This window comes from Podarcis raffonei, chromosome 3 (assembly GCF_027172205.1).
Source record: "Podarcis raffonei isolate rPodRaf1 chromosome 3, rPodRaf1.pri, whole genome shotgun sequence".
NCBI lineage: Eukaryota > Metazoa > Chordata > Lepidosauria > Squamata > Lacertidae > Podarcis > Podarcis raffonei.
The window spans coordinates 98,940,469-99,011,602 of record NC_070604.1 but is presented as its reverse complement, the minus strand read 5'-3'; the positions used below and the strand labels follow the sequence as shown (position 1 = coordinate 99,011,602).

The 71,134-nt window shown below is 42.8% G+C and overlaps 3 protein-coding genes across 9 annotated transcripts; 1 reads left to right on the top strand and 2 right to left on the bottom strand.

The window, feature by feature from the left end:
* Positions 1–17,441: 17,441 nt before the first annotated feature.
* BATF3 (basic leucine zipper ATF-like transcription factor 3) lies at positions 17,442–30,282 on the bottom strand. The gene is made up of 3 exons (XM_053383228.1): positions 29,877–30,282; positions 24,868–24,972; positions 17,442–17,782 (listed from the first exon to the last, which is right to left on the bottom strand). Exons 1-3 carry the CDS (start codon positions 29,940–29,942, stop codon positions 17,597–17,599), a joined length of 357 nt encoding a protein of 118 aa, XP_053239203.1. The 5' UTR covers positions 29,943–30,282; the 3' UTR covers positions 17,442–17,596.
* Positions 30,283–35,370: 5,088 nt separating this feature from the next.
* NSL1 (NSL1 component of MIS12 kinetochore complex) lies at positions 35,371–60,067 on the bottom strand. Its single transcript, XM_053383227.1, has 6 exons — positions 59,783–60,067; positions 56,831–56,909; positions 54,270–54,400; positions 52,296–52,350; positions 38,907–38,974; positions 35,371–37,767 (listed from the first exon to the last, which is right to left on the bottom strand). The coding sequence occupies exons 1-6, from the start codon at positions 59,966–59,968 to the stop codon at positions 37,492–37,494; spliced, it is 795 nt and encodes a 264-aa protein (XP_053239202.1). The 5' UTR covers positions 59,969–60,067; the 3' UTR covers positions 35,371–37,491.
* A 33-nt stretch (positions 60,068–60,100) lies between these two features.
* TATDN3 (TatD DNase domain containing 3) lies at positions 60,101–70,361 on the top strand. Of its 7 annotated transcripts, none has more exons than XM_053383220.1 (10): positions 60,101–60,221; positions 61,687–61,719; positions 62,317–62,390; positions 63,184–63,268; positions 64,892–64,966; positions 65,417–65,526; positions 66,061–66,116; positions 68,623–68,735; positions 69,169–69,246; positions 69,986–70,361. In XM_053383220.1, exons 1-10 carry the CDS (start codon positions 60,171–60,173, stop codon positions 70,121–70,123), a joined length of 813 nt encoding a protein of 270 aa, XP_053239195.1. In that variant the 5' UTR covers positions 60,101–60,170; the 3' UTR covers positions 70,124–70,361. The 7 variants fall into 7 exon arrangements, with proteins under 7 accessions (XP_053239195.1, XP_053239194.1, XP_053239200.1 ...); XM_053383219.1 differs by having other exon boundaries at positions 69,166–69,246; XM_053383221.1 differs by having other exon boundaries at positions 60,102–60,221; positions 64,904–64,966; positions 69,166–69,246.
* Positions 70,362–71,134: the final 773 nt, after the last annotated feature.

The following is a 71,134-nucleotide window of genomic DNA, read 5'->3' as shown; positions in this document are numbered from 1 at the left end:
GCAGGCGTCTTTTAATTTCGTGGCTGCTGGCACCATCTGCAGTGATCATGGAGCCCAAGAAAGTAAAATCTCTCACTGCCTCCATTTCTTCCCCTTCTATTTGCCAGGAGGTGATGGGACCAGTGGCCATGATCTTCGTTTTTTTGATGTTGAGCCTCAGACCATATTTTGCGCTCTCCTCTTTCACCCTCATTAAAAGGTTCTTTAATTCCTCCTCACTTTCTGCCATCAAGGTTGTGTCATCTGCATATCTGAGGTTGTTGATATTTCTTCCGGCAATCTTAATTCCAGCTTGGGATTCATCCAGCCCAGCCTTTCGCATGATGTATTCTGCATATAAATTAAATAAGCAGGGAGATAAAATACAGCCTTGTCGTACTCCTTTCCCAATTTTGAACCAATCAGTTGTTCCATATCCAGTTCTAACTGTAGCTTCTTGTCCCACATAGAGATTTCTCAGGAGACAGATGAGGTGATCAGGCACTCCCATTTCTTTAAGAACTTGCCATAGTTTGCTGTGGTCGACACAGTCAAAGGCTTTTGCATAGTCAATGAAGCAGAAGTAGATGTCTTTCTGGAACTCTCTAGCTTTCTCCATAATCCAGTGCATGTTTGCAATTTGGTCTCTGGTTCCTCTGCCTCTTCTAAATCCAGCTTGCACTTCTGGGAGTTCTCGATCCACATACTGTTTGAGCCTTCCTTGTAGAATTTTAAGCATAACCTTGCTAGCGTGTGAAATGAGTGCAATTGTGCGGTAGTTGGAGCATTCTTTGGCACTGCCCTTCTTTGGGATTGGGATGTAGACTGATCTTCTCCAGTCCTCTGGCCACTGCTGAGTTTTCCAAATTTGCTGGCATATTGAGTGTAGCACCTTAACAGCATCATCTTTTAAAATTTTAAATAGTTCAGCTGGAATACCATCACTTCCACTGGCCTATATATACACATACATATACTGCAGTGTTTATTTTACAAAGGCTGTCACAGCCACTTGCAGAATATTGACATATTTTAAACAATACAAAAAAAAACCTGTTTAAAACACCCTGTTTTGCTTACTCATCTTTTTAAAATTAATTTTATTAGGGTTTTTTTCCTTTAAAAAATTAACAAATTTACTTCACATACAATATATCATTCACTTATATTTTCCTTTTTAACTTCCCACTTCTCCTGTGCTGATGCTTTTACTCTTATCCTTAATTGCTTTGTTATACCTGTTACTCAACCCCCTAAGGCTATCTTAACATTGTTTCATGTTTTTCCTGTCATTTCTCTTATTCATCTTAAGCAACCTTGAAAAATCCAGACTAGATGCAGACGGGATGCTCGCCATCTGTATGGGACAATCTGCATGCATACATCCAGTAATGCCAACTCATGGATGTGGAAATCACATGACACTTGTGAAAATCTACAGGAGGCTGCCTATGGCAAGAGCTATGTCTCCTGGGGGTGGGGGAGAGAGGTGGGGAAACTACTACAATTTCCCAGCAACTAAATGTTACAATACGTCGGCGCTGGAAGGCGTAGTGGTGGAAATGTGGATTTTCTACAACAGAAGTATGGTCTCAGTGAGAAATGCTTTGTTGTGGAAAGGGTCATCTCATCAATGACAAATGAGTTGGAACATCACATTTGTTGCACAACAACATGCTTGTCTGGAAAAGCCAAAGGGGAATCCTTGAGCTTATCTGAATTCAGTGCTTCCCCCCAAACTTTCCATTATATTTCTGAAATGCACACATTTGCATTGATGGAGGTGAGGGGACATAGTAATTTTTACAACTGATGGCACAAGGATTGGGCAAGATGATTTTAAAGTAGGGATGAGGAAGCTTCAGCCATCCAGATGTTGTTGAATTCCAGTACCATCCCTGTGGCTTATACAGTGATATAGCATGGGTTGCCAGTGCCCGGGGCTGCGTGGAGGGGGTGGGAGGACCAGAGGGAAACAGATGGAATACTCATGCACCCTGAAGTGCCTAACGGCATCCATGTCACTCAGGAGATAGCAGTCACAGAAATAAGTAAAGAAGAGTTGTTCCATTGTCCTTAGAGGTCGCTTCCTGGTTCACACAGAGAAGCTGCTTTCAATGGAGCCCAGGAACAGAAGTTTGCAGCTGTATTGAGGCAGCACTGGGCGTTGAAATTTTGCATCCCCTTAACAATTTTGCACCCGGGGCAACTGCCTCTGTGCCGCCGCCGCCCACGCTATGTCACTGAGTGGTTTATTTCAATGCTGTTTCTTTCTCCTTCAGTTTTTAAAGCACTTGGTGAAGAAGATGGGGGGAGCTCTTACCTGAAAATTAAGTTACTTCCAAGTATCAGACAAATGGCTACTGAAATAGGATTCTGAGAAATCAGCACTATCTCTTTCATCTACACTAGTGGTGAACCCAGGAAATCAGTGGTTGAAAATTTACCACTTCCAACAAAGAAACTTCGTGACCAAGTGTTCAGCTATTACTAAGTGACACTAACAGGTAAAGGTAGCTTTGCTCACAGGGATTGTAAGTTGAACGCAGCGTAATGTGTACAAATGTGCACTATAGTGGTTAGAGGAAGCTTCTACAGAAAGAATGTACATTGAAATTCATGTTGCAGTGGGCAGATTCATTCGTGGTGTGGGAGCTTGGTTTGGGGCGAGCACAATTCCCATTAGAGCAAAAATTTGTTTTACAATACTGTTTCCTTATCTCAATCACTGGTCTTCTGCGGCAAAGTTGTGGGATGTAATCCACTGGGAGCAGTCAAATACAACATTCCTTGTTTTCCTAGAGTGGACATGCAAGGGAATGTTTGGTCCAGCCAGTCGAAACTTCCTGTTCCTCCTGGCCTGGCGCATCCTTCCTTGCATGTGACTAGTGGGTGGGTGTGACTTTTCCAGACCTGGTAAAAGAACAAGGCATGCTGCCACTCTCTTTTCCATCTTCCTTTCATCCTGCGAACTTCCCAGGCTGCTAACTGCAGTCATTAGGTCAACCCACATATTGGGTAAACCTGTTTGTATATGCGTGTAACTTTAAGCCTTAAGCCTGCCTTCAGGGATCACACTGTGCTCTGCCTGATCGTGAGTAAAATTTCTTTTTATTGCTTATGAATAAGACTGTGGTGTCTTTATTCCTTTAGTAGGGATTCAAGAAGTCTTACCAGAAAAAATATTAAAACACATTTCAATCTGGACAAGCCAGATTGAATTGTGTACAAGAGTTTGCAACTAGTTTTCTGCCATGTGTGAGAAGGGGAATGTAAACTCTGCTAAGTAAAGGAGCTTGGTAGTGCAAGTTAGGAAGGATATTAATAAACAATATATCATCTCCTGCCACCCTGAACATTCCCACAAAATAATTTCAGAAATAGACTGGAAAGAGAAGTTGCTGAATTACAACTTATTACCAAACTTAAAACCATGGAGAGACCTGGTCTGAATAGAGACATTCAGTGGCGTAGCGTGGGTTGTCAGCACCCAGGGCAAGTAATTTGTGCCCCCTAACCCATGGATTTGCGCCCCCTAACCCGTGGATTTGCGCCCCCTAACCCTAACCCCCAGATGTTGCGCCCGGTGCGGCCGGCCCCCCTGCACCCCCCACGCTACGCCACTGGAGACATTGGATTCTTATCTCATTATACAAGATAAAGCTATTTTTGGCCATCTCATCCCTTGCTTTTTCCTGTAAGACCAATTGCAGTCATTAACAGTCGTCAACTGCTTTACCACACCTATCAGCCAGTCACCCATTCCCACCACCCTTCTGAGTAATACCCCTCCCCACCCTCTCACTATATATAAGGGTCTGGTGACTTCTGTTTCAGTGTATCTGAAGAAGTGTGCATGCACACGAAAGCTCATGCCAATAACAAACTTAGTTGGTCTCCAAGGTGCTACTGGAAGGATTTTTTTTTTTTTTATTCCCACAAAAGTCACTTCCAGTTTGAATGTTCAAACATTTGGGTTGCACATTAATTACTCAATATTATCAATTCATAGCTTTTGGAAAAGTTTTCACATACCTGTTTTCATGTATGAATGTTTCACTTGCATTGCGTCATGATGAACCACTAGCAGTTTTAGGTGTAACAGTAGCAACAATAGTAATTATAAATATTAATATTACTAATTATTTATTTTTAGTGTTTCATAAACTGGTATTCTGTACCTGGTTTGATTACAAGAATTGAAGGTGTCTGGCTTCATAGTTACTACTCAAATGCAGGTATAAGTGAACATACATGTTTGCTTCATGAAATCAGGGATCACAAGTAGTTATTGCAAATTGTTTTAAACTGTTTTGAATATTGTGTTTTAATGTTGTGACCTGTTCTGGGACCTCAGAGTGAAGGGCAGGTAATTGATTGATTGATAAGCTGAGGGCATTGCAAATTTTGGAACAGACAACAGAGCTGCCACATCAGGTGTAGGAAGTGGTGGAACTGAAATTTGTTCTGATTTGTTTGCAGGGAGGCTATACGACATTGAGTAACCATCCTGATTTGCCTGCTCAGAGGTTATATACATCAATCTTTGCTTTATCCTATTTTCATAATACATAAGGAGAATGTGAAGAGCAACACATTGTTTTAGTTCAATACATCAAGCAGAGGTTTTCAAGCTTTTTGAGTCCACAGCTCCCTTGACCAACTACATTCTTTCTGTAGCACCCCTGTGGGGCTCAGGAGCCCAGTTATGTCACCCCTTCCCTGCAGAGCCGGCAGCCCCTTTGCGAACACCCTCCCTTGTGGAGTGTTCCCTCAGTCTCCCTCTCTCCTCTCTCATAGCCAGCCCCAAAGGCACCATTCTCCAGGGGAGCTTGTAGTCAGGGCTACTGCAACAAACAGCCATGAAAGCCTTTGGGAGGCAGAGGCGGAAGAGGGCATCAGAGGAGGGAGGGAAGGAAAGAGGGACAGAGGCCAGTGTTGCCTGTGGCACCCCTGACCATCATTCAAGGCACCCCAGGGTGCCACGGCACACTGGGCGAAAACCACTGCTCTAGAGGAAAGCTCTTGGGAAGCTGGTGTTGAGGTCCCAGTTTCACTAGTTCTTGACCATAGGGTGAACCTGTCCTACCGTCCTACAAAATCAACTTCCACATTTGTCTTGCTGTTTGTACTTGCTTTGTCAAGCTTTCTATTGCAGCATATTGCGCCAGGAAAACGTTCCATTCTTGAAATGTTCCTTCATCTTTTCCTTTCAATTTCTTGCTATTACTTGTCTCACTGCAGCCAATAGTATTGGTAACGTCTCTTTATATTTCACAACTGAATTTTCCTCAACAGATATACTTAACCATGCCAGTGTTAGGGAAGGATCGATGTGGGGCTTAGTTTTAAACTCTGATAGGTGTTTAAGTTTTGTAGTTGTCTATATTTTTCTGAAACCAGACCCCAGGCTTAACCTCCTTCCAAAAGTTAGTATTGTATATCAGACAAACCAGACCAAATATGACTTCTACATATTGTAATTTCTTACATGTTTTTGTTATATATGAAAAATGTAAGAGATTTAAAAAATAATAATCTACATTTTTAGTGCATTTTCCTAACTGCAAAAGTGAATTTGTCACCCTAAAGTGCTCTAAAAAGGTAAAGGGACCTCTGACCGTTAGGTCCAGTCACAGACGACTCTGGAGTTGCGGCGCTCATCTCACTTTATTGGCTGAGGGAGCCATTGTACAGCTTCCGGGTCATGTGGCTGTTGGGATTCACAGAATGCTGTGTGAGATAGTAAGTCTGCAGGCTTGAGTTTGCTAGCTGATGCAACTGGCTGATGCAATTAGCCTACAATACTTTCGATGGAAGTGCTGGGTCAGAATGACTCAGCAGTAATGTGCTGACAGTTGATTGGCTGTCATCAGTTTAAAAGGGAAACCTGTCCAGCAGCAAAGGGGTGGTGTAGAGGAGTGTGGCCAGAGAGAGAGAGTTAGAAGTCTTCCTATTTGCCTTAAGGTGCAGCCAGGTACTCTGTTTGACTGTATGAACTGCTCATGTATTATAGCCTGTAGATATTTATATATATCTAGCTCACAATAAATATACTGCACTGAAGAACCTGGAATTCTGAGCTTTTCTGCTAAAGCGCCGCAGAAAATTCACAACAGTGGCCAGCATGACTAAAACGCTTCTGGCGAACCAGAGCACAGAAACGCCGTTTACCTTCCCGCCGGAGCAATACTTATTTATCTACTTGCACTTTGATATGCTTTTGAACTGCTAGGTTGGCAGGAGCAGGGACCGAGCAACGGGAGCTCACCCCGTCGTGGGGATTCAAACTGCCAATCTTCTGATCGGCAAGCCCTAGGCTCTGTGGTTTAACCCACAGCGCCACCCGTGTCCCTTAAACTACTCTTATCCACTTTAATTGTAGAAGCCTACATTGCTGGTATGTGACTGAATCACTCCTGTAAAATACTCGATCACCATTATGTTGGAATGGCACATCTATCATATTAAATATTCATATTGATTTTTATTTTTTATTTTGGCTGTGTTTATTTCTTTTACTTAATTTTACTGCATTGCAATTTGAATTCTGTGGAATGCTTATGTGAGAGTGAGCACAATGCTGAGGCTGAATCATCATGCTAGGTTAAAAAAAAATGAAGTTGGAGAACTCCCATAGATATGTAATAAAAAAATCTCATGAGAAGACTCAAAACAGGTCAAGTTAGATCTTCATTGGATACAATTCTGTAGGCAGAGCATTCCAACTTTCGAGTGAGGTGGGACTTTGTGGGGCAAGGCAAACGTGTGAATTTTACATTTTCACAGGCCCAGTAACCACAGTGTGAAAACTTGAAATCCAAGTGTGAGTTAAGGGTATCTTTATTCTGGACATTTCTAGTAAATAGAAAGTGAAAGGATGTTAAACTCTAGAGTCACGTTACCCTTGGAAATTACTGGAAACCATTTCCCAAAGAGTTGATACGCCAACTTGAAAGTTGCAAGGCTAAAGTGAGACCACTTTGGTTTTTACATTAAAAAGAACACCACAAATGTTAAAGCTTTGTGCTGCTCACCGACAAAAAGTGAACTGGACGTACGAGGAGGAGAAAATGAAGAAAATGTTTTGCTCTATTTCATGGGTATCTTATATCTCCCCACAACCTGGGGTGCGGAGGGGCAATAGGGAAAAGGTTGTAGGCTTTGGTGGAATTTAGTGGAAGAATTTGAAAGAAAACTTCATGAAGATGCATCATAGATGATATATGTCATCAGATAGGTTGGCAAAAATGAAAAAAAAATGGGTGATAACAAGTGCTAGAGGTGTAATAGAATGATTGGAACCTTATGCCATATGTGGTGGTCCTGTCCGGAAATTAAGAATTATTGGAATATTATACATGACGAAATTAAAAAGCTAATAAAAACATCACATAATAAAAGAGCAGAATCATATTTATTAGGAATTTTGAATGAAGACATCCCGAATGACAAAATTAATATTTTCTTATACGTGACAACAGCAGCGAGAATGTTGATAGCCAATAATTGGGAAGGAAATTATATTCCAACCAAAGAAGAATGGTTGAATAAATTATGCGAATACTTGGAATTATCAAAGTCGACTGATTTGATAAGACTAAAACCAAAAAATATAATCCAGAAACAATGGAAATGTTTAAATAAGTATTTATGTAGACAAGGATTAAATGTAAGGTATTGGTTGTGTTTCGAATAGATTTATGAGAGATTGAGAAAACTTATTGATTAGAATATTTGTGTGAGATTGTATGAGAAAAATACAGAATAACAGATATAATCTTGCTTAAAATGTATATAGGAAAAGCAGTGTAAGCGATGGAAGTCAATCAATGAAATTTTATTATTATTTTCATATTGAGATATTTGTAGAATAAACTTGGGAGAAATTCTTCCATTATTTTCCTTCTTTTTTCTTTTCTTCTTTTTCCCCTCTTTTTTTCCTTTTTTCATGTATATGTGCTTATTTGAAATATATTTGTATGTATGTATTTGCAATATTTTCCTTATATTTTGTAACAATTATGTTAAATAAACAATAAAATTATTAATTTAAAAAATAGAGGAAGAATTTGAAATGCTTCCAAAACTCTTCACCTTCCTTTCCATCCACCTGCTATGATATTCAGGAAAGCACGCCGCACAACATACAAAACTATGGCAAATTATTATCCCCTCCAGATGTTGTTGAACTCTAGCTCCCATCAGTTCCAACCAGTTTGGCCAATAGTCAGGGATGATGGGAATTGTAGTCCACCATATCTGAAGAGCACCAGCTTGATGAAACCTGGATTATGGAAATCAGTGTTACAAGAACATGTTGGAGGCTACTGGTAGTCTGGTGTGGCTTTTGAAAAGGAGCAGACAGTTAATGGAAGCTTTATTGGCAGCTATTACTTGGGACACATGGAGCCTACAAGTTTGGGGGCAGTATATATTTGAGGCACAGCTGACGAGGGCAAAGAGCAGGGGAGGGCAATTGCCTTTATGTTCTGCTTGTGTACTTCCCAGAAATATATGGCTGGAATCAGTCCTTTATCTATTTACCTGTCCTTTTGGATTCAATATCGTGTACATCTAAGGCAGTCCCATTCCAATACTGCAGATCAGTGTTTCCCAAAGCTGGGTCTCTAGCTGCTTTTTAGACTACAACTCCCATCATCCCTAACTAGCAAGATCCAGTGGTCAAGGAAGATGGGAGTTGTAGTCCAAAAACAGCTGGAGACCAAAGTTTGGGAAATAATGCTGTAAATTAATTTTGGACTGATCTAGCAAGGCATAGGGCATGAGAAATTGTCTTGTACCAAGTCAGATCACTGCTCCATCTAGCTTTGTACAGCTTACACACTGACTGGCAGTGACTTTTCATATAGAAGACTTTTCCAGCTCTACCAGTGAATGCTGGATACAGAACCTGCCACCCTCTGCATGGGAAAAAAAGTCATATCATACTCAGCTATATGCACGGTGGAAGCTGAGACAGGCAGTCCTTTGTAAACTGCTTAGAGCGTCTTTTTACTGTTGGAAGTGGCATACAAATTTGTTAAATAAAGAAAGAAAACCACAATTCGTCAGAGTTCTGTGGACAGTTTCTCCTAAATCCCAGGCATTAAAAGAAAAAGTTGCGCATCATCTTAATTTCCCTCAAGACCGTAACAGCTTCGTAAATCTTCTTTCCTACTTCTTCCTGTGAGAGAAATGACGCCTCAAGACTGATGGGAAGAAGAGAGGAGGGTAGTTTTTGGTTGTTGTTTTTTAGTTTCAAAGTACTAGTGCTTTCTGCACTAGTTTTCCTTTGGTACTTCAATCTACTCTAGGCTGATTCACCAGCGGAAACCCCAGACACGGTATGCCACAGCGGTTGCCTGAGGAGACCAGAAGTCTTGTGGTTTTTAAAAGAAAAGAGTTCCATGCAGAAATCAATTCCTCACTAGATGGTGATACACTGCTCACAGGCTTTGGTGTGCACACACTACTGGCTCGAAACACATCTGGCTTCTTCTTTTTCTCTGTTCAGATCAATGCTGGTTTGGGGGGAAATGCATCAAAACGCAGTAGTTCCTCAGAAATTACAGGATATATATGGACTGTGGGAGAATGCACTAGATGCAAAGAGGTGTGTGTACACAGCCTTGTTTATTTACGTGACCATTACTCCAACAGGCCAGAGGTGTAATATGGGGGCTGGGGGGGGCATGGCCCCACGGGACATGTTTTTTGGTGGGGGGAAGCGCAGGGCTTTGTGAGCTGTTGCGTCCTTCTAGGCCGCCCCCTGCCTGAGAAGGATGCAGCAGCTCAGGTGCCCTGCAAGTCGAGCGCCATTTCTGCGAGTCTCACCAAGTGACCAATGGGCTCGCAGGGTGCCGTGAACGCGCCCCTCAAAGCCAGCTGTCCAGTGGGCGGGGCTTGCTCCCAGATCAGTGGGGTAAGGATTGATGCCTTAGACAAACTCAATAACAGTCCATTTGAAGCCAATAGACTTAACCAATTAAAACTACTCATTTCAGTGGGTTTAATATGAATATGACTTTAGTCATCTACAACATTTATTGCCTTCATAACTGTTGCCAGCAGTCTTTAAAGCTTCTGGGGGGAAAGGTCGAATAAAAATGTTTTGCATAAGTTGTAGGCATCCAATCTGTCTCAGGAGACAATGGAAGATTGTGCCTTCAGGTTAAAGCAGGCTTCCTCAACCTCGGCCCTTCAGATCTTTTTGGCCTACAACTCCCATGATCCCTAGCTAGCAGGACCAGTGGTCAGGGATGATAGGAACTGTAGTCTCAAAACATCTGGAGGGCCGAGGTTGAGGAAGCCTGGGTTAAAGTAAAACTGCTGGAGAGTTACAGTGCCTGCTGTGGCTGTAGAGACCGATACAGGAGAGACATGTTTTGTTGCAGTTGGGGCAGATGAAGGCATCCTGTTTTGCTGCTACAGGCACACCATGGCGTTTCTTCTCTCTGCACTCCTTCCAGCGGCCATTCCTCCTCTGTTCTCTGCTGTGGATACATGACCTGTCTGCTTCCAGGCACTGCAATCGTCTGCAAGGGATTTCCACACAGTGGAGTTAATGTTGCCAGCCTTCTCATCATGTTTGCAGACATGTTTGCAACGCAGAGTTGGTTGCTCAAGGGCCTAGTGCCTGAAGCCCACTCTCTGCCATCTTCCATTCTGTGGATATGACCAAGCCAGCGTAGACGTCACTGAGACAGAAGTGTGAACATGCTAGGAATGTGGACTTGGGAAAACATGTCTTTGTTTGAGACTCTGTCCTACCATGTGATGCCCAAAATCTTCTTGAAGCAACGCATGTGGAAGGCTTTGAGATGTCGCTCTTGGCCACTATAAGTTGGCCACAACTCACTTCTGTAAAGTAGCATGCTCAACACACAAGCCTAGTAGACCTTCATATTCCTCATTATGTAAGTAAATACATTTTAAAAGGCGATGGTTTGGGGATCATCTAGTACTGTCAATAGTTTTATACGTCTATTTTTTTGTTTTGTTTTTTAGAAAAAGACTAGGAATACCATGATGCAGAGTTATGCAAGGCAAGCTCTATGTGTCTGAGAACCGCTGCTTATGCAGGTCTGATGCTTTAAAAACCCATGCTGCTGTGTGACTGACCATGATTGAACCTGTTAAGAGCACAGCAGCGTCTGAGACCTAGATTACACCCACCTATTCAGAAGAAAATTAATTTGAAAAGACGTGCATGTTGATTGTGTAGGGGCAGAAATTTGCCTTTTGGGGTCTGAAACAACAGGAATGATTCTTGCAGGTTTCACATGTAAGTAATCCAGGATGTGGAGAACAATGACTATGAGATGTGTCAGAATTAGGGCATGAGCATGTATTTTGGACCACAGTAGGCACAGTCTGTGATGCACAGGAGAGTCAACCTTTTTAATTTTTAAAGTGCTTCCTCCACTAGTATTTTCCATTGTGCAAACCCATGAGATGTTCACTTTAGGAGGCAGACAAACATGCAGGAAGTAGTGTTAGATATTCCCGAAATTGTTTCTTACAAAGAAGCACCTTTTTTTTTTTTGCAGTGTCTTGCTGTCCAGGAGAAGAATCTGTTAAAAGATATAAGGTGTAAGGTTCTTCTGTAGTAAAGCCATGAAACTCTTTTCTTGAGGTGGAGAGCTCCTTCATTTCTGCACAAGGGATTGCAATTGCAATGACTCTAAAAAATTCTCCACAGGTTTCAGTGGTCCTTTCACTGAACAAACAGAAGGAAAGAGGGGGAACTTGGGGAAGTTGTAGATGAGACGTACTTTAGACTCATATACTGGGAGCATGCCAATTCCTTTTGGGGATGGGGGAATGTGGGTATCTGAAGGGCATCCCTAGACAATGAGGACCAACTGGCAGGCTGTAGGGAGCATATCTTTTAAACCGTGTGTCTGCATATACGATGGAGAACCTCAGGCCCGGGGGCCAAATGCAGCCCTCCAAGTTTCTCTGCCTGGCCCTTGGGACTCTCCCCAGGCCACACAGCTTGCCAGCCCTGGTTTGGACCCTCCTTGAGTGTTTATGCCTGGCTGGAATGTATCCCTGAACTCTTGATCATTCTTCTTGTTCTCCTGCAAGGATACAGGGGTCTGTGTGAGTGCATGAGGACACTAGCCTACTTTCCAATTAAAATCTACACCCATTGCTCCACCCACTTTTGCTTCTGGTCCTGACCAGCATTGGCAGGTGGCACCTGGGAGGCTACCCAGAAGGGAATGAAGCCCTCAGCCTAAAAAAAGGTTCCCCGTCCTGGTTCACATCCTGTTGATGGTGCCATAGCTAGTTCATCGCACAAGAGGAAATCCCATGAAGGGCTGTGTGTCTTGCCGTTCTTTTCTAACCAGGCAGCTTAAGTGGGAACACACAACCGCTCCCTACTCAAGTGAAGTGAGGTGACTTTGGTTTACTTTGCTTGCTTGCCATTCTGGCTTTGAGGGAGTGTTCCCATCGTACAACATCTCCCTTGGACATTGAGATATACGAGGTACATGTTAAGGACAGCAGAGCTAAATTTGCTTACTGCAGTATGTCGATGTGGCCACCAAACTGGGTGGCTTTAAGCAGTGCTATTGAGGGAATAAACACCTCCATCTTGGAATGGCAATGGTGCCCACCTGAGAGGTGCCAGAACTAAGTTCCTGGGAGTTCCCCCTGAAAAAAGCCCTGGCTTTGAGAGGTAATAAGATAAATTCATGGAGGATAAAGACCATCAATGGCTACTAGTCATGGTGACTATATCACTGAATACCAGCTCCTGAGAGCAGTAGCTGGAAAGGGCGACTCTACCTGTGAGCTTCCCAAAGGCATCTGGTTGGTTACTGTGGGAACATAGGAGACTTGCTGGATCAGGCCAATGGATATTGTTATAGTTTTTTGGGGGGGATCCTCCCCTAAACCCTAGAAATTATTAAATGGCAGGGTTTTGATTATTTGGATTATTGAGGGGAAGACTGGAAGTCAGTGGAAAAGAACAGGCTAAGCTTTCTTTCCAAGCCAGGGACTCACCTGGAATAGAGGCATTAACATGACAAAAGGGCCTGTGGCTCATCTAAGAGCCTGGGTCTGGGCAGAGAGAGGTTGCCATGGTGATGAGGTGTGGGTTCAAAGTGCGGGGGAGTCTTTAGCAAGGTGTGCTGGGAAGAAGAAGGGGACAATCTCTGTTTTCCAGGTGGAGGGGAATGTTGAAAAAAATACATTGTAATAATGCAACATTTGAAGTACCATCTCTTGAAAATAATGCTTTACTTACTATTACTCACATTTGGATTCCAACCTTCCTCCAAGGAACAGTGGCAGGTGCATCTAAAAGGACTACCCCACATTTCCCTCACGACAATCCTGTGAAGTAGGTTATGCTGGCTGACAGCAGTGATCTTGGATTTGAATCTGGGTCCCACCAATTGTCAACACATGGGATCTGAATGTTCACGAGAGCCTTGGGCTTAGAGCAGGAGGACAAGACAGATGCATTTATGGTTTCCCTGAAACCGGTCAACAGAAAAAGACAAGGCATGTTTACCCTCACAACTGTCTTCTCCTCTCCTTTAAAAGCTACAAAAGCAAGAGATTCTGGAATGGTCTAGCTCAGAGATGATGTAACCCTCCAAATGTCGCTGGACACTACCTGTGGTTTATAGGTTGTGATTTAAAAGCTGTTCAACCTGCCCTGGGACCTTAGGGTGAAGGGTGGGCAATCAATTGCAATATTATCCATCCCAGCCACTGTGGCCAATTGTCAGGGCTGATGGGAGTTGTGGTCCAGCAATACCTGGGGGGGGGGGCAGCACAGGTTCCCCATACTTGTTATAATACTAGAGGACCAGTACTGCCTTGGCCCCAGGCCCAGGAAGTTTGCTATCATTATTCTTAGCTGAAAGCTGACACCCTGCATTTCGTGCTTTGTACTATATGCTTATATAGGCCCCGTTCCAATGATGTAACAGTTCCCAAATAATTGAGCACCCTTCAGAGACTGAGTGTCCCTCAGGCCTCCCTTCCTCTTCTTTCTCACTTGACTTCCCCCAGAAGTGCTGCGGGGACACAGCTTTTTGTTTATTTTATTTATTAAATTTATATTCCTCCCTTCCCAGGGTAGCAAATAACAAATGATAAAACAATTTAACAAAAAAATCTTAAAAACATATCCAGTACAGGTGCATACCAGGAAAGATCTCTACTTAAATGGCTTGCTGGAAGAGGGAGAGTTTCCAGTAGACACCACCAAAGAAACAGAGATGGCGCCTGTCTAATATTCAAGGTGATGGAATTCCAAAGGGCAGGTGCCACCACAACTAAAGGCCCAATTCCTATATTGTAAGGTATGGACCTCTTTATCAGATGGCATCTGTCGGAGGCCTCACTGGCAGAGCACAGCAATTGGGTAGGTATATAAGGGGTGAGACTATGTTTTGTGCTTAGATCTGGTGCCTACTGAGCTGAATGAGCATCAGGGTCCCCAAAAACACAAGGCTTGGCTCAAAAGTATCTCATAGGGTGGACTGGAGCCGCCATGCTACTTTTGCAGCAGGTGAGTTGTTGCTGCTTACTGGGGGAGAGAGGTGAGGTGGCAGAGAGGCTGGTGCAGTGCAAACACGCAAGCAGGAACACTGGGTTGGCTCTGCTGGTGCATTTGCTCCCCACTAAACCCCCCCCATCTGTCTTCCTTCCAATAATCAACAGTAAAGATGTGAAAGAATTCTGACAAAAATGAGAAAGGAACAGTTTGCTTCTCCTTCTGTGGTCAGGAACAGAAATCCATTCATGTTGTTGTTGCTGCTGCTGCCAAGTCCACAAACGATACGTAATTAATGACATGGGACTCACCCCCCTCCACATTGTTTTGACATTTTCTTTCCATTGAAATGAATGTAAGTTCAGAGTTTCATCAGCTGCTCAAGTCATGCTAAATGGCAGGCGGAGAGGTGAATAATGTCGCATTTCATGGAAACAGAACTGCAGCAGAACAGAACCAGCACCGATTGCGACGAATACATGTTAGAACAGAAATCGCTGCCATTCTACAACCCCAAGGAATGGTGGTCCACTTGCCAGGAAGCTAACATAGCAGATCCACCCCACCTAGCAAGCTCTTTCTGTACTGACTTGTCATATTTTCAAGTGAAGTAATAGAGATCATAGAACCATAGAGTTGTAGAGTTGGAAGGGACACAAAGGTCTAAAGAGGCAGGGGTGGGGGAGGGGCTATGTGCTTCAGTCCACAATCTAATCTTAACTAAGTGCCCCCCCAATCCTCCTTCCCTTTTCAGCAGTAACAGCAATGCAGGAGGGTGAGTCAAGAAAGTAACTGTCAGAGTTGAAAACCAGCAGCATTCTTAAAATGCTCTCTCTTAGTTCATCCAGTCAGGACATGCCATTCGCAGAAGTACAGAATGGCTATTTAAGTATCCTCACTTCAGAACCAAAAGTGTACTTTAGAAAAGGGGGTTAAAAGTATCCTGTTGCATAAGTGATGAGAAACCAAAAGGTCCTCTTTGAAAAAGTCATGAACTTCCCTTTTTGGAGAATCCCAGATCCTCATTGTTGTAAGCGTTGAAAAATGTGGCTATGTGGTGAACGCATATTTCCCTGGCTCAAGGACTTGAAAATGGAAGCAAAACCATATAAATCAGAACTTTGTTTTCAGATGTCCTTGAGTTTCCTTTAGTCATCTAGCAGAAGTTCTGCCTCCCTCCATACACTGTGAACGAATATGGCCTTTCTACTATTTTAACCCACAGCTATGTCAGGTACCGAAGAGAGGAGGCAGGTGGGGAAGATGCCTCCCTCCTGATGTTGTGACTCCAGCTTTCATCTGCCTGACCAATGGTCAGGGATGATGCAAGATGGATTCTCAAAAGTTCTGGAGATGTTTCCCATCTCTGTTTTAGAGTGTAAACTCCAATGAACACTGAGCTTGAACGTTCATCAGATCACACTGTCAGCTTTTCCAGCTCTGAAAACAGCAGAGAAATCCCAGAGGAAGGGGTATGGCTCCATGGTAGGACATTTGCTTTGATTGCAGAAGGTCCCAGGTTGAATCTGCAGCATCTCCAGGTAGGGCTGGCTGTGTCTGAAACCCTGGAGCACCCATGTGGGTCAGTGCAGAGGATGGTGAGCTAGATGGCTCAGTGGTCCATCTCGGTACAAGACAGCTTCCCATGTTCCCAGTCCAATGAACACGGGCAGAAAAGGGTGAGGCTGTGTTCCTGAAATGAAACTCAGTGAGGATTTGTGGTTTTCAAAGACATGCCAGTTATGGGCATGAGTGGTGATGCACATTCACCCTCCATAAAGGAAGGGGAAACAGATATTTTCATGCAGGTCTCGGAGTCATTCAGCAAACACGCCGAAAATGTGATTAGCTTTAGACTTTGGCTCTGATCCATAATAAAGCAGGAACTCACCAGCCAGATAAATGCTTTTTTTCCTTATGGGGTGGCATGGAAGGGACTCATGATGATGAAGAACAGTGCAAATAAAAGGGGGGCAACAATATGTTCTCTGTAGAATGGGGTTCAGAACAGTGGCTCAAAAGGAGGAGGAAATAAAAGGGTATCAATGCTGGAGGCACAGTTCAACAACGTAGGCAAACCATAGGATCATTATTTGGTACTTTCTAAAGGAATGAAAGAACATACATGTCATACATTTAAAGCATGTGGCTTTCCCCAGAGCATCCTAGGAGCCATAGTTAGCCCCTCACAGAGCTACAATAAACTAGAGTTCCTAGGAATCTTTGGAGGAGCTCATGTGCTTTAAATTCATGGTGTGCTCGCAGTCAAGAAAGCCCAGGGTATTACTCAAGAGAGGGGAATCTTCCTCTCTTCTTCCCTCTGCCATCCTCTGCATGCTTCACTCAGGCCTCTCCTGAAAGCTGGGAACACCCCCCCCCCCCGCTGCCACCAAAAAGAAGAAGAAAAAAATAGGCCTAGGATGTGGGCTACCCAATCACCAGGGGAGATGGCTGCATTTGTATCACTGAATTTATGTATGACTGCAACAAGCCCGAAAAGTATACATGCAATTGCAATGTTTGGATTTTCACAGAACTTGACAGAGAGTGGAAGAGGAGAAGCCCAAGGCACATAGGGAACAAAGAATCTGGTAGGTAGGCAAGAGAAGCAGAAGTGCCAATCCTTGGCTCCAGGATGTGCCCACTATCCATTTTGGTTTCAAGCTCCAGAACAGGCTCTTCCCCTTTCCTCATCAACACCAGCACATTTCTTAGCAACAATGAGGACAAGAAAGCTGTATGTTTAAAAATAAATGTGATGACATTATTTGCATTCAAGGCCACATTTCAGATTCCTTGCTGGACAAACAGCACACAGTGGAAATATGCAGAGAGAGAGAGAGAGAGAGAGAGAGAGAGAGAGAGAGAGAGAGAGAGCTTTGTCCAATGATTTTCCCACAAGGTTGCAGCCCATCCATGTTTTCCATCCTCAAGACAGCATCTTGATTATTTACTAGACTTTCGCAGTGGGAATGCAGTCGCAAGTTGCAAGAGTGCTTGTCATGTCCATGAAGCATGGTGGAAAAGAAAGAGGCTCTCGAAAACTCTCTCGTATCAGTAGAACTTGCAGATCCTCTGAAGGTGGCCTCCTCATCTTGGCAAGGGGCCACTGAGGACATCGTGTCTAGGAATCAAGCCAAAGTTTAAAGAGCAGTGTAACAGAGGGCAGACTTTTTCGTGGTTCCTCAAGACTTCGCTCAAGTGTTTCATTTCGTCGGTCAGCTTTCCAATTTCTTTTTTCAGGGAGATATTCTCTTGCTCAAGGCACTCGTATTCCTGAAACGGATTATCACATGAGTTAAGCATGCAACCCAGCCAGCCACTGCCAGGCACATTTCTCCCACTTCACTGTTTCCTCATTGCAAAGTAAATAAAAACAAGGCAAGGGGAAGAAATCAGATAAAACCAGACTTGGTATTAGCTATCAAGAGCTACTCTGAAGATCGCGTCTCTGTGTGATATTCCTTGTACATCATGGTCTGGGCTTTGTTAGTTTAAGAAGATTTAAAAAGTCTGGTGGATCAGGTGAATGGCCAATCTAGCCCAGCATCCTATTCCCAGTGGCCAATTACATGCCGATGAGAAGCATGTAAGCAGGATCTGAACACAACAGCACTTTCCCCTCCTATGGTTTCCAACAACTTGCAGTCAGAAGCATACTGGTAAGTAGCCACTAACAGTAATTTATGGGGTAAGGCAAGTTTGATATGTAAATCACTGCACCTTGAGGCAACAGAGTAAGCTTCACGACATCTGGGTCCAGACCTGAGATTCTGGCTGCACACACATGACATTTTATGCGGCAACCAATGGAGAATGAGTTCTTGCTTTCCCTACAAAGTCCACACATAACCTAGTGCATATCTTTGGCCCCACAAAAAGTGCTTTTTGAGAAACCTGTTCTGAAAATTAAGCCCATTTTGGAACGATTGCTATGTACAGTGGTACCTCGGGTTACATACGCTTCAGGTTACAGACTCCACTAACCCATAAATAGTACCTTGGGTTAAGAACTTTGCTTCAGGCTGAGAACACAAATCACGCAGCGGCAGTGGGAGGCCCCATTAGCTAAAGTGGTACCTCAGGTTAAGGACAGTTTTAGGTTAAGAACGGACCTCCGGAATGAATTAAGTTCTTAACCTGAGGTACCACTGTACCTATTTAAAAACAGATGTAGGCGATAATGGCAATAAATGAGTGGGTGGGCAGTCACAATGACCATTTCCTTCTTTGTTCCCCTGGGATACGGTATATGTGAACAGGAAAAGTTGTGGAGATGGCAGGATTTAGAACCAATCTTGATAGAAGCCACCATGTTGAGGATGAGCATGAATAATTCCCGACTGAGAAAAACTACATTTTTTGTGTGCTATGAACAAGATTAGTGTGTACACTCAATTACTGCAGCCTTCACTAATGCAAATCTACTGTTTGCATATCAGAGGCGTTGGCCCTTTGTGGTAGAGGGATAGACACATTCATGGCAGACAGACCTATCCCCAAACTATTAGCCATGACAGAGAAATGCCGATACAGTGGGAATCTACCACCCAAGCAGGAGAAGACGCATGAAGGCACTGATTTGCATTAAAATGTACATGTGCTAATTTATACATGTAGAGGAGCCTGCACAATCTGCGGCCCAGATGCCGCTAACTGTTGATGTGCAACTTCAAGGTCCTTCCTGCTCTCCCTTCTTATCTTGAAACTGGACTAGGACCAGGCAGCAGCCCTTTAAGACAGAGGACACCTTCAAACGGAGGCCTGTCCTCTTCAAGCAAGAAACACAGCCCCTCTACATCTGTCCATATTACAATAGTCTTATGAAAATAGCTGTGCACACACTGCGTTTCCAGTGCTGGGTTTTTAATTCACATTCACACATGATGGCCATCAAAACACATATGGATCCTGTCCTCTCTTATTTTTATTTTTTCTTCTTTTTATAGATTTTCTTGGTTTACAAAAGTACACGCCTTGCCTCTTTTTTCAAGTTGCACAGTCGTTTCTACAGATCAGTTGCATTTGCTATGAGACATTAGTGTTGAGTTCCTGTCCCCTCTTATAAAATAATACAGTTTGATGCACTATTTCTCAAATTAGCCGCACATCAATTGGATTCCTTAAGCTGTTTCTACTTTGCCTCTAGTCAATGACCCCGGTGCATTCATAAACAGAAATGAATCTGACACTGATGAAGCTGTGCTGATGTGAACAGCCAGGGGAAGAGCTGTGAAACAAACACAGACGCACAACGCAAAATACAACTTCGTTGTGCACTAATGGGAACACACCCCGAATCAGACCACTGGCTCATCTAGTTCAGTGTTCCCTACGCTGGTGGACAGCAGCACTCCAGGTGTTCAGAACATACCCTACAGTACCTAGTGATAGCTGGGACCTTCTGTATGAAAAAGCAGATGTTCTCTCACTGAGCTATGACCCTTCCCTTTCAACTGCTGGTGGGGGAAAGGCAACAATTGCTGTCCTCCCATGTTCTGAAAACCTAGCAGTTACTTAGATCTGCTGCCATCAGAAACGGACGCACACAAACATGTCTATTATGAGGAGAGGAACCAACTGGAAATAAAGAAACACCCATAACTGTGGAGAGGCTTGCAATCAAACCAAACACAACCCAATATCCATCTCTTGTGGTCTGTCAGTTTTTGTGTTGTTGTTTTAAAAAAAGAACAGGTGAAAACCAGGAGGCAGGAAAGTTTATTAAGCCCCCTGGTGAGCTCTGCATATATCACTCTCCTCTTTCAAATCCTTCCACAAAACCCACATCATTTGCAAACCCTTTCCTGGATCATCACAGCTTCCATTTTTAAAATGAAACAATCTTAATAATCTGCACTTCCTGTAGTCTCCCATCCTCTCTGCTCCTTTATCAAACATTATCTGCTTTCTTCATCGGTGTGCTTGTCAAATGAAACATAGACGCAAAGCTGCTTTTTAAATTATTATTTTTTAAGTGCACGTGGGGAAAAGAGAGGTGGTTTAGGCACCAATGCAAATGTACAGCAGGTTGCTGGTTCCCCCCCTGATTTGAATGTGGCTAGGAGAATTTATAGCAATACACCTTAAAAAAGAAAAGTAGATAGAAGCAGTTGCCCGGAACAGCTGCTATGGTCACTAAGTTCATTACCTGCTTGAAGTGTGCCACGTACCACACATGGAGGGGATGAATAATTTGCTCTCTTCTATGGAAATGTCACATTAATCTCTCTGGTTCTCCCCCCTAATGTCCTAAAATGCATTCAGGATTGCTCATAAGAAAGCGTTGAAGCACTAAATGATAAAACTCACAGTAGTTGTTACGACCTCACTGAACACAGTCTTGGCCAACACCCTTCTTATTCCAGTTTTGAGCCTCTCTTCTAAAGAAAATTAGCTTTACAGTAATCAGTTACAGGAGTGAAAGGGAAAGGAGAGTTAAAAGGAATGCAGAAATGTACTCCAGGGGAATGTGAGACTAAAGAAACTACTACTCTAAAGTTGCAACATGGTCCCAACCGGGGGCTTTCGAACAACAGACCATTCAGGTAGTCTGCAGGAAGTTTGTAGAACATTGAAGAACAGATGTTCTTGGCCTGACATTTGATTGATTGACTTTTTCTGATAAAGGAGATTGGGACCGCTTTGATCAGGGACAGCTTATTGACTAGTCTCTGTGATTTTCATAATATAGTGGTACCTCGGGTTACAGACGCTTCAGGTTACAGACTCTACTAACCCAGAAATAGTAGCTTGGGTTAAGAACTTTGCTTCAGGATAAGAACAGAAATCGCACAGCAGCAGCGTGGCAGTAGCGGGAGGCCCCATTAGCTAAAGTGGTACCTCAGGTTAAGAACAGTTTGAGGTTAAGAACGGACCTCCAGAACAAATTAAGTTCTTAACCCATGGTACTGCTGTACAGTACTGATGCAGCCTTAAACTGATGAGGACCGCAGTACCTCAAGGACCACCTCTTCCCATATAAACCATCCCAGACTCTGCGTTCATCATCTGAGGCCCTTCTCCGTATGCCTCCTACACGTGAAGCTCAAAGGGTAGCATCGAAGGCTGGGCGATATCAGCTTTTCAACATCGCGGTATATCACCAGTCAAACATTGTGGTCTGGTGATATACCGCGATGTTGAAAAAACAAGCTGCATTGGCCTCAGCCTGCAAGGCGCCGGGAGAATTTGTCGCAGCTCTCACTGCGGAAACTGAGACGGTTTCACCCCAATGCCTAGCAGGCTGGGCCAATGCAGCTTGTTTGTCTAGCTCAGCTGGGGCGCGGGAGGGTTCCCCAATCCCAGAAGAGCCATCCCTGGTCCTCCCCTCCATCTTCTGCAGGAGCCAGCGTTGGGCTGGGGGATCCTTTAACTGCTCGGCCGAGGGGAGCGGCAACCACACACTCTTCAGCCAAGCAGTTTAAAGATGCAGAGAGAGGCGCAAGCTGTATCGGCGCCTCACCGATGCATCTGTTTTCTTCCTCTGCACAGTATGAGGGCAGAGTGGGATGGCGGTTTCACTCAGTGATCTATCGCTGGTGAAACCGCCCCCGCTCCTGAGTCCCTCTGCTAGTAACGCTCACTGGAGGAAGTTGCTAGCGGAGGGACTCAGGAGCGGTGGCGGTTTCACCAGCGATATATCACTGAGTGAAGCGGACATTGCAGTCTGCTCCTCATACCAGTCCTGGGCGATATACTGATATATCGCCCAGGCCTAGTGGCAACACAAAAAAGGGCCTTTTCTGCAGTGGCTCCCCATCTGTGGAACGCTCTCCCCCGGGAGGTTCGCCTGGTACCTTCATTATATATTTTTAGGCACCAGGCAAAAACATTGCTCTTCAACCAGGCCCTTGGCTGATTTATATCCTACAGCCTTTTAAATGTTGTCTGTGAGAAGGGGGCCGGTTATTGTTTTGCTGCTTTATTTATTTATTTACATGTTTTTATCCTGTATTTTATTCTGTGAACTGCTCTGAGATCTTATGATGAAGGGCGGCATTATTATTATTATTATTATTATTATTATTATTATTATTATTATTCCCCTTTATATGTTACTAGATAAAGGGACATTTTCATACCAAAGCAATTGTTTTGACAACAATGCCAACACTGAAGGGGAAATGTTATTAAAATCTGAAATCTATGTTTTGATTTTTAGAATAACAAAATATTTACTAAATGGTCTCCTGAGGGGCCACTCCCACGCCAGTAAGTGGCCTGCAAAAAAAAAAAAAAAGTCGGAGAACTGCCATGACTCTGGTAAAAAATAGTTTCCACACAAGCTACACCTGTTGAAAGCTCCTTTTCTGTACACCAGTTAAAGTGTAGGAACCCCGTCTTCTTCCGCTCTACTTGTTACATAGAAGACACATTGAAAAGAGCAAAGGGAAAGCCTTTGGCAATCGGGGCTTTATAGCCCTGAAAGACACGCAACAGCAAGAAGGGCTGTGGCACAGACTTCTAATATCATGAACATTGCAGAGAGAGTGAACAGTGAAAAACACACCGATTCTGAGTCAAAACATGACATACTCCAGGATCTTCTGAACCTGGCAGGGTGTGTAAGATGCAGGCCAGTCAAAACTGTACTTCATGTGGTTTGTAATTATTATGCAGAATTCACTGCCCCAGCCTGCATTGAGAACCACGAGTTTAAGCATCCTTGAAAATGTGTTTGCAGAGGAAAGAACCACCTAGGAGCCTCAAGGGTGAAGCATGGAACATCTGTGATCAGAGGCAGTCTACCACTGATCACCAATGCCCTCTTCAAACAGCTGGGGGTGTTCAGCTCCGCTGCACATTGCCTTCTGAGCATCCTGCTAGCCTCTCTGTCAGAAACAGAATGCAGAAATAGATGGGCCTGAGGTTTTCTGACACACCAAAGCTGAGCTCCTTCAGGAAAACTGGCAATGGCTAAATGCTACCTCCAAGATGAGAAGCAGTTTGCCTCTGAATGCCAGCTGCTGGGGAACAAAAATGGAAGAGGGTTTCTGCACTCATGCCCTGCACCTGGGTTTCCCATAGGCATCTGGTTGGCCACTCTGGAATAACACATGACAGACATTGCACATCACATTATGGACTGCCTGGTCACAGGATTTACTGACTCCAGCTGCAGAAGCTGAAGTTGCTGAAGAGACCAGAGACCATCTTGGTTATGAGTCGTGGAAGACCTGCTCCCTGCCTTGCAGGCCTTTTCCCACCTGGCCTGGGATGCTGGGGCCCTGACTGACTCCAGCTACAAAAGCTGAGGCTGCTGAACAGACTCTTGGGCTGGGGTATTGTTTTGTTTTGTTGTGGGGAGGAGAGTGAAAGGTTGTTGCTGCTATTGATGTTAATTTTTGTATCTTTACTCTTCGATCTTGTTGTGATTTAATGTGGAAGTTGTTCAGTTTAGTTCTGTACTTTTTAATGTGTTTCATTTATTGTTTAAGACCATTTTTATTATATTTGCAATTATGTAATGGTTTGAACACTAGAAATATGGCATACAAATAAAAGGATGTATTTATGTATGAACATTTATAATAATTTAAAAATGTCGTCCACTCCAGTCATGCAAGGCAGTGTTTGCCACATCGCCAAACTGCTAACACGGTAGTGACTGAACAGATGCAAAATGGTAGAAGGGGACCATGAATTCCACAGGTGTTTGCATGTGAATATCTTAAGAGTCATGGAACTGGAAGGAACCTTGTAGGTCATCCAATCCGTTGCTGAAAGCAGGATCTATAGTGCAGAATGCAACTGCTGCCTCCCTGACAGATGGCTGTCTACAACCTCTGCTACACTACCACCAGCAAAGGAGAACCCAACCCCTCCCAAGGCCGGCTGTTCCACTGTCAAACAACCCATAACCATTTGGATGTCTCACCTAAATGTTTAAGCCAAAATCCACTTCCCTGCAATTTCCACCCATCAGTTCTAGTGCCACCCCTTGCAAGTAACAGAGAACACACCAGCTCTCTCTTCGGTTTGACAGCCCTTCAGATACTGCAAGGCAAGTGATTCCCCTGCCTGTTCCTTCTCCATACAACACCTCCCCCCAGCTGCTTCTCTTCCAGACTCATGTTTGCTGCATCCAAGGAAAAAGCAGCAGCGTGGGGTGGGAGGACAGTAGTACCAGTAGGCAGAGAAAGGGTTAAGCACCCCCCTCCCACCAGCTGCTTTTCCGCTACAAAACACACACTCCCCTTTGCTACTTTACAGCTGCTCAACAACAAGCCAGGTTCCCCAGCCCTGACAAATGCTGCCATTTTGTTCAGCCCTTAAACAAGTATGAAGAGGGCCTTAATTTGCACTCAGGAGTGGTATTAGTGCTCTTCCCTCCCTCAGGGATCTACAGCAATGTTCACCTCGTGGAGTTTATCTGCTTTCTGTGTTTGTTTCTTTCTGCTCCTCTGGGCCGCAACTCTGTTCTTCTCTCTCCGTCGTACTTTCCTTTCATCGTCTTCATGACCCTGGCCAACAAAATCAGATGACTTAGTTAGGGTTCACCTACAAAGGAGTTTAATGTGGATTTGAAGCTCCTTGTGCCTCCATTCCCCACCCCCACCCGCAGCGTTCACAGAATTCATCCAACAGGCAGCCAGTTAATTTGGTTCCCCCGCCCCCAAGTTAATTAAGATTATTCCAATCCACGGCTAATCCAGTTTGTAGAGGCTTCCAGTATAAAATCACATGCACTGACTGTGGATGCAATGAAGCACATTGTGTAGGTGTGTGTGTAGTGAAGTTTTGCAGTGTGGTGCTGGAGGAGACTCTTAAGAGTCCCATGGACTGCAAGAAGATCAAATCTCTCCATTCTGAAGGAAAGCAGCCCTGAGTGCTCACTGGAAGGGCAGATCGTGAAGCTGAGGCTCCAATACTTTGGCCACCTCATGAGAAGAGAAGACTCCCTGGAAAAGACCCTGATGTTGGGAAAGATTGAGGGCACAAGGAGAAGGGAATGACAGAGGATGAGATGGTTGGACAGCGTTTTCGAAGCTACCAGCATGAGTTTGACCAAACTGCAGGAGGCAGTGGAAGACAGGAGTGCCTGGTGTGCTCTGGTCCATGGGGTCACGAAGAGTCGGACACGACTAAACGACTAAACAACAACATGCCATCTATTGCTGCACCTTCTGTTTTCATTTGCTCCTTGCCTGAGCACAGCCTAGTCATTCTGTTTTCATCAGCCAAAAGGAAAGGATGTATCATGCCTATTTCCACCAACTGTGGCTGAAGGTAATCATATTATTATTATTTTTAAACTGCTCTTCTGCAAAACAGCAGTATTAAGAATAAAATTAAAACTGCGCTTCAGGAGAAATTGGCACATACAAGAGATGTCCTTTGCAGTTGCCGACACATTTCCAAACATGCCTACTTCCAACTACTGCATGCTGGGGGTACGTTTGCCAAACATAACTAAACCTTTATACTCCTTAAATTTTAATACAGAGGCTTGTGTAAGAGCAGTCTTGTGCAAAACCTCCATATACATACACACAGACACACACACAGAGACACACACACTCAACTACAACATGTAAACATTAACTGGGAGTGAAGGGAGATGGGAAGGTGGACACAAAAAGGTGAAGGACTAACCTAAGAACATGGAAAGAAGGAAGAATCACCGGAGCACTGGGGGCTAGATGGACTAGGATCTTGTTTATTTCTTAGTTCAAATCCCTTTCCCAATTCACAACTCTTCATTTTGACCATTGTGAAGTACGCCAGTAACATTTGTTATTGCACACTTCCTGGTGTGTGTCCTATTTTTTAATTTTTTTAAGAAGGTGAACTGGTAAAGAAACAAAAAAATGGGAATGGAGGGTAGATTGGCTGCTGCTGTAGCATCTGCAGCTTAACGTAAGAGGAGCCTGCTGGATCAGGCCAGTGGCCCATCAAGTCCAGCACCCTGTTCTCACAGTGGCCAACCAGAGACCTGTTGGAAACCGCAAGTGCAACCTGAGCACAAGAGCACTCTCCCCTCTGGGGGTTTCCAGCAGCTGGTATTCAGAAGCATGGCATGGCCCCTTCGCTCTGCTTAATGGGTCCTGGAAGGCTTTGGTGTGCTTAAAAAAAGGTAAAGGGACCCCTGACCGTTAGGTCCAGTTGCGGACGACTCTGGGGTTGCGGCGCTTATCTCTGGGGTTGTGGCGCCAAGGGAACCGGCATACAGCTTCCAGGTCATGTGGCCAGCATGACAAAGCCGCTTCTGGCATAGCAGAGAAGCATGGAAACACCGTTTACCTTCCCGCCGGAGCAGTACCTATTTATCTACTTGCACTTTGCTGTGCTTTCGAACTGCTAGGTTGGCAGGAGCAGTTACCAAGCAATGGGAGCTCACCCCGTCACGGGGATTCGAACCGCCAACCTTCTGATCGGCAAGCCCTAGCTTAATGGGCCCTGAAGGCTTTGGTGTGCTTGGATCCCAGCAAAATCACTGAAGCGAACCTGGGTCTTCTCTCTGCTTTCCCCTTAAGGGTATGATCTGCTCGCTGAGGCTTCCCACTGTCTTCTGTGATGGTAAGCACTTTGCATGTGCACGGGAGTTCCCCCACTGAGAATGCATCGAATTTCCAATCTAACTCACTCCTTCTCTCCCCATTGCCCCCCACCCCCACTCCTTCTCCTTCTCTTTGAAAAGCAACTTTAAAAAACACACACAAGACGGTATCGCTGAGGGTACCTACTGCCTTCCGGCAAGGCATGACCAACGAGTTGCTTATGACCACTGGTGGGTTTTGATTTAGAGAATTATACAGTGGGTCCTGCAACAAAATTTTGCAGTATGAAGTGCAATTTTGTTCCGGGTTCCAGCCACTCCCCATGCCATCCCCCTACCCCAAGATCCACTCCTAATAGACAGAAATCCATGCCCACCACGGATAGGGTTGCCATATTTCAAAAAGCAAAAATCTAGACAGAAAAGTTCTTTTGGTTTTTTAATTGCAAAATCGCAAGGAAATGGGATGTTTTTGAGCTTCCGTATTTCTGAGGGAAATCTGCAAAAACGACACTCCTGACATGGGCTGCCATACGTCCGGATTTTCCCGGACATTTTTGATGATTTCTGCACAGACACTGCTTGTGGCCTTATGCCAACCCTAAGTGAGGATGCTCCGCTCCAATGTGGTTTTCTACTCCCTGCTTTGGGAAGGGCGAAATGGACATGCTTGTGCCCGATCCTAGTTATATCAGATTGTTTAATTTCCCCATTGATGTCTATGGGTAATTCTAGCCTCCTTCCCTGGAGACTTTTAAAAATTAGCATTTCAGGATGAACAAGGATGTGGCCTATCTGGAGAAAGAGATTGTCCTTTCTGCCCTTCCCTGTTCCTTTCTCTTTCCATCCACTCTGATTCATTCCCTCCTTCCACCTCGCTGTCAGTTTATTTCTTCTCACTCTCTCAGTCACTGATCTGTTAGTTATTGTTACGCAATTTAAATTCAGGCCCATCTAAGCTTAGCATCCTCTTCTCACAGTGGCCGACCAGATGCCTGTGCAAAGAGCCCTCTCTCTTCCCTCTGGTGGTTTCCATCAACTGGCATTCAGAAGCATTGGTGCCTCTAACCTGTGGAGGCAGAGCAATCATGGCTTGTAGCCACAGAAAGATAGGGCTGTTGTTCAATGGGCAAATTCAAGCTGCGTGCCTTTGCTCTGTTAGTGTCAAATGGACAAACAGAGCAGCTTGTTCTAAGTTTGTTCTGAAATGTATAGTCCCATAGGAGATCCCTGGCAGACACAGTACACCAGGGTTCCTTTCAGTGGTGCCAAGTGGGGTAGAGGGGTCCTGGTCGCATAAAGATTGAGAATAGCCAAGTTGACAACTTGTAACTTATAAGTCATAGACCTTAGAATCATAGAATTGCAGAGTTGGAACGGCCGCGAGCGTCATCTGCCATGCAGGAAACTTTCACCTGGAATTATTTCTGTGCACACCTTTTCCTCTGCCCTCACCTGCTTCACAGATTTCTTCTAAAACATACCCCATGTGATTTCATTTATTTATTAAATTCATATACTGCCCTTCCCCTGAAGATCTCAGGGCAGTTCACAGCCCAAAAATAGATTAAAAACACAAAATATGTAATAAAAACAAGGAAAAGACAAAACCCATAGCCTTTCCTGGTAAGTAAACCGCTCTACACACACCTCTGTCATTTTGGCTGCCCTGCTCCTCTACCCCCATATATTTTTTTGATCTGATTTTGTTTTTTGAGGCTGCACAGCAGCACCAAACCTATGCAGCCCTGCTTGGATCACGGTGGTTTTATTTCCGATCCCTCAGAAGCAGGGGGCAGATTTACTACAAAGCTAAATGAAGCTCAAGCTTCAGGGTCCCAAATTCCAGAGGAGCCCCAGAAGTGACTTCAGCCCACTTTGATTAAAAATTTTGGGTCTAGTAGCACAAATCAGATAAGATTTTTTTTTGCTGCATACAGTGGTACCTCGGGTTACATACGCTTCAGGTTACAGACTCCGCTAACCCAGAAATAGTGCTTCAGGTTAAGAACTTTGCTTTAGGATAAGAACAGAAATCGGGCTCCGGCGGCATGGCAGCAGCAGGAGGCCCCATTAGCTAAAGTGGTGCTTCAGGTTAAGAACAGTTTCAGGTTAAGTACAGACCTCTGGAACGAATTAAGTACTTAACCTGAGGTACCACTGTACATTTCAACAAAGTCTGAGAGTTAGTAGCACAGTAAGCTGGCTGTTCTGCTGTGGCTAATATAACCCCTTCCCTTTTTTGAAAAAACAGACCCTAGAGAGGAAACTAAGCTTAGGGTCTGGAAACTAAGTCTTATGAGGAGCAGGGTATGTTTAGCCTGGAAAAGAGGAGACTGAGAGGAGATATGATAGCCACCTCCAAATATCTTAACGGTTGTCACATGGAAGAGGGAACATGCTCGCTTTCTCCTGGAGGGTGGGACTGGAGGCAATGGCTTAAAGTTACAAGAAAGGCCATTCCCACAAAACATTCCGAAAAACTTTCTGACAGTCAGATCTGTTTGACTCCCACGAGAGGTTTTTAAGCAGAGGTTAGATGACCATGCTGTCATGGGTGCTTTCAGCTGAGATTCCTGCACTAGATGACCCTGGGGGTCTTTCCCAACTCTTAAGATTCTGATGATTCTATGAATTTTGGATACCCAAAAACGCAAATTGTGGTGATCTGTCGTGGAGCAACCCCATGGAAGAAGAGAACCGTGGTTAGACCCCGTTGCTGGTTGTGAAGGGGCCCCCATAGCAGCTCCCCCCCAATGTAGGTCCGCCACTGCTGGGAAGGAGCGCGCAAGGACGACTCGGCGCAACCCTCCCCCCGGGTCCCCTTTCCAGCCCACTTCCCGGCCTCGGTCCCTCTCCCTGGCTTACCTGCTGCGTCCCCTCCGAAGAGGAGCTCCTTCGCAAAGTGCTCGCCGCCGGCGCGCCCTGAGACATCCCGCCGAGGCGGCGCTGGCGCTCCTCCTTATGCGCGCAGCCGGCAGGAGGCGGCGGCCAAAGCGCATCGGGGGAGAGCTGGAGCGTCGTTGTCGCCGCGCTGCGCCGGACGAATGCCTGCCTGCCTGCCTGGCTTGCTTTGCCTCTCAGCCTAGGCGGAAAGCCCAGCCCGGGACATCCCGGCAGCTGCCGGCAACCGCGAGGCGCGCGTGGTTCCCCGGCCGCTCGCCGCCTTGCTGGGGCAGAACCCGGCCGGGAAGAGAGCAGAGGCAGGCAGGCGCCCGCTCCCGCTCCCGCGCTCGCCTGACTGGGGCGCCCGGGCTGCGGCGGCGGCGGCGCCTTCCGAGGCGGGCTCGAGGCGGTTCTTCGTGGAAATCACGTGGCGCCCCGGATGAAACTTCGGAGGGAACTGGCTGCGCGACCACAGGCCGGGGGGCGGCGAGGGAGCCGCCCGAGGGGGGAGCGAGGCACCAGGGGCTTTTCCCTCGCCCTTTCCCCGCCGCCGTGTCTCGAAGAGAGCAGCGGCCCCAGCCAGAACCGCTCCCCGCCTGCCTGCTTGCCATCCCGGGCCGGATCAGCGCGGAGGGGTCGTGTGAAACCAGAAGTTCCTCAACTCGCCACCACACGCCGCCCACGCGCCGCTTGAAAAAAGAATCGCCTTGTTATTAATTTCACGCTTCCATTACTTACAGACTTATATTTCGTATTGCATCACAAATTCAAGTTTTTTTTTTAAAAAAAATCTTTTTGTGATTATATTTTTTTCTTTCACTTTGTATTCGCATCGAAAACTTTCAACAAAGAATCGTATTTTATGCAAACAGCAGATGGAAAATTGGAAGTTCCTCTTCTGTATTTTCTGCTAATGTCTTCCTTTTATATATATATTTAATTATATCTTATTAAGTTTCAACTTTTTAAACATATGCAGTTAAAACAAACAAACAAAAAAATTCTCTTATTTTTGTCGACTTCCCACCCCTTTCCCCATGGAGTTGTTGCTTCTCCACTTCTGCTGCACCCTCTTTTATCTATCAAATCATAACCACAATATTACCATCTAATTACTTCTGTTGCTCATAGCTCAAATCCTGCTAGCGAGTTCATCCTACTATTTCTTTAAATAGTCAGAAAAAGGCATCCATTCATTTATCTTTTTCATTCCCCCCCTCTTCTTTTTCATGCCTCTAATATATTTCTTTTCCTGCTTTGCTCTTGCTTTTATCCTCTACTCTGGGTTAAGGAGGAAATGACTCGCAGATGAAGGGGATGAATGGTTGGTGCAGGACCCTGTGTGAGAGGGAGGGAAAGGAAGATTTCCCAGGGTGAGAGGCTGGGATAAGAAAGGGAAGCTCCCAGGTGAGAGCTGGAAGGATCCACCTCTCTCTGTGCGGGATAAGAGTCCTATCAGAGAGGACTTTGCATTTTCCTTTTTTCTGTTTGTTTAGCTTAGCTAGATTTTTACTGCAATGTATTCTGAAAAGTGTCCATAAAACTTTCCAAAAAAAGGAAAATTTTCAATAAAACATAAATATTAAAAAAGAAACATTGCCAAGGATCTTGACAGACCACTGAATGGTTAACACCCCCCTTCCCTTTGTTTGTTTGTTCAGTTTATATGCCTCCCTTCATCCAAAGATCACAGGTTGCCTTACAGCAGAAACAGATCTAGATGACCCTCAAGGTCGCCTCCAACTCTACAACTGATGCAAAGATGCAACACAGGAACCCATCTTATACCACGATAGTGCATTTGTCCATCTAGCTAAGTATTGTGTACACTGGCTGGTCTTACCCAGCTTGGGGACGCCAGGGATTGAACTGGGAAACTTTTACATGAAAAATTCACTCCCTACCACTGACCTATGACCCTTTGCCAAAGTGATGAAATAGTGTCACATATTCTTGTTTTCCCATCTAGCCATAATTTGGTAATTCCAGAATGCCGTCCAGAATGAAACAAAGGCATAATTTTCCATTGTGTACTAGATTTATTGCATGCAACACTGTTTTCTTTTCGCTGCAGTTCATTAGTCTTTCCAAAGCACAATCCTCCTGCCTATTTCAGTCTCGGCAATGTACCACACTATCAAGCCCAAATGCACACAAGGATCACGCAGCCGTCTTTTTATTAGGTGTCCCTCGGAGAACTTGATGAGCTATATTAAGAAAACAGCCAGACGCCTTCTGATGCAACACCAGTTTATGCCCAAGTTAAAAATAAAAATGTTGAATGTTGTAACGTTTCAAGTAAAAGGAGATTTTAGATTTCGCTTTTACAACAATAGGATTTCCTGTAAGTTAGAAGGCAAAATAATTACACATAGCTAAGAGATAGAATTTACTTAATATACCGTATTTTTCGCTCTATAACACGCACCCGACCATAACACACACGTAGTTTTTAGAGGAGGAAAATCCGTAGGCATACCACCCGTAGGCATTTCCTCCATAACACGCACAGACATTTCCCCTTACTTTCTAGGAGGAAAAAAGTGAGTGTTATGGTGCAAAAAATATAGTAATTCACTTCAAAAACGCAACAATTATACCACTGGACCAATCCATCATGAATGCTTTCAGGAAAACCTACTCTCCTTGCCTTCTTTACAAGATCCTTAAATGTAAAGGACTGAAAGGCAATGCCACTCCTATCAAAAGTGGCAGTTTTGAAGGATAGGCTGCAATAAAGAAGAAATATTGTGTTTAAGGAAAGTGGCAAGAACTTTGTGAGATGGATTCCACCTCAAAACATGCTCATTCTGAAATATGTCTTACATATTTCATGCATTACATGCAGCTTCTCCAGCATTTGGGTGAGGTTCCTGGGTGTATCAGTGCTAGCTTCCATGTTGTTAAAAGGTAAAGGTAAAGGGACCCCTGACCATTAGTTCCAGTCGTGGCCAACTCTGGGGTTGCGGCGCTCGTCTCATTTTATTGGCCGAGGGAGCCGGTATACAGCTTCCAGGTCATGTGGCCAGCATGACTAAGCCGCTTCTGGTGAACTAGAGCAGCGCATGGAAACGCCGTTTACCTTCCCGCCGGAGTAGTACCTATTTATCTACTTACAGTTTGACGTGCTTTTGAAGTGCTAGGTTGGCAGGAGCAGGGACCGAGCAACGGGAGCTCACCCCATCGCGGGGATTCGAACCGCCAACCTTCCGATCGGCAAGCCCAAGGCTCAGTGGTTTAGACCACAGCGCCACCCGCGTTCCTTCCATGGTGTTAGGTACCATCTATAAAAAAGTTTCGAGGTGAGCTCTCTTCTTTTGGCTGAGATGGATTTAAATGGTGGCTTAGACCACAGTTTGGACCATTGGGTAGAGTTTATTTCATATCCTATGTCATGCTCCCATGGGTCTTTAATTGTGGTGAAGGAATTTGTAGTGTCTTGGAGTAATATATTGTAGATACCATTCCTTTGCTGTGTCCCTCTGCTGTCAAGAGGAGCTTTCCAAAGTTAGTCAGTGGCCTAGTGGCTGCTGCCAGGTTGTTTAAGAAGGTGATGGATCAGCCAAGGCATTAAGGTGTCCTCTAACTTATCTTGTTTTCCCTTACTGGTATGAGGTTGCCATTCTTGTAGAAGTCTGTTAGGTGGTGTAGGACTTTGGTCTGCCCAATTCTTACTGGATGCTTTGGGATGCATGGTGGAATAGTACGTTGTGAGCCAGGGGGATTAGATGAGGATGGGGACTGTTTTTCTGTTTTTCCTTCCTATGCTTTAAGCATAGACTGTGTCAGGGCTTCTTTTCCCCAGAGGGAACTCACAGGAACTCATTCCCAGCACCTCTCAGCTGGGCACCATTGCCATTCTAAGAGAACAAGGAAGGTGTTCATGGTGAGTTCTGCCACCTGTTTTTCTAGAAAAATAGCACTGGACTGCCTGAACATGTTAAAGCATTGTGGAGGTTCCATTAGTTTGTTTTGGAGAAATGGATACACTGAGGTGGGGTGTTTCTGATTGTCTCCATGTACTGTACTGGAAACAACCTACATGTAGGCTGTTTCCCGCTGGAAAACCTACATGTAATTCAACCAATTCTTGTTCACTGTGCTGACACTTGAAAGGAACTCGATATTATTAGTACAATTATTCTCAATGGCATTTGACACCTATAGAGACTACAGCTGAGATCTAAGATTAATCCAAGTGAGTGTCTGCTTGTGCAATAGGGCTTCTCCTTTCTCTCCTCTACAGCCCCTCACATATCCCACATCTGTTCTGGGGGGACCCTTTAGAGCTGATTTTGAATACTTGCAGTGGGCTAGAGCATGGGTAGGCAAACTAAGGCCCAGGGGCCGGACCCTCCCAATCGCCTTCTCAATCTGGCCTGCAGACGGTCCAGGAATCAGCGTAGTTTTACATGAGTAGAATGTGTCCTTCTCTGGGTTAGAATGCCATCTCTGGGTTACTTGTGGGGCCTGCCTGGTGTTTTTACATGAGTAGAATGTGTGCTTTTATTTAAAATGCATCTCTGGGTTATTTGTGGGACATAGGAATTCGCTTACCCCCCCAAAAAAAATAGTCCGGCCCCCCACAAGGTCTGAGGGACAGTGGACCAGCCCCCTGCTGAAAAGGTTTGCTGCCCCTGGGCTAGAGGGAAGAGAAACCAAAAGTCTTGTGCTGTGCAGATGGTATCATGAGTTGGAACTGTTCAGGTTATACAGTAGTACTAATTTTATGCACAGATGAGGGGCATCTCTATCATGTCAGAAATACTGACAAGTCATACTGCTCGTTTTCAAAATGAATGGGCACACAACTATATTGGACTCCAAGTTGTTTTGTTTTAGGCATTTTGAAAACAGAATCAGAATAAGTAATTATTTCTCCTAATTGCAGAAAGACAAGAACAAAGAAAAGCACCTAGATTACCAAATACAGGTCCCAAAGCAAACCACAAAAAACAATGTATTATTAATAAAATTATGGACAAGAGAAATTACTACAAGGAGGGAAATTACTACTCTTATCTGTGTAATGAGAGGACTGGTCGGTACTGAAAGTATGTTTTAAACGCTCATCCAAATGTAAAATGTAAAACTTCATAATGGGCTGATTTTAAACATGACTGGGTTTTTAATATCTACTTTAAAGGATGCTTGGTAACTTTAGCTTTGATCAGCAAACCCCTATTCTCTAAAAATGTTTTGGACAGAGCTCCACTTCAAAAGAGATTTTCCATGTGGTATTGAGGGAAGAGAAACTCAAGCCAGCCACCTAGTTTGCAGTTGTTTGGATCCTGACTATCCATTTCCTAATTTATAATGACAATTTCTTTATGCAAAAAAAATAGCACCAAGTCCTACTGCATATAGCATTTCAGATGCACTTGAACTGCAACTGTTTTGAAAACATGACTCAGAACTGCTTTGCAAAAAACTGGTAAAGCAAGCCAAAAATCCAGAAATCTCATTTTGATGAATGTGGTGTACAAAAAATGTATTTTATATACAAATATACATTTTACAAAGGAGACAAGGCAAGGGTACATGTTCACTGTGCAAGGCCTATTCCACAAGCACAATCTTTAAAAATAGAATTTCAAGAGCAGAGTTAAATATGTTTCTAGGGTGATGTTAAGTATGTTAGACATACTTAAGAGGAGACCTATTGACATTAATGGGCATGTTTAATGACTACCAACCATTCAGATACCACTCCTAGTATTTTGGCCAGACTGTTTAATGAATATTTTTTAAAAGAAACAGGATGGACTCCAACTAGGTCATATTTAGAGTAAACCCATTGAAATAAACATGATTAGCTTAAATCCCTTGATTTTAATGAGTCTACTCCAAATATGATTTAGATGGATTCACCCCACAATAATTAACATTGAGGCAAGCATTCCCCCCCCCCACCGCCATTTTCAGAAAAAAAATGTAATTTTCAGTAAATTTCAACTAGGAAAAAAGAAAATACCTGATAATAACATTGATTTAGGTACTTCATAAATAAGCCTCACCAATGTAGTCTTGTTTTAAACTGTACATATATTGTTTCCGAAATGGTGGGAATTTCACAGGCGGGGGAAGCTAAGTAAGTGTAGTAATGTATTTACTAATGTACACACTGACCAAGCATTCTGTGGCAAAGCAAGCATGCATACAAGTCCTGTACCCCCAAATTCAAAATAGCTTTTTTACAGCTCTCATTGAATATACGCTGCCAGGTTCAGAACAAACAATTCTGTTTCAGCTCACTCCACTCCTTTCAGCAGGCAGATGCAACTCAAAAGTACATTCCCCTCTGGCTTTAGGAGATCAGCAGTCAAACTGCCCGTCAATCAAGCACCATCTATGATCAGGCACTGTGTTTTAAAGAGACCCCTAAAAGAGGCCATCTCTTTCACTTTTTGTGAGAACGGCAAACATAGATGTACTGGCAAGTTTGACAGAAAAGCAGCATGGCTCAAAATTAATTTATGAGAATTCTAGATTTATACTGTGATCTAAACACTTTCAATCTACTAGATGGATTAGTAATCCTAAACCTTGTACGCTTGAGGTACAGATGAGGGCAGTACTCAAGAGACCATAAGAAGGTTAACGGCAGACGTATATACACACTATAATGAAGACTGTCTCAAGATGCTACAATACATGCAAGCCAAGAATTCCCTTACAATTCCAAATGTTGCATATATTCCGGGTTACTTTTCAGGACAAAACAACACATCTGGTGGCAGACCTATGTTTTGGTACCTGAGTTGCCATTTAAACAGTTTTGGAAGGAAGAAATGGTGGGTATGCAACAGATCCTTAGTTGTTTCCTCACTTGCTATTCGTCCCCTACATAACCTTTGCCCAGCAGGAATCCTCAATGCATTAGTTCTGTAACTAGGAGAAAAGCTGTTGGGAAAGGGAATGCAGAGGAGAAGACGCAAGTGTGGAATGGCTTGAACACTCCTGCCAACCTCCAAATTGGATCCTTCCTCCATCACTTCCTAGATGTTTAGTGGAGACTGATTCTGCAACCAAACATCCAGTTCTGCCTGCACCTATCTCCTGATGTTCACAACAAACCTGTGCAAATAAACTAAATGCTGAAGCAATACTGACACACAACTGCAAACTGTTGCTGTGATCCACCAACCCTTTTATGCTAAAAGACATGGACATTTGCAGAAGGGTTTTGTTTTTTTAGCTTTCTTCTTTGCTCCCCATGGCATGAAGTCTTCGGCTTGAACTGAGCTTTACTAGAGTACAGCTTCCTGCACGTACGCCCTGGAGATCCCTGGCCATTCAGAAGTTGTAAGCAGCTCAAGATGTTGTAGCTGGATCAGTCTGCTATAATACAGCAAAAGTATAGCAGCCTCAGGTTTCAAAGAACAATGCTCAAAATTAGTAAGAGATGGTCCAGCGAAGTATTCAGAGCTATATGAGAGGACTCAACAACAAAACTCTGTAACTTCCAGTTAAGATCGGTTTGGTGGTATGGATTCCAGGCGACATCAATATTGATGCTTTTGCGAACCAGTCTATATTTATCTGGACAGATTCAGGGGCAGGGGAGGCTACACAGTAGTCCCCCACAAAAAAGTTTTCATGTATCAAGATTAATTACCCCTGCTCGAAGTGGGTAGTGTTTCTGTGGGGAATAAGATCGTCTCTTTTTTTTCAGTAGAATGGAATTACTGGTACCACTTTCTGGGGGTGTGACTTCCACTTGCGACAAAAGATCTTTGACTTCAATGTTATCCGCCTTTTTCACTTCTGAGCCAGAACAGATTTCTTGATGGAGTTTGCATAATCCCAAAGTTGGTTGCATAGACAATGCTTTTGAGAAACCCTCTGCTTTTTCTACAAGGGATGACAGAGACTGGGGTGGGGAGAACAGAACAGGTTTTAAGTTGGTGAAAAAGGAACAAGTATGAATTGCAGTACTGCAAACTCAACAACAGTCGGATTCAAAGATTAACGCGCCCACCATGGATGCCAAAACCTTCACTGATACTGATTCACAATTTCAGCATTCATTTGCAAGGCTCAAAAGAATGATATTTCACATCTTCTAGAGTTGCAAAAACGATTGCCTACTTTTACCTTTGACCCCATTACCTTAATAATGTATCTTATTTCCCACACTGCACTACACCATGGTCAAACAACCAGAGCACAGAGGCCCTGCTATAAAACTCTGCTCAAAACATTCAAATGTTTAAAGACAAAGGGCTTGTATCCAATGTTATTCCTATTCCAAGTAGACTCAATGACATTAATGATATCTATTAATTTAGACTTTTTAATTTCAATGTGTCTACTTTGAAAAAACCTTAGTTGGATACAACCCAAAACATGTAAATTCCATTTCGCCTCCTACAAATTCCATTTCACCTACTGTTTAGTGGCAAAGAGCTAAGCCAGAAGGGAGTTAATTTAGTTTCTATTTGTTATCCAATCTGTTATCAATACTAAATGTCCAATACATAAGAGCATACATGATTATTATTTTAGATTTAGAAGACTGAAGCTGAAAGAACATACTTTTTAATTTATCCCATGTAAAAATATAGGACTAGTGGCTTACTAATGATAGAGGGGACCCACAGGAGGACATAATTACCATGCAAATGAGCTCACTCATAAACTTACCAGGCCAGCAATGAACATGGGGACAGTAAATCCCAAGGAGCTAAGACACCTTTAGTGTGTAGCTGAAATGCTAAATGCAGCAGGGAGAACAGGGCCATTTTGGAGAACTAGAAACTACTGCAGGAAATTAATAAAATAGCCTCCCTGAAACTCAGAGAATTTTGAAGACTTCCACCTTAGCTCAGTTGTGTCCAAATGAACAATCTTACCTTACCTAATAAAATGACAGATTTGTATATGATAATTAAAGAGGTCAGTCTTATTTCCTAGGTTTCTGCTTCAGCACTGTTCTATGGCAATATCTGAAAATAAGTATAAATGCTCCTAGCTGATTGTGTAGCTCTTGCTTCCCCTTCCAGATCTTACCTTAAACGACTCTCCAATGTCCCTGGATGCAGTTTTTGTTGAAAGCCTCAAGTCGGCCATACGAGAATCTGCAAAGAAACAAAATGATTTCATATCCTATAAAAGGGAGAGAAAATTCCTTTGCCCACAAGAAAGTACAAAAAAAAAAGGATTACAAGAGCACTATTACAGGTAGTCTCCACTATTTCACATCATTTTAAAATACTTTATTTCACTGAGAAAGCATCAAAAGTTTTTAGCTTGAAGGAATGGTACCGAATAGGTTTCGGCAGTGATCTTTCTACACTGGCCAGATTACCGAACAATTTAAGAGGGGAAAAAAATCCATGAACGTGTACAGGATGCAGCTCTTGAAATTGAGCAAACTCCTATTCACTCAGCACATAAGTTAAGAAACAATGTGATATAGTGGTTCAAGAGTTGTACTAGACCAGGGGGATTTGAGTTGAGCCATGAAGTTGACTATGTATCCTTTAGCTGGTCACAGTATCTCGCCTGATTGCTGTGAGGATACAATGGACAGAGAGAGAGAGTCCGGGCTCCTTGGATAAAGAGCTGGCTTAAAATGTAAGATATAAAATATACTGTATATAAAAAAATGAAAGTATGCTTGTACATGGCTATCTGTGATAAGTAACTATCATTTCCAGTTGACCAGACAGGAAACATTACAGACTGCTCACAGTCACAAATCACAAATGACTAGCCTAAGTACAGTGTGGACAGGTGGGTTGATTCAAGTTTTTATGGGTTAGTAAATTATGTGGGTTTGTTTACAAGATTAGGCATAATAACAAGTTTAGGTTTGTTTGTTTGTTTGCTTGCTTGCTTGCTTACTATTTGAAAACCCTCTGAAAAGATTCTCTGAGTCAAGCCTGTGATATTAAACTGTCATGTTATAAATCTAGGTTGCTTACTTCCTGCCTGAAAGCATACTTTCTTTGCCATAAACACAAAGCTGCTTAATCCAACTCTAGTATAACCTTTATTTATCTAGTACAACCCTAACTCTTCCCACCAGCTCATATAAGATCAGCACAAATAGCTAAGACTCACACAAATAACACAGATGGGAAGAGTTGGGGCCTGGTGTACACTTAATGTTCCCAACCCCTATAGTTATAATTCGTGGGTTGCCATTCTGATCTTAATTTGATTTTAAGCTGTATTTTAATCAATTGTTCGATTTTTGTGTTTTTAATGTATTGTGTGTTTTGATGTTAGCCTTCCTGAGCCCGGTCCTGGCCGGGGAGGGCTTGGTATAAATAAAATAATAATAATAATAATAATAATAATAATAATAATTATTATTATTATTATTATTATTATTATTATTATTATTATTATTATTTGTTTAAAGCTTTTAAAACTGAAAAGGGGAAAATATTAATTGAGTTCCACTAAATGTCTACCTGCGATGGAACAGAATTGTAAAGACTGCTTCACAATTATGGTTGTGGTTTTTCTTCATTACTAGAGATCATTTAAAGGTAAAGGTAAAGGGATCCCTGACCGTTAGGTCCAGTCGTGGCTGACTCTGGGGTTGTGTTGCTCATCTCGCTTTATTGGCCGAGGGAGCCGGCGTACAGGTCATGTGGCCAGCATGACTAAGCCGCTTCGGGCGAACCAGAGCAGTGCACGGAAACGCCGTTTACCTTCCCGCCGGAGCGGTACCTATTTATCTACTTGCACTTTGACATGCTTTCGAACTATTAGGTTGGCAGGAGCAGGGACCAAGCAACGGGAGCTCACCCCGTCGCGGGGATTCGAACCGCCGACCTTCTGATTGGCAAGCCCTCTAGGCTCAGTGGTTTAACCCACAGCGCCACCCGCGTACCAGAGATCATTTATAAGTGCATAATTACTACATGTACAACACATAACAGGCACAGAGGACCTAAACTCAAAACATGTACATAGGAGAAAACTGAGTAATGCATAAAATAACTTGTGCCCCAGAGAGCATTCAATCCAAGCACCGTTTCAAATTCCCCTGTGAAGTGGCCTGTTACTACTGTGCAGGTTACATTACCGTATGAACAAGGCAAATACAATTCTTGCAAAAGGCCCCTCACATGATTTCACTCAGGCAGAGAGAAGTCATGCAATCAGGCCCCTGGGGAAATAGGTATTGGTTCCTAAAGATATGAGCCAGGGCTAAGAGACTTATTTCTACTAGCAATGCAATTTATGCAAATCAGATTGCCCCATTTGCAATATTGGGTCAGCTTGCCTTTTATGTGGAAAGTGTGTTTGCATCAGGAAGCCTCCTAAAGCACAGGCGCATGTTTGTAAGCTTGAGGGGAACAGGGGCTGGGAACTCTGATCTACAGAGGTTCCTCAGCACATGTCCGCTGAGTGTTTACAAATGCACACTTTGCACTTAACGTTGTTAATGCTGCAAACACGTTTGCTGCACAAAATGTGAATCAGCTCTGACTCATGAATACCCTTTCCCAATTCGCAGAGTAACTTGCGAGAGCAGTTCTGTGAGCAAATGCTGGGGGAGGCATCCTCAAGTGGCAGAGACTGTGGTAAAGAGAAGGGGCAAGCATCACAAAACAACCCCCAAAATACAGCCATCGGCTGCAGCCCAGGACACTAAGCAACAACATTTGCATTGTCAACTGGTAGACAAATGGATTTCGCACAACCCCCTTGAGAAGGCAAACCTTTGCAGTTTTCTTTGCAGGCAAATGTAAGCCTGGGCGCTTGCTGTTTTTTTGGATAACAGCTGCCCTGTTCAACAGAAATCAAGACGATTGCCATAATTGCAACGGGCTCTTTTCTTAAAGGCCCTCAGCTGCGTTTTGTGGATTTGGTGCATTATTGTGCTGAATCTTGTCCTTTCAACAGGGTGGCCCATTTCTCTGAATCCATGAACAGGCTCATGAACAAAAAATGTTCGTGCCTCAAGACTCCCCAAACGATTTGGCAGTTTCCCAGCTAGCTAGGGGACTGCACAGCTCGCTCAGCTGACCTCAGCAAAAGCATGCAAGAAGTTCCAGCTCAGCCCTAGTTTTCACTTTGTGAAGTTGCAACTACATGCTTTCCTGTCAACAGAAACCTAGCAAGTGAAAAAAAAGCTAAGCCAGAAACAAAGAAGTGGAAATCCCACCTGCTGCAAAACAAGAACTTTCACTGTTGGGTCAAACTCAATAAGAAATAAGAAATTATAAGAAACGTGATGATTACGTTAAAAGCATTTTTAAAAAAAGTTGATATTGTTGTAATAATAAAATGAAAATGAAATTAGCTAGAAATGACTCCTTGAGTACTTTCCCATACATTAAAAGTGCAAACGCACAAAGAATTGACACAAAGGTAACACTTCACTCAAGAAAGAATACTAGGAGTAGGAAGTCCACTAGCAGTGGAGAAGGCAGACAGGACATAATCTATGTGGGACTTGAATTAAATGAAGGATTAACATCGGAATGGTTTATTGACTAACTAAGAAATGCAATGTGATATTAGAAGATCAGCACTTCGTGAAATTCAGAGCCCAAAGATATATAATTTGGCATTTATATTTGGCTTTCTTGATTGTACTGTAATTTGGAATGTTTTAATGTGGTTTTTATTGGATTATAAAAATGGAAAAATTAATAAATATTAATTCTTTTTAAAAAAGAAAATCTATGTGGGAATAAAAGCCACCCTAAGGAGCGTTCGCCTGTGAACCCTTGCTCAAAGGTACAATGGTTTTCCAGTAAGGAGCCTTGATAGGACAATACAACATAGTGACCTTGTGGGCAAGTGTGCCACAATTCCCCCACACATTCTGAGCCAGAAAACAGCAACAGTTACTGGAGAAGTTTGATGGATTGGCTCCATGTGTCTGGGAGGTTGCCACAGAGTTGGAGTACCCTACTAGGTCAGCTCACATCTTCTGATAGTCCTCTGTGAATTGGGAAAGAGTGCCAGGACTGCATGGTTTTTGCACCCCATAATTTATGTGGGGAAATACAATCCTGCCTATGATCTTCATACCTTTGCTCTAGTTACAGCAGCTTCAGCTGTCTCATATAACATACCTGCATGACGCCACTACTCTTACCACCTTCAAACCCTTCATCTGAAACATACACCCATTCTTCATCCATTTACCCCTGCCTCTATCTCCATTATGTTTCTCTGTCCCTCCTGCTCCTCAATAAGCTACTCCTGTACCATGTAATTTACACGACATCCTCAAGGCATGTTGCACATTACAAACTCCAGCTCACCCACGAGCCCCTTGAGTGAACTTATACACCTTTAGGCACCAGGCAAAAACATTCCTTTTTAACCAGGCCTTTGGTTGATTTGATTGACATCCTATGCCCTTTTAAAATGTGGGGTTGGGGGGGTTATTGGGTTGTTTTTATTTTGATTATGTATTTTGTGGTTTTATATTTTGATTTTATTCTGTGAACCACCCTGAGACCTCCAGGTATAGGGCAGTATGTAAATTCAATAAAAAAAAAATATTCCTTCTTCTCCTCAGTTTTCAATCTGAAAATTGGAACCACTAATAATAGGAGCTGCAGCAAGCTAGAGCAGCAGTGGGCAGACTTCAGGCTTACAAGATCTACTAGGTATTTTTCTAGCATCCCAAAATCCACATGCTTGAAGCTGGAGCAAAATTGAATAATGTAGAGCAAAACAATTTGTTGTCAGTACCAGAACTGAATAAATCTTCCACTGATTCCAGACAGAAATCCACTCGTTATCTCCAGCTTTCTTCATTTTAGAGTTAAAGCTATGGTTTTCCCAGTAGTGATGTATGGAAGTGAGAGCTGGACCATAAAGAAGGCTGATCGCCGAAGAATTGATGCTTTTGAACCGGGGCCGGCTTAGCCTAGCGGTTACTTCGGAATTATGGTGCTGGAGGAGACTCTTGAGAGTCCCATGGACTGCAAGAAGATCAAACCTCTCCATTCTGAAGGAAATCAGCCCTGAGTGCTCACTGGAAGGACAGATCCTGAAGCTGAGGCTCCAGTACTTTGGCCACCTCATGAGAAGAGAAGACTCCCTGGAAAAGACCCTGATGTTGGGAAAGATGGAGGGCACAAGGAGAAGGGGACGACAGAGGACGAGATGGTTGGATAGTGTTCTTGAAGCTACCAGCATGAGTTTGACCAAACTGCAGGAGGCAGTGGAAGACAGGAGTGCCTGGCGTGCTCTGGTCCAGGGGGTCACGAAGAGTCGGACACAACTAAACGACTAAACAACAACAACTTAGGGTAACAGCAGAGTGTGCAAGGGATCATTTTGTTGCTACTATTGTTAAACAGTTGGGTGCTGGACATTCTTGCCCATCACTGCAGAGACTGAAGTACCTGTCTATCTTGGCTAGAAACTGGAGTACAAGTTTATTACAAACAACTAAAGGTTGGGGACGCAGGTGGCGCTGTGGGTAAAACCTCAGTGCCTAGGACTTGCTGATCGTAAGGTCGGCGGTTCGAATCCCTGCGGCGGGGTGAGCTCCCGTCGTTCGGTCCCAGCTCCTGCCCACCTAGCAGTTCGAAAGCACCCCTAAGTGCAAGTAGTTAAATAGGTACCGCTTTATAGCGGGGAGGTAAACGGCGTTTCCGTGTGCAGCGCTGGTGCTGGCTCGCCAGCTGCAGCTTCGTCATGCTGGCCACGTGACCCGGAAGTGTCTTCGGACGGCGCCGGCTCATGGCCTCTTGAGCCAGATGAGCGCGCAACCCTAGAGTCGGTCACGACTGGCCCGTACGGGCAGGGGTACCTTTACCTTTACCTTTTTAAAGGTTGTGAACCTCTCTCTGGCCTCTTCTGAACACAGAGAACTGAATCATCTGAACTGATCTAGCCCAACAGTTCCTATATGATATAATACGCTGGAGAGATTGTTACTTGTCAGTATATTAAAGGTGCTTGATATTTAGTAACAGAAATATGTTCATGGCTTTCAAAGCACAGGGAAATGAAAAAAGGAAATGAGAGGTAGTGAGTAATCTAAATATCTTTGGTTTCTGGCCACCAGTTACTAAACAGGGATGCATGAACATCCCAGAAACTATGCAAATAAACACTTTGAACACCGTGCATAATTCTGTACGATATTTTTTGTTAGTAATTTGTATTTCTGCTCTGCTAAGACACAAAGTTAAGAAGCACTCACTGCTGGGCACTTTCTGTGATATGCAAAAAAGGACTCAAGCTTGTTACTAAAACATATTTATAGTTCTTTTCATTTTTAAAGGTATTTACAATTCTTCTAAATACTCATCCTTACAATACTTTGCAAGTTAAATAATTAACATTGACTTTTTACTGGTGAGAGACAAAATATCTTGCCTCAAGTCACCCACTGAGTCCACAGTTTGTTTTTTTTTTTTTTTTTATAAATTTTTTTATTGCTTTTTTCCAGAATCTAAATCCATCATCAATAACACAACAAAAGCGGTTTTACAGAAAGAAAAAGAAATTAAACAAGAAAAAATTCATTTTTCGAAGTCTTTTTTTTTTTTTTTCATCATCCACTGGACTTCCCCATCTCCTCCATCCCTGCATTCTTTATAATAAATATAAACAGCAAATTAATACCTTGTTTCCTGTGTTTTTGTATTTTCATCTAATTATTCACTCTGAAATTAAAACTTTTCTCAATCATTAACTTTGTTTCTATCAACTCCGAATTTCAATACTGAAGCATATTTACCTCAAACCTTAGCAAATTTTTAACATTCATATATCTTATAATGTTTTTGTAAATAGTCCTTAAATTTTTTCCAATCCTCTTCCGCAGCCTCTTCTCCCAGGTCTCGGATTCTGCCAGTCATTTCGGCTAGTTGCATATAGTCCATCAGTTGTGTGTGCCATTCTTCCAGTGTGGGTAGCTCCTGTGCCTTCCAGTATTTAGCTATGAGAATTCTTGCTGCAGTCGTTGCATATAGAAAGAAGGTTCTGTCTTTCTTAGGTATCCTCTGGCCCACAATGCCCAAGAGGAAGGCCTCTGGTTTCTTCTGAAAGGTATACTTAAATACCTTTTTCAACTCGTTATAAATCATTTCCCAGAAGGCCTTCACCCTCGGGCATGTCCACCAGAGGTGGTAAAAAGTTCCTTCAGCCTCCTTACATTTCCAACATTTATTATCAGACAAATGGTATATCTTTGCAAGTTTGACTGGGGTCATGTACCACCTGTACATCATTTTCATAATATTTTCCTTTAAGGCACTACATGCCGTAAATTTCATACCGGTGGTCCATAACCTTTCCCAGTCCTCAAACATAATGTTGTATCCAATATCTTGTGCCCATTTTATCATGGCTGATTTGACTGTCTCATCTTGAGTATTCCATTTAAGCAGCAAGTTGTACATTCTTGAAAGCACTTTCGTCTTAGGTTCAAGTAATTCTAGTTCTAATTTTGATTTTTCCACCTGGAAACCAATTTTTTTATCTTTTTTAAAGATCTCTAAAATTTGGGCATAGTGAAACCAGTCTCGCACCTTCCCTTTCAATTTTTCAAAGCTCTGCAACCTCCAAGTGTCACCCACTCTTTCTATTATTTCACAGTATTTTGCCCAGCCACCCCCCATATTAAGTATTTTTGTGGCTTTAGCCTCCATCGGTGATAACCACCTCGGAGTCTTGTTTTCAAATAAGTCCTTGTATTTAGTCCAGACAGAAAACAGAGATTTCCTTACAATATGGTTTTTAAACAACTTATGAGACTTTACCTTGTCGTACCACAAATATGCATGCCACCCAAAAGCATTGTTGAACCCTTCCAGATCTAGGACATCAGTGTTTTCTAGCAAAAACCAATCTTTCAGCCAGCAGAGGGATGCAGCTTCATAATACAACCTTAAGTCCGGCAGGGCAAAACCCCCTCTTTCCTTTGCATCTGTTAATATTTTAAATTTTATTCGGGGCTTTTTGCCCTGCCAGACAAACTTCATAATGTCCCTCTGCCACTTTCCAAAACATTCCACTCTGTCCACGATCTGTAGGGTCTGGAACAGAAACAGCATTTTTGGCAATACATTCATCTTTACTGCTACAATTCTTCCCAACAAGGAAAGTTTCAATCTTGACCAGATTTCTAGATCCTTTTTAATTTCAGACCAACATTTTTCATAATTATCTTTAAACAGATTCAAATTTTTCCCAGTCAAGTTGACCCCCAGGTATTTCACTTTATTAACAACGTTTAGTTCTGTTTCCTTCTGAAACCCATCTATTTCTAAAGGTGTCAAGTTTTTTGCCAAAACCTTAGTTTTTTGTTTGTTTAACTTGAATCCCGCCACCCGACCAAACTCAGAAATTAATTCCAATACTCTTTTTGTGCTGGACACCGGCTCCTGTAATGTCAAAACCAAGTCATCTGCAAAGGCCTTCAGTTTATATTGTTTTCCTCCGACCTGTATTCCTTCCACCTGCTGATCCTTCCTGATCAAATTTAGCAAAACCTCAAGGACAGAAATAAATAGCAAGGGTGATAGGGGGCACCCCTGTCGTGTTCCTTTTTCAATTTTAAACTCTTCTGTCACCACATTGTTTACTATCAATTTAGCCTTTTGTTCTGAATATATTGCATCTATGCCATTTTGGAACGCCCTTCCCACTCCCATCCCTTCCAAATTCTTCTTCATAAATTTCCAAGATATATTGTCAAAGGCCTTCTCCGCGTCTATAAATATCAAAACTGCTTTTGTATTCAAATTTGTCTGTAGAAGTTCCAGAACGTCAACAATGTTCCTAGTATTATCTGACAAATGCCTGCCAGGGAGAAAGCCTGCTTGGTCTTTATGAATAACTCCATTTAAGACTTTTTTCAATCTATTTGCCAAAATGTCAGCAAAAATCTTGTAATCCACGTTTAGGAGTGAGATGGGACGGTAGTTCTTAAGTTGAGTCTTTTCAGATTCCAATTTTGGTATCAAAGTGATGAATGCCTCTTTCCACGATTCTGGTGCCCCCTTCCCTTCCATAATTTGATTACATACCTCCATCAATGGCTGAGTCAGGTATTCCTTCAATATCTTATAGTATTTGGAGGTAAGTCCATCTGGGCCCGGGGATTTGCCTAGTTGCATGTTCTGAATGGCATTTTCGATTTCCTGTTGGGTTATTTTATAATTCAGGTCAGTTTGTTTGTCTTGTGTTAGTTTTTGTAGGCCATAGCTTTTTAAAAATTTATTTATTTCAGTCTCCACTTGGGGTCCTTGGGAAAACAATTTTTTAAAATATCTCTGGAAACACTTTCTAATTTCCTCTGGTTTCTGAATACATTCTCCTTCAACCTCTAGATTGGTAACAAAGTTCAGTTTTTGTCTCTTTTTCAGCTGCCATGATAGCAGCTTCCCACATTTATTTGCCGATTCAAATGATCTTTGTTTCATCTGTTTGATTTTCCATTCAACTTCTTGATTTATCAGTTTTGCATATTGTGCTTGATGGAATTTTATTTCTCTCAAAACTTCTTTTGATTTTGGATTTAGTCTCAACTTTTTCTCTCCGTCTTTTATCCTTTCCAAGATCTTGTCCTTTTTACCGTTCCAGAGTTTTTTCTTAATAGAATTCTGCTGTATCAGAAACCCTCTCATAACAGCTTTGCTTGCGTCCCAGATTGTTTTTTTTTCCACCGAAGTGTTCAAATTTAGTTCAAAGTAGTCTTTCATCGTCTTTTGGGCCTTCTTCACTATCTCCTGGTCTCTAAACAATGCATCATTCATTCTCCATCTGAAGGATCCAGCTGGTGTAAGTCTCAAGTCCATTTTCAAGGGGTTATGGTCGGAGCAAGTTTTAGGGCAGATCTCTACTTTTTTGGTCTTGGGTGCCAGTCCTCTAGATATCCAGATTTGGTCGATTCTTGTCCAGGATAGGTGGGCCTCAGAAAAGAATGTTCCCTCTCTACCTAGGGGGTTCTTTGTCCTCCAGATATCAATCAAGTCCATATTGTCTGTGAGTTCAAAAAAAGTCTTTGGTAGTCTGCCATCTTTAGTCACATTTTGATTTTGTGACTTATCCATGTGTGTGGAGACAACCCCATTCATATCTCCCATCAGAATGATGTTATTATAGTCCATATGGTCCAGCATTGTCTCATGCAGCTTCCCATAAAATTCAGATTTCCCCTCATTTGGTGCATAAATTCCAATTATCAAAAATTTTTCTCCTTGTGATTGTATTTCGATCGCCAAAATTCTTCCTTGTTCATCTTTGAACACAAATTTTGGTGCTAGGCTCTCCTTTGCATATATCACGACTCCCCTTTTCTTTTCTTTAGCTGATGAAATAAATTCTTGGCCTAGTCGCTTGTTTATTAGCACTCTTCTGTGGAGCCTAGTCACATGGGTTTCCTGGAGACAAATGACGTCTAGTTGTTCTTTCCTCAAAATGTGAAAAATCCTTTTCCTTTTTTCAGGGGAATTTGCCCCATGGATATTCCAACTAAAAAGCTGCAGAGACATCCTGGATCAGCTTGTTAGCCGATGGGGTTGTCTCCCTTCTCGTCTATGTCTGGAGGTGGATCTTTTGTACCAGGCGTGGGGGGTGGCCAGGTACCTGCTGTCCCTTTTCGAAGGTCCTCCCCGTGATCGTTTAGGAATTTTTCTTGCTCTTCTGCTGTTCTGATTCTCACCTTCTTCCCTTTCAAATTAAAAGATAATCCTTGGGGGAATTCCCACCTGTAAGGGATTGTGTTGTTTCTTAATAATCTTGCCAGATCCTTGTATGTAGTTCTTAAGTCCAACAATTGTTTTGGTATGTCTCTGAAGATTTCTGCTGTCTTTCCCTGTATCACCAATGGGTTTTTAAAATGTAGGCCAAGTATGTTGTCTTTTTCTTGCTTGTATCTCAATATGATCAAGCAATCCCTTGGTTTATCTTTCTTGGCCACTCTTCCCAATCTAAAAGCGGTGACGATTTTGAAGTCTTTCTCTTCTGCCAAACCCCAGAACTTGGATATTTCTACCCCCTCCACGTTCCGGAGCCCCTTACGGGGTCCCTTCTGCGTATCCGAGGTCGCTCCTGGTGCCCGCCGAATCCCACGGCCACGGGCTCACTCTACCCGTGGTTTTCCTAAACGGGTCGTCGCTGTGCCGCAGCGCACGACCCTTTTCCGCGGAGCCCCTCTTCAACAACTGAAGAGGACCGCCATTGCTGTTTCGCGCCGCCTCCGGAAGTCCTGAGTCCACAGTTTGTAGGCAACCTCTGGAAACATGTGCAACTTGCTAGCACAAATGCACCCAAAGCCAGATATGGAGGTGGGGGCGGAGATCCTTTGCTGCACAGGGAGCAGCAGCTCCTCTAAGCCAGAAAAAATGTCACCAGAACTCAACCCAAATTTGATGGGGGAAAAACTTTATATTTGTCTAAATCAGAGGTTCTCAAAGGGCAGAGGATGGCAAGGGTAGCGAGAAGATTCAAGGACAATCAAAGAAACATTTAAACATTTCAGTGCAGAATGCATGCACAACCAGAAGCAGTATCTATGCCTTTATTCAACAGCATTGGCTATTCTTCTATAGTTCTCCACAACTTATTTTTGTGAACAGGGATTTTCAAATCTGACAAATATGAAAGATCAGGAAAGAGAAAGGCTTCTTTGTGTTGATGAGGAGATGAGAGTGAGTTTGTCTCAAATTAGACCTAATCTAAATGAGATTACCCAGAAAAAACAGCTCAAGCCTCTCATGGAGTTTGTGTACATACTTCAGGTACATATGTAATAAACTTGTTTATAATTATATATATTCTTATGTAGCTGCATTGTCCTATACTTTCTGGATGCCCCATGATCATGTTATAAAGTAGTTGTGTTCTATGCTACAAATCAAGCACTGCTAGGAGTTGTTTCTTTTTGTTTTCCAATGCATGCCTTATCAATAAATAAAAAAAATGGTGTGGGGCGAGCAATTTTTTATTCTCTGGCCAGAGAAAAAAGTTTGTGAACCCCTGGTCTAAATTAAGGGCATGTTTAACAAAGTGTTAATGATAACCACATGCTGGGGTGTCAGAATTCTCACTGTCTACTAACCAGAATTCACACACAATCTACTAACCAAGGAGATAGATTGTAGCTCAGTAGTACCACAGTGCTTTGCATGCAATGTCCGGACATCCCAGACTCAATGCTGAGAATCCCAGAACAAGTGGTAGGTGATGGGAAAGACCTCTGCCAAAGATTCTGGACAGTTGCTGTCAGTAAGTGGACCAAGTAAGTGGGCAAAGAATTTGGCCTGGCATAAGGCAGAGACTGCTATGCTCCTACCCTGCGTTCCTGTTTAGTGCCCTACTTGAAGAGTTTTGAAATGAAAAGCCGTGCCTCTGAAGAACGGAACACGGGCTAGAAAAAAGGGACAGAATGACTACACTGGAACAGTAGTCAAAGTGCTCCGAAATGTCAATGGCTTGAAGAGCTGCAGCTGAATTGCTGACTGGGGCTGGTTTTAGGTGTCATACAACTCCCTTGTTACAATTGCTCCACTGGATACCAGTGTGTTTCTGGGCACAATTCAAAGTTGGTGTCCAGAAAGGGCTGGTGCTATGATGTTTTTATTGTAATGATCTGTATGTCATATATCTATATCTATGTATCCATATCCATCCATCCATCTATCTATCTACACACACACACAGGCGCGTGCGCGCGCGCACACACACACACAGAAACACACACTATATATATATATAGAATATATATATATATATATATATATATATATATATATAATATATATATATATATATATATATATATTCTATTAATGTTTAATTGTTTTTTAATGATTGCTTTTTACCTATGTTTTTAGCTGTTTCTATTTTAGCTATAAGCTGCCTTGAGTCCCTGTCAAGGAAACAGGTGGGATATAAATAAATATTATTATAATACTAACAACAATTACCACAGCCTCTAAGGAGCTTAGCACAGTAAAAACCACAAAGAGATGGTTTCCCAAACATTTAAATAAATTAAAATATTTAAACAAAGCCACTACTGCCCACAGAGAATAAACAAGAGGCTTTAGTGACTTAACGTATTTATTATGGCATTAGCTTCATGGACTAGAGTCCATGTCAAGTGTACCAGCTAAACTGGCAGGTGTACACACACACACACAGGTGAAGAGAAAAAAATAAACCCTTACAACTGTGTGTATATATGCCTGCCAGTTTAGGATAACACTTTATGCATCCAATGATATGGACTCTAGTCCACGAAGCTTATGCCTTAATAAATGTGCTATTTGCACTGTTTTTTCAGCAATAGATTAACATGGCTATCTGGAAAAGAGTGAACAGAGCGGTAAGTGTTTTAAATTGTAACTGTTGAGAATATGAAAAAGTGCAGCATTTTATTTTTATTTTTGCAATGGTGACATTTTCAGGCTAGCATTAAACGATAATTTCATCATTTCAAACCATTACCTTGAGAAGGCTCTGCTTTTATCTCTTGATGATTCGCAAGAGGTCGATAGCAGCCCTGTATGAACAAATATATTATTTAAAACCTCCATCGCTAAGTATTTGGTTTGCTTTGAGTTTTATTAAGCTTACAACAGGACATCATTCACAACGGAGAGTGTCTGATTCTTTTGTATGGAAAACGGAGAATTGAATTCATTCTGATAGGCAAGCAGTAGGATTATCCAGTAGCATCCAGCATTCTTGTTCCAGTACAAAGAAGTACCAAAAGCAGTTCCATTTCCCTCATTTATCTAGACTGCCTAAATACAGTGGCACCTCTGGTTACGTACTTAATTCGTTCCGGGGGTCCGTTCTTAACCTGAAACTGTTCTTAACCTGAAGCACCACTTTAGCTAATGGGGCCTCCCGCTGCCGCCGTAGCACGATTTCTGTTCTCATCCTGAAGCAAAGTTCTTAACCCGAAGTACTATTTCTGGGTTAGCGGAGTCTGTAACCTGAAGCGTATGTAACCTGAAGTGTATGCAACCCGAGGTACCACTGTACTGCCATGATAATACACTTGAAATTTTAACCTGAACTATCAAACAATTGCATTTTCAAATTCTAATGCAATTTAGAATAATGACCAAACACTGCCCTCTGCTGCTAGGCGTAGGAAGTGGCACAAAAAAATAAGTGAATGTAAGAGCAGCCTGCTGAAACAGGCCAAAAAGTCCTTATAGTCCAGCATCCTGTTCTCACAGTGGCCAATCGGATGCCAGACAGAAGCCCATAAGCAGGACCTGAGAGCACGGTCAGTTTCCCCACTTGTGTTTCTTGGCAAGTGGTATTCATTCAGTGGCATTCTGACTCCAACAGTGGAAGGTGAATATCATAACTAGTAACCACTGACAGCTTCACTGTATGCCACCTCCTTCTCTCTTAAAATCAAAATCAAAGAACCAGTGCAGGGATCTTTTCTGTCCCACAGATCACTTCTTGGTCACCAAGATTTGACGACACAGTTGTGCACTATCTCATACACACTGTTTGTGCTTACAGTATAGCAGTATGATTACAAGCCTGGTGTAAGAGGCACATAGAATCTGAGCTTACAACACATGCTGATAAAATAAAATAAAAATACAGGGTGGAAATGAGGAAAGCTTTTCTTTACTGAAAAGTAGCTTGCACACAGCTGGCATCTGAGAGGTTAAAATAGTTGCAGCAGGGAAACAGTAAGGAACAGAAGACACAGTGCAACTAGGATCTATCTATTCATTATTAGGTCCATCTGGAAAACTTAAATTTGATGGCATTTCACTAGATACATTCTTGAGAGCAACATTTAGCCAAATATGCTCACCAGTGGAAAACCTGCAGGATGGGTGCAAGGAGCAGAATCAGATACTGTGATATTTTATAACTCATCAATACCTTCAATTTAAGGATTCGACTCAGCACTCAATGGCAAAGTTGGAACTAATGTTTATAAACTTTGCAGTTTTAAAAATTAGACTCAGGATAGAAGGACTGATGTGCCCCAAAAAGATGCAGAGAAAGAGAAATTAATTGCAACCATATCCTGGACATGCTAAACCATATCTTTGGCCCTATGTGCACTACCAAAAGAAGTGTCACTTCACACTTGATATCAGCAGAACATTTCCCCCCAAGAAGCATTTAACATATTCTGGTGGTACAAAAAAAAACCTTGCATTGAAAAACCAGTTTTAAAGGTATTATTCTAAAATACATTTGTAGGGCAAGTGTGCACTCAGCACAAACTTCATCAATCCTCATAGCAATTGTTGACATGATCTCCCTAATTGGAGTACATTGAAATTAAGGGAGAGGAATTCATGTAGTCTAAAAGCTAGAATTTACATTTCTTTCTAACATTCAAAAGTATCTGCTGGCCTACTCATAAGCAACAGATGAACAACATTCTTCTTTTGAAATGAATCAAGTGAACTAAGAATTAAGGATACTCACCAATAACTCTTGCTTTCTTTTAAGTGCTTGGACCACATGCACTTGAATTTTTCTGGGATACTGATTGCGTTTGGATGCCACCTCCACTATTAACTCATCAAGCTGATCTTCAAGGAGTTTGATATCCGTATCTAATTCACAAGACAGATATGAATATATGGTATGTAAAATTATTTGGACAATCTATGTGAAAGTCTTGTTTGCAATATCTCTGCAAAAAATGTTTCCTCTTCCAAGCCCAGTGGTCTTAAAGATCCCCCAAGGAGCTTTGAGAAATGCATGGCTAAGGTATCACCCCACCCCATTCCCTGAGAAACACAAGGTTATCTTCAGTTACCGTAATAACTAAAAATTGAAAGATGTATTATACAGTGGTACCTTGGTTTAAGAACAGCTAAGTTTATGAACAACTTGGATTAAGAACGCAGCAAACCCAGAAGTAGGTGTTTTGGTTTGTGAACTTTGCCTTGGAAACAGAACATGTTGAGTGTGTTCCATTTGTAAATTGAGTCCCCCATTGCTATAGGAAACCACGCCTTGGTTTAAGAATGCTTTGGTTTAGGAACGGACTTCCAGAATGGATTAAGTTCGTACACCAAGGTACCACTGTACTTGACTCCATCTTGATCAGGGATATGTGGAACTATGAATCATAGAGTTGGAAGGGATGCAGGTCAAACCGTCCAACTACTTGCTCAATGCAGGAGGCATCCCTGAGAGTTGGATCTTTAGCCTCAGCTCAGATACCTCCAGAGTAGGATAGTCCATCACCTCTCAAGGTGGCCTGTTCCACTGTTGAACAGCTTTTGAACACTGTTGAGCTACTCTGAGAAAGGTTCTACTAATGAGCAGCAGAAATCTGCTTCCCTAAAATTTCCACCCATTGGTTCTAGTCCTGTGCCTTGGAGCAAAGATGCGATTCTGCTCCATCTAAAGAACATCAAAAGAGCCTGCTGGATCAGGCCAATGGTCCATTTAGTCCAGCAGGCTATTCTCACACTGGCTCACCAGATGCCTGTGGAAAGCACACAAGCTGGACCTGAACACAAGAGCACCCTCCCCTTCTGCTGCTTTCAGCAAATGGTATAAAGAAGCATTACTACCTTCATCTGTGGACAATTTGTCAAATGTTTGAAAGACAGCTGTCATGCGTGTCTCCTCTGCACCCCTTCATCTTCTCCTCTTCAGGCTAAACATAATGAATCATTTCAACTGCTCCTCATAGGGATTTGGTTTGGTTTCCAGATCCTTCACCATCTTGCTTGCCCTCCACTGATAACACTCCAAATGGTCAATGCCCTCCTTGAAACTGTGGTACCCAGAACTAGAAAGAGGACTCTAGGTTTGATCTGATCAGCACAGTATAAAGCGGAAAAGGACAAGAGAAGATGGATATGCCAAGTTGTTGAACTGGGCAACTTTAGGTACAATTAAAGTTGGAGTTCACAACTACCACAATGCTGTAACTGCTAATTGGGGTGGTGAGGGAACTGGAACAGAAGGCTATCTACCTCATCTGACTAGAAAACAACAGCTTCAAAGGGGAGATGCCATCAAAGTATGTTGCATTAAAAAAACCACACACACCTAGTGACAGCAAGTTTTTAGCCATAGTTATTTCTTGTTCCCTACAGGTGGTAGCAGGTTCATAGCAACGAGTGATTAAATTAAGACAGCAAAACCTTTAGCCGTACTTCCATTCTAAAAAGCAGGCATCTAATTTAGAAGATTTACTCAAAAATTAAAATTATTTGAAAAATTACTGCCTAAAGAAATGGCTAACAGACCAGCTTCTAGGTAAGGAAGATGCGTAAAGCACAAAGAGCATTTATTATTATATAAGCCAGAATCTACTTCCTCTAGTTCACAAACCTGTGGCACAATAAGCTTGTTCGTCTTTTAGATGCCACAAGACTTTTTGTTGATTTTGCTGCAAAAGACTAACTTAGCTGTCCCTCTTAAACAGAGGTACTGCTACTGCTAAGGATGTATTTTGAGCATCCCCTGCTGGACAAACATGGTAACACCAAAAAAAAAAAGAAAATCCTGGGAAAAGGAAGTTTGGGGGGCTTTTTTAGTCCTACAAATAGTACAAATATAGTAATAACAAAACCTGACAATATTCTTAAAAAACACAAACTTATTATTATTAACATTGTATTGTACAATTTGTGATAAAAGAATATCAAAAGATTCATCAATTGCACACAAAAAATTAATGCAACTTCCCTGCAGATGTTCCTATTGCTTCAGGTACACTTAAAAATTATAAAAAGTTATTTTTGAAGTGTGGCAGCTTACACATATCCTTTTGCCTCACCTAAAAATACGGTTCCCAACCACTGTTAGAAACTCAAGATATTTAAGCTAGGTGCCAAATGGCACCTTAAACCTGGGTTGCGGTTGCCACAACAAAATGTCTATTCGCTAGGGGACCAGTATATTAAAAGGCACCTGCAGATACCCTCTGTTCATACATTTGTTGGGGTTCATAGGCAGAAGACTAAAACATAAATAAGTCAGCACAGAAATAAGAAAAATATATTCAACAGTTCACATACCATTTTGAGGATCATCTGATGACTCCTGCCATGGGAGTCCGTTAACAGTAATATTCTCTTGTACAGCTGTTTCGAAGTTCTGTAGAAAATGTATACATCAGAACTCTTAAAAATGCTAATTAATCTATTGATGCAATATAACACTCCATAAACTACCTCATACTGTCATTTTTTTTCTACTTCTGTGTAGCATAAAGTAGCAAGCTATGGAGAAAAGCTGGCTCACATTACTCTGGAGACAGAGGCTGTGGTGGACAGACCTTGGGTCTGCCTCCTGGTGACCCAACAACCAGTGGGAGATGGCTAGTAGTTCAGCCACTCAGGAGAGTGTGTGTGGAATAGATGCTTACACTTAACAGTCCGAAAGGGACAGGGACCTGGGTTTCAGGTTAGGGACTTTCTATTTGGGTAGGCAGAAGGAATCTCTGGTTATTTGAGTGGACTTAGGTTTTATCTGTCAGTGGAAACAGACAAAGATTATCTGTGGGCACACAAAGATCTACCTGAGGGGAAGGTTTGGACTACAGGAAAAGCAGGAAGTGTTTTATGTATAGTGTAAAACAATAACCATCCTAGAAAGAATTTCTCTGCCCACTTACAGGATGGAAGTGTTAAGATAGTTATTAACCATCTCTGTTGAGAGTGTCTATTTGAAACAAAGTATTATGCCTTGGAAAAGTAACCACTAAACTATAACCTCTTTATGCGTAGACAAATAAACTTCCTGTTTTGTTTTAAAAGTGCCTCATTCTTTCTTAGTTCTTCTGGGCAAGGACTGAGTGGTCACAGAGTCCCTTCACAAGCATGCTTCCACAAACAGTTAAATCAAAGCCCCTGCTGTGGGACTACAGAGAGGGATTTAACCAACAAACACACATAAATAGTAGCCATGTTATCCAGCACCCATCCTAAGTAAGGATGTCTGTAACAGCGCCCCCCCTCCAATAATACGCCAACCATACCATAGGAAAAGGCCTTCATAAACAGATAAGGCTGAACAGAGAATATATTTCACATCCTTTTTACAACCAATTCATGCAGACTCAGAAGAATGACCCAAAACATTTTGGAGCCAAAAAATGCAAACAGTGCCTTTATGTTGGTAAGGAAAACAAATTAGGGGAAACAGCAGAGAGAAGTGGAATATAACATACTTCAGTTCACTTTGAAGAAAAAGAATACAACCCTGTAATATGGGCGATAGTACTGGCCTAATCAATACGTCTGCTGCAAGAATCACAAAGGCTGTACTCCTAAAGTAACCTACCTACTAAGCCAGGGATAAGCCTCACTTAACACAATTGGACTTCCAAATAAACATGTATACTTTCACTGTAATACGCTGTATGTGAACAACTTTAAACATTTAGAAAAAGCAATTTTTAATAGAATTATACAATAGCCATCTATAATATCACTATTTTAACCAGATCCTGGAACCATGAAAATTTACAGGGGCTGTTTTTCCTAGCACTGAAAGGAGGACTCATGAAACTTCAACCACTGAATTATAACTTCATTCATTTCCAGAGTTAATGTTATATATTGGGTTAACCTTAAAAGGCCACCTTCACCCATATGAGCCTTCTAGCGCCTTATGATCAGCATCAAAGGCCCTGGTCTCTGAAATGTTTGCCCTGGAAATCTATTTGACAGGTACCAAGGACAGCACCTCAGTCCCTTCTCAGTTGCAGCACCCCACCTGTGGAATATCCTCCCTGGGGAGGTCTGATGGGCTCCCTTTCTTGAGAACCTTGTTATTCAAACAAGCATTTTCTGTATGTTTTCCGGTTCCATCCATGTTCATACTGTTTCAATACTACTGGTTGTTTATTGTCAAAATTATATATTTTAATATATATACATTTATCTACTTCCTATCTATATCTTTGGCTGATTTTACAGAAAAGTGTGGGGAAATGAACTAAAAACAAATAAATAGATTCTTAAAAAAAGCAAAAAAAACCTGTGATGCCATATTAAAGATAAAAGAACCTTGTCAGGGATTATTGCAAATACAAAGATAAACCCAACTCCTTTGTTAGTCTTGTTAGGAATAATGGGTGAATCAAATCAAAATGTAACTCATCAGGAGACAATGACGTTTTTGTTGGTCGCTGCTCATTTAGAAATTGCTAAATGCTGATGTTCTGCAGCAGGCCTGTCAATAAATTCCTGGTACTCGCAGGTATGGTCTTGCCAGAGTCAAGATGAGTCCTCTATACTTTTACACCTGGCATCCATTCATCTCCTTATGAGATGAGAAGCAAGAAATCAAGACAACCTCCTCAGATCAGGGCTCCCCCCCCCCGCCAGAACTCACTGGAACTCAGTTCCGGCTCCTCTCAGGTGGGTGCCATTGCCATTATAGGAGAACAAGGGAGGCGTTCATTGCGAGTGCCAGCACCTCTTTTTCTAGAAAAACAGCACTGCCTCAGAGGAAACATCCGGAGAGACTTATTGGATGGGAGCCTTTAACATGCATCTAAGTCATGGTTCTAATTTTAAGCTCCCAATATGCTTCCCCTGTTCCCACCTAAAAAAATGACACGGCTAGCTGCTGTTGTGGTTTACTGCATTTAAAATTATATTTAAGGAAACAGCTAGAGCTGTGATGTTTGTATTGCAACGATCTGTTTCTCTTTTATCTTAAAGCCGCCTTGACCCCCTGTCAGGAGGAAAAGGCAGAATAAATAAGAATAATACTCTATTATATATGGAAAAGTAAGAGTTTTTAAAGAAGAAATTATTGCACCAAACATCTCAGCACCACAGAACAAGGCTCCACAAGCAATTCAATGACACGCAATGGAGAGAAATGATTTTGGATCTGACACGCCTTAGAAACTGGGCAACCCGCGCCGCCCGAAAGCCAGAAAGCTGTAGCTGGGGGGGGGGTGTCGTGTGGGCCTCCCCCTTCCCAGCCGCCCCATTCAGCTCGGCCGCCCTTACCCAGATCGCTTCGACCACGGCCTGCTCCAAGCTCTCGGCCTCCACCGGCTGGCCCTCCCCGAGCTTCCGCACGAAAGGCTGGCAGTAGTCCAACAACTCGGCCGTCTGGCGCCGCGAGCAGCACCGCACCCGGCAGTCCCGAGGGGAAGCAGCAGCAGCAGCCGCCGGCGGCGGCGCCTCCTCCATCTCGGCCTGCCTTTTTCCCGCTCTCTCGGATAAACCGTTCGTTGATTTTTTTTATCTCCCTCCCTCACCCGGAAGCAGTGCTAAACCGAGCCGTATTGAAAGGCGGGTTAGCTGTGCGCGCGCGAGAGAGGGAGCTTCGGCAAAATAGGTCCGGCTGGAAAGCGAAGCCCCCTAGGCGTTCGGTTCCGCGCGCGTCGTCAGGATGGGGGCGGTGGACTGCCATTGCCACCTCGCCGCGCCCGAGTTCCGAGGGGTGAGTGGGCGGCGCGGTGCGGTTTGCACCCTGTGGTTGGCCGCCGCTTATAATTCCTTCTCCCTCTCATCTCATAAGAGTTTCCCTAGGTGAGATCGAGGACCCATCTGGTCCAGCGACCCATTTCTTACGGTTTCCTACGGTGGCTAACCCCAAAATAATAATAATAATAATAATAATAATAATAATAATAATAATAATAATAATAATAATAATAATAATAATAATTATTATTATTATTATTATTATTATTATTATTATTATTATTATTATTATTTTATCATTTATACCCCGCCCCTCTGGCTTGGTTTCCCCAGGTACTCGGGGCGGCTTCCAGCAGAATATAAAAACATAATAAAATGTCAGAATATCTTTGGCGATCACTCGTAGCCGAGTAAGATTGTCTTCCATAAACGCGGTTTTAACAATGAGTCCGTAAGTGACTGTGGAGGCCAATTCTGGATCCACACGTCCTTCCACAGTGGGGACATACCGGTAGGTTTCCCGGTGGGAGTTGATCACGGTGTGGATTTGCCAAGCATGCCTTCCTCTTAGCACGTTTCTCCCTTTCGTCCTGAGTTTGAGTGTCTTCAAAGTCCATGACACCTTTGGAAAACGCAGTTCTCCAACTGGAGCGCTCGCAGGCCAGTGTTTTCCAGTTGTCGGTGTTTATACTACATTTTTTAAGATTTGTCTTGAGACGGTCTTTCAACCTCTTTTGTTGACGAATATAAAAGCATAATAAAACACCAAACGTTACAAACTTCCCTATACACATGCATAAAGTCACATGCTATCTACTACTAGCTTCCTTCAGTATGAATTACTTAATGTCTGACATTAATAAAACATATTTCTTTTCCAGATTGAAAGCAGTATTTGTTTACCAAGTAAAGCTACAATTAACATGCCTCCTCCCCGGGGAGGATGTGCAGGTGAAATAGCTCAGTCGGGAGAGCACGAGACATTCAGGGTCATGGTTTCGAGCCCCTTGGGGCCTTCCAGCTTTGATTCTATGAAAAGCCCCCTCTCCTTCCGCAGTTATTCATCCCAGCAAGAGCTTGCAGTCGGGGACATCTGAATTTACTTCAGTCCCCGTGTGAAAGGGGATAGAAGTCTCCAGCGCTGATCAGTAAAAATGTAAACTGCTCATCTATGGTCCCATATAACATAAAATCAGGGGGGGAAATCATTTTACTTTTGCAAAATGCATGTGCATTTGTTTGCCTTTATCTGTACCTGAATATATGAATTGAAAAGGAAAAACACTTTAATGAGTAGTTGTAGTAGTAATAGCTTTCCTTCTGTTTGAAAGAAGGGACAGTGGTGGTTTAAATAAGTAACGTTTGACAACTTTTAGGTGCAAAGAGTTATTGAAAGAGAAAGGACACATTTGCCATTTCTACTGCTTTGTCCCCTTTACAAATTATTCTGCTAGCATAATTATATTTTTAATATCTTCTAGGACATTGAAAGTGTATTGGAAGAAGCAAAAAAGGTTTGTAGTTATATCTATATATTTTTTGCAGTTAAAGTTTTATAGGTAGTAGATTTTGATAGCTCAAGGGCTTAGTTTGTATACTAAGGTAAATTAACTTAAGGAAGTTAATTGAAGGAAAGTTGTCTGTCCCCACCTCTCTTCTGCAATCCTCTGCACCCCCTGAAATCATCTCTGAATGATCAGGACCCCTCCTGAGCAACAGGGAATGAGTTGCTGGGGAAAGAAGATTCTACCAAAATCGAGTTTGGAGCCTAAGATAAGTAAGGAAGTTTATGGAGCCCGCCAGCAGCCCCCACACTCCATCCCACATTGTTCAGGAAGCTCCCCTCCCTTTCTGGAAAGGCTTTTTGAGGGGTTTCAGGTACCTGTAGCAGTTATGAGGGGGATGGAAAGCTTTTCTTCCATGAACTTCCTTGAGTTAACTTCTCCTAAAGGCCAAGCCATTTTAAGGTAAACTAAGAAACAGAAATCACATTAATTTGGAAGGAAGATATGGCAAAATCAGTAATTTCAAACAGATGTGTTTATGATCAGATTGTAACACTTCTCATTGTTATTGTCAACTCTAGCTAACCTTTTTCCATGTTGTTTCAGTGTAAAGTTTTGGCTCTGGTGGTAGTTGCTGAATACAGAGAAGATTTTGAAAAAATTATTCAACTTTCAGAAAGGTAACAAAGTTTCTAGTTCTTCAGTCTGTTTCACAAGGTAGAAAATAGTTACAGACTAGAATCCAAAAAGATGAACAACTTGTTCAGCACATCCAGATACTTTGGATTTTGCTTCTCATATGGCAGTTCTGTCATGCTGCATGATAACTGTTTTTTGTTTAAGTCAAAATTACATTGTGAGATGATAATTTTATTATTTGTACCCCACCCATCTGACTGGGTTTCTCCAGACACTCTGGGCAGCTTCCAACAGATATAAAAACATAGTAAAACATCAACCATTAAAAACTTCCCTAAATAGGGCTGCCTTCTGATGTCTTCTAAAAGTCAGATAGTTGTTTATTTCCTTGACATCTGATGGGAGGGCGTTCCACAGGGTGGGCGCCACTACCGAGAAGGCCACCTGCCTGGTTCCCTGTAACTTCACTTCTCACAGTGAAAGAACTGCCAGAAGGCCCTCGGAGCTGGACCTCAGTGTCTGGGCTGAACAATGGGGGTGGAGACACTCCTTCAGAGCTTGTCACTATCTCATAAAATAAACGTATTCCAGTATTGTTTTATGTGAAAAATGTTATAGTAAATAAAACAATGGTGCTTTAAGAGACATTCACGGTCAGAGTGCAAAATTTGAAAATGCTATTGTTCATAAGCAATCAAAATAGGAGCAATAAAATCTTAGTTGTAGTGTTGATTGGAATAGCAAAAGCTATTACCTTTTCAGTCCTCTTTCTTTTTTATTTAACCATAATACATGTCTGCCCTTTCCCATTACTTAACACATGTTTGTATCCAGGTACCCAGGATTTGTCTTTCCATGTCTGGGCATCCATCCAGTTCAAAGTAGTCCAACGGGAAATGATCGCAGTGTTACGTTAAAGGTGAAATGGCAACCAGCTGTAATTGCAGCAGTTAACAATTTCTGTACTGTTTTTCAGTTTGCCAGGTAAACTTATCTGTTCCTATTGCATGTGGTCTTGCAGCAATAGAGTGGTCACTATTTTTGTATACTGAGCCCCTTCTTCCCTGTCTCCTGCTCTCCCAGAGCAAACTAGAGGTATCCTCAAAGGAGCATCAGAAAGAAAATAAGAATTGGTGCTAGGCAAAATAACTTCCCATTGTTTTTTAGGTGTCTAAGCAAGATCTACAACTTAGCTGTCATCAAAGGAGGTTCACATAATTCCAAGGAAGATGCATAACAAGCTTATTTCAGAGCAGGGATGTGCTCTCAGGAGGTGATTTTCAACAGTACCTCGGAGAGCAAACAGTTAAGACATGCTTTTTAAAAGTCTGGCTAGAGGTGATGGAGTGTAGTTCAGCAGCATCTGGAGAGGGGAGCACAGGTTCCCTATAATAATTTTCATCGAGGAAACTAGTGTAGGGTATGGTCCAGATAGGAAGTATGCTCCAGGTGGGGGCCTGTACCTGTGTCTTCAAAATAAAAGTAACCAATCTGAAGCACACTGGTGTGATTAACGGTGCACATAGCCTGCCTCTTAAATATGGATGGGGAATCTGTAGTCTTTCAGGTATAACAAAATAAAAAAATTCCTTCCAGTAGCACCTTAGAGACCAACTAAGTTTTTTATTGGTATGAGCTTTCGTGTGCATGCACACTTCTTCAGATATCACACAAAAGCTCATACCAATAACAAACTTAGTTGGTCTCTAAGGTGCTACTGGAAGGAATTTTTTAATTTGTTTCGACTATGGCAGACCAACACTGTAACTCTTTCAGGTGTAGTTAGGCTCTAGCTCCCCACAGCCTCAGCCATCATAGTTGTGGCCAAGGATGCTGAGCATTATAGTGCAGCCACATCTGTGGGTAGGTGTAGGGTACAGGTTCCTTGTCCCTGCTCTTAAGTAAACTTACAATGTGTTTAGCTTGGAATGCGCAGCTAAAAATCCCATTATCCCTCACCATTGGCTATTTGGGCTGTGAGTCCAACAACAACCAGAGGGGGCCACGTTGACTATCCCTGCCTTAAGTTTATATGCCACAACCCAGATTACAGGGTTTGCCAGGCTGATGTCGCAGACCTAACTTAAACAGGACAAGGAAAAGTTACTGCGTACAGCAAAATGGCATTGCTTTAGCAATACAGAATTGCAATTAGCAAAGAACAAAACTATGATCCAAGAAAGATGTGTTAAAACATCTGTGGTGTCTTACTTAAATGCTGTAGATCCACAAGATTGCGTGGGGGTTACGTTCCAGGCATCACGCATAAATCCCAAATCACGTATGGTCAAAAGCCCACTGGGTTCAATGGCAGGTGAGATTGCCAAAGTCATTTTCCCCAGAACCCTGCCCCCTTAAAAAAAATTAATTGCCACACACGTAAAGCTGAATGCACTCAAGTTAAATGTACGCAAGTTGCAGGAATCTATGAGGAAAAGTGGGTTATAAAATAGGAATAGGAGAGAGAATAGGGAGGTGAAGCAGACATCTTAGTCCAATGTAATTGTTTGAGGCCTAAGTGTTCATTTCACACTTACACAAGATCTTTGTGCAGGATCTGGACGAAGCATTGCCACTCATAGAACTCTATAAGGACCGCTTGCTGGCTATCGGAGAAGTAAGTAGAATCTTTATAGCCTTTGGTGTTTAGCTGCCAAAAGCACTGGGCAGCACAATCCTAAATGTTTTTCCTTTCAGGTCCCTAGGATTACAGCCACACAGCACACAATCCTCTGCATGTTTACCCAAAAGGGAAATATTTTTGATGTAGAAATTGTGTCTTTGTCAGAAGTAGCCCTTTAAACTTTAAGCAAGTTCTTGGCTTTTTCACAACAGTCAACATGTTGGACTGCTGATTAAATGCTTGATTAAGGACCTGGGGTGTTTCACAAAAATAGCAGGTCTCCAATAATACATTTCCTGTTAAGTGTAAACTGCTATAGGAGACTTTGGGGTCAGGTTTGCTTTTATTATTGCTCCTGGCTGAGTGCATTTTGTGCTGATAGACAAAGTAAACCAACAATTTCTAGTAGTGTTTTTGAATTCCCGCCTCCCATTTTTCCTACAGGTTGGTCTGGATTTCACTCCCAGATTTGCAAGCACTGATGAGCAGAAGGAAGGGCAAAGACAAGTCTTGATCAAGCAGATTCAGCTGGCAAAACAACTCGATTTGCCTTTGTAGGTCTTGTGTATATTGCAAGAGAGACAATTAGTTTTATTTTTGTGAATGAAAACGTCATTTGACGTGATTGGAATTCAGTTGCTAATTAAACCAGAGCATTGTCTAAAATGCAGTGGTCTAATTAAAATTATTACTGCAATTTATTGTATTATCTATTCCTCGTATTAATGGAGGAAGTGTTTTTGCTGTATTTTCAGGGTTACAGACTGTGTTGCTGTATAATCTTTGCATAATTCTTTTGAGATGTTTCCAGGCACTCTGCAATAACTCTTCCTACCTATTTTGCTTTAAGCAGCAATTCAGTGGACCATCAAAGTGCAATTTATTTGTTTACATAATTTTAATAGCCCTGTTCTGAAGGCTTGGGGTAGATAAAAACAGAGTTAAAAAATGTAACTTGATTCAAGCTTAATCGCATAAAAAATGCTAAAACTCCACCCAGGGAAGTGGTTTATCCGGCCATGAAAACCCAGCCCACAGTTTTGCTAACAACTCCTGCTGATATCTTTTGTTCTTCTTGTTTATCCTAGAAATGTCCATTCCCGCTCAGCTGGAAGGCCAACCATTAACCTCTTAAAGGAACAAGGTATAATGTTTTGTTTTATTTACATTCATTCGGTTTGTTTAGTTTTCTTGCCAAAATACACAGGGCCTATTCACTGTGGGGGACAGTCAGGTTTTTCCCCTTTGGATGTTAGACCAGAAACAAGAAGCGGACCTGAAATAGGATCATAGAATTGTAGAGTTGGAAGTCCATGCAGGACTATGCAGATGTCTGCTACAGGGATCGAACCAGCAACCTTGATGTTATCAGCACCACGCTCTAACCAACTGAGCTATCCAGGCTCAGCCAATCTTATACATCTGTTTTGGCATAAGATCCAGAGCCTTCTCAATTAGAGGCACAAGTGTAGGTTTTTGAAGGCCCTTGGCACTGTACTTTAGAAGGAAGTTATCTTTGGATGATGGTATTAATTATTATTATTATTATTATTATTATTATTATTATTATTATTATTATTATAAATACCATTATTTGACTTACTAGTTGCTTACTCCAAAAAGGTCTGTAAGCAATTGGCAAAGGCTGAAGAGATGAAGACATACCATAAAACCAGGGGGAAATGCAATAAAGCCATCACAGTGACCCATAAAGCAACCCAAAAAATAGCAGAAACATCATCAGCGGAAAACATTTCATCAATAAGCAGGACATAGTCGGTCAAATGCCTCGGAGAGGAGATACATTTTTGCCACAGGCCAAAAGGGTGTTAATGATGTTGGCAGGCAGACCTCGAAAGCATTCCTCAAACTGGGAGCCACAACCAAAAGTGTGGACTTGTGGCATTTGCTCGTTCTTTTGAAAATGTCTGTACAGTGGTGCCTCGCAAGACGAACGCCTCGCAAAACGAAAAACTCGCAAGACGAAAGAGTTTTCCGTTTTGGAGGTGCTTCGCAAAATGAATTTCCCTATGGGCTTGCTTCGCAAGAAGAAAGCCCATAGGGAAATCTCCGCCGGCCTTCAGAAGAGGTCCTGGACCTCTTCTGAAGGCCGGCGGGGGGCAAAAGTCTTTGCTCCCCCCGCCGGCCTTCCCGGGACAGCGGAGACTTCTCCGCTGTCCCGGGGCGATCTGAAAATGCTGGCGGGTGGCAGCGGACGCTGCGCTGCCACCCGCCAGCATTTTAAAAGCCCCCGGGACAGCGGAGACTTCTCCGCTGTCCCGGGGCGATCTGAAAATGCTGGCGGGCGGCAGCAGACTCTGCGCGGCCGCCCGCCAGCATTTTAAAAGCCCCCGGGACAGCGGAGACTTCTCCGCTGTCCCGGGGCGATCTGAAAATGCTGGCGGGTGGCAGCGAACGCTTCGCTGCCGCCCGCCAGCATTTTAAAAGCCCCCGGGACAGCGGAGAAGTCTCCGCTGTCCTGGGGGCTTTTAAAATGCTGGCAGTCGGGAGGAAAGCCCTCCTGTCCCCAGAGCTTGCGGGGTGGGAGGTGGGGAGAAGGGCTTTTCTTCCCACAGCCAGCCTTCAGAACAGCCTTCTGAAGGCTGGTGGTGGGAAGAAAAGCCCTTGTCTCCCCCCCCCCAGCCTTCAGAAGAGGTCGGGGGACAGACTGTCCCCGACCTGGTCTGAAGGCGGTTTCCCTAGGAACGCATTGATTGATTTTCAATGCATTCCTATGGGAAACAGTGCTTCGCAAGACGAAAAACTCGCAAGAAGAAAAAACTTGCGGAACGAATTAATTTCGTCTTGCGAGGCACCACTGTACAGGGGGAGAGAAAGAGTTAATAGGTAGACCAATAGAAAAGCAGAGCCAGAGCCTACCTGTTTATAAAAGGGCTTAGCCCAAGGTTTAGACAGTTGGTTAGTAGTTAATTGGTTGGTTGGGAAAGCAGTTGGCAGACAGATGGAAATAGAGAGACAGCTAATGCAGTTGGTTCTTGTGTGAGGGGAGGTAGAAGAGTTAGAGACAGAATAAAATAAGACTAAGAGGGTAAAGGGTAACAGCGTTTCGAATGCATTTAAAGTTTATTTGTGTTTGCAATAAACTACAATCTTCATGGTTAACTTAAGAACCTGACTGAGACTAAGTGATTTACTGGGGAGGACCTGGTTGGTGGCAGCGGATTAGTAGTGTACGGGTCAGTAGCTCTGTACAAACGCCACACCACCCTCTGAAGGGGCATCTAGATGAGGGCCTCAGATAAAGATAGAAGGGTTTGGATAGGTTTATATTGGGAGCAATGTCCTGAAAGATATCGGAGTCCTAGGCCATACAGGGCTTTGCAGATCAACACCTGTTCTGCGAAAATGTACTAGCAGCCAGTGCAGCTGGGCCTGCCAGCAGTCCGCTGGCTGCATTTTGGGGTTTGGGTCAGAGTCATGCCAAGCAAGTCAGGAGATCACACAGCCAAATATGAAATATAACATTAATATATTGTAAAGGGATATAAACCCGTTCGTAGAGCCGCATTCTACAAGTGCGCCTCTAGCTTTTTCTAGAGCCCTTTGGATCACATTCACTACCTGGTCTGCGCTTTGATGTTTCTACAGGAAGCAAAAGTTCTTTTCCTGATTTCTGTCGTTCTCCTTAGGTGCTGAAAGGGTGCTGCTCCATGCATTTGATGGCAAGCCATCGGTGGCAATGGAAGGGGTGAAGGCTGGGTATTTTTTCTCCATTCCTCCGTCTATTATAAGAAGTGAACAGGTGAGATTCAAGAAGTCCTGGCTTCTGGCTATAAGGTTCTTTGTTTATATCTCAAATCTGGTGCATAGCGCCAAAAGGATTCCCCACCTCTGCTTTAGCTGATTGATTTCTTTAATCAGTAGGAGATGAGGACGCTCTTATTTTTGGAAGCTATTTTGGTTCTCCTGCCACTGAAATAAGGAATGGAAAAGAAGACATTAACAACTGCTTCCAATTATTGGCAATATACAATTTAATAAACAATTTTTTCCCCACTGTCCTCAGAAAAAGCATTTGTATTCAAGATTTGGCAGTATTAATATTTAATTATTTGGGTAAAGGAGGCTCAGCTAAACCCTTATTTAATCTGTGGACAGTTCAACTTTTTAAATGTTCGTTTTTGGCTGCTTGGAGAATGATGATGCTGACTGCTTTCCTTATTTTGTTCAAGAAGCAGAAACTTGTGAAACAGTTGCCCCTAGAAAACATTTGCTTAGAAACTGACTCTCCTGCGCTCGGCCCTGAGAAACAGGTAAAGTATTGTAGAGTTGGAAGAGACCCTGAGGGTCATCTAGTTCAGCCCCAGAACGCAGGAATCTCAGCTAAGCACCCATGACAGATGGCCAGCCAACTTCTGCAACACAGTTTGTGATCACGATCCCGTTTGGGAAGAAGTGGCTTGAGATGCCGAGTGATGGTGTGGCAAAACAACTACAGTTGGGAGGAGGAGATCTCAAGAGGTCTTGACAGTGTTGGGAAAGGGCTGGGTAGAATAAATGGAGGCTTGAGTGCAATAGGCCGACCTACTGGGCCTCCACCTCTGTAAAGGGCTCAGTCATGAATATCATAAAAAGGTCAGTTTCAAAGGTGGATAAAAAGAATGGTGCCGTTAATAAGAGCCAGAGCACAACAAGGTAGCCCAGTCGGTAGAGCATGGGACTCTTAATATCGGAGTCATGGGTTCAAGCCCCACGTAGGGCAAAAGATTTCTGCATTTAAGGGGTTGGTCTAGATGCCCCTTTAATGCTGTATTGTTTTTAATACTCAATTAGGAGCCGCCCAGAGTGGCTGGGGAAACTCAGCTAGATGGGCGGGATATAAATAATAAATTATTATTATTATTATTATTATTATTATTATTATTATTATTATTATCATCATCATCATCATCATCCCTCCAACTCTACGATTGTACGAGGATTTGAACCTAAACAGAAAGTGAGTTGGCCATAGATGTCGCTGGAGACCAATGTCACTTATTTGTATTTCAGGTGAGAAATGAACCAAAGAACGTCTTCATTGCTGCAGAATACATTGCTAAAATAAAAGGGATTTTAGTGGAAGAAGTTATAGGCATAACAACCCAGAATGCACAGAAACTGTTTCCCAAACTGAATAACTTTCTCTGAATATAACTAATGTTCTGCTGTGCCTTAATATATATGTGTGACCTGGCTTCAATATATTCATAACTTTACAATTTTTAAGATGTTATGATGTTCCCTATTGATTGTGTCTGTAAATTGAGCAAAATATAGAATGATGCTATGTGCAAACTCTCCTTAATTTGACATTGGCATTTTCCTAATAAAAGGACCATAACCATTGCATGTTTTAAAAAATGTAACATCTTTCGTTTTCTCTGTACTTAAAAAACAATAAAACAATAAAAATTAATTTATCTTGTTTTGTTTTTTAAAATTTTTTATAGGCATTTATCTTATTTGTATGTCTTCGTTTTCTCCGTGGAGTTCTTTATGTCTTAGTTCTGGCTATATAAAGGGGGAATGTTGATGTCCTATTTACCTCACAGGAATGCGTGAAGAACAAATTAGTAGAAGACTGCAGCACAGGAGGGATAAATGTTATGCTTGGGAGTGGAATGTGGCCCTCGAGGCATCTCTCTCTGGCCCTTGAGACACCCTACAGGCCACTCCCCTCACTGGCCCTGCTTTGCGTCTTGGACCTTTTGTGCATTTGCCTAGCCGGAATGGGTCCTTGAGCTCTCATAATGCTTTTTCCTCTTCTTTTTAATGGTGGTGACTCTTACACACACACCCTTCCATGGTGCTACCCCACTAAAAATGTGGGGGCTTTGCAGGTATCCAGTTGGAACCCCAAAATGATGAATACCCAATCAGACTAGGTAAAAGGTAAAGGACCCCTGGACAGTTATGTCCAGTCAAAGGCGACTATGGAGTTGCAGCGCTCATCTTGCTTTGAGGCCGAGGGAGCCGATGTTTGTGTACAACATGACTAAACTGCTTATGGCGCAACGGGACACCATGACGGAAACCAGAGTGCATGAAAACACCGTTTTCCTTCCCACTGCAGTGGAACCTATTCTCTACTTGCACTGGCATGCTTTTGAACTGCTAGGTTGTCAGGAGCTGGGACAGAGCAACGGGAGCTCAACCTGT

Bases quoted from the DNA above. Each gene is read 5' to 3' on its own strand.
- BATF3 (XM_053383228.1), bottom strand. From the start codon at position 29,942: ATGTCTCAGGGCGCGCCGGCGGCGAGCACTTTGCGAAGGAGCTCCTCT. The intron at 24,973-29,876 runs GTAAGCCAGGGA...TTTGTTGGCCAG, and splicing joins CTTCGGAGGGGACGCAGCAG to GGTCATGAAGACGATGAAAG. The intron at 17,783-24,867 runs GTGAACATTGCT...AATCCGTTTCAG, and splicing joins AAGCAGATAAACTCCACGAG to GAATACGAGTGCCTTGAGCA.
- NSL1 (XM_053383227.1), bottom strand. From the start codon at position 59,968: ATGGAGGAGGCGCCGCCGCCGGCGGCTGCTGCTGCTGCTTCCCCTCGG. The intron at 56,910-59,782 runs GTAAGGGCGGCC...CATTTTCTACAG, and splicing joins CCGTGGTCGAAGCGATCTGG to AACTTCGAAACAGCTGTACA. The intron at 54,401-56,830 runs GTATGTGAACTG...CTTGTGAATTAG, and splicing joins ATCAGATGATCCTCAAAATG to ATACGGATATCAAACTCCTT.
- TATDN3 (XM_053383219.1), top strand. From the start codon at position 60,171: ATGGGGGCGGTGGACTGCCATTGCCACCTCGCCGCGCCCGAGTTCCGA. The intron at 60,222-61,686 runs GTGAGTGGGCGG...AATATCTTCTAG, and splicing joins CCGCGCCCGAGTTCCGAGGG to GACATTGAAAGTGTATTGGA. The intron at 64,967-65,416 runs GTAAGTAGAATC...TTTTTCCTACAG, and splicing joins GCTTGCTGGCTATCGGAGAA to GTTGGTCTGGATTTCACTCC.